Below are 52,720 nucleotides of genomic sequence, written 5' to 3' on the forward strand. Positions count from 1 at the left end.
CCAAGAGGTGTTCTTTTGTATAATTCTCCTTGCATGAGAATGTATTGGGAAGCTAATAGGCGTATAGCACGTTGTCCCCTCTTGTCCATATCCGGTGGATAGGTACCATTAAGCTTAAAATTCAGGATTGCTTGGAACCAGGGCTCCTGTGCGATTTCCTCTTCATCGGTGATTTGGTGGACATAAGCCGGCTCTGACCGTCGTTCGATGCACAAAGGCATTTCCATCATGTGATCCGGCATATTTATCAAAGATGCAAGTTTCGCAAGAGCGTCTGCAAATTGATTTTCTTCCCGAGGTAGGTGTAGGTAGGTTACGTGATCAAAGAATTGAGCGACTTGGTCTATCCTAGCCTGATAGGGTGCGAGGCTTTCGCTTCGGATTTTCCAAGATCCTGTAACTTGGTTAATTATCAGTGATGAATCCCCATGTACTCGGAGGTTTTTAATGCCTAAGCTTACTGCCGCTTGTAGTCCAATGAGACAAGCTTCGTATTCTGCAGCGTTGTTTGTCACCTCGAAGTCGAGTTTGACAGCAATCGGTGTCTGCTCACCTTCAGGAGAAATGAGCAACACTCCTATTCCGAATCCTCTTAAGTTTGATGCTCCATCAAATTATAGGTCTCAGGAGTCTACATCAGTTTGGAGTATATCCTCGTCTGGAAATGACCAAGTATCTATTGTTTGTGCGTCATTGATAGGATTTTCTGCGAAGAATTCGGCGACGGCGCGACCTTTTATAACTTTCAGTGGTACGTATTTGAGGTCGAATTCTGAGAGCATCAAGGTCCATCTTGCCATACGTCCGTTGAGGACGGGTTTCTCGAAGAGGTATTTGACTGGATCCATTTTGGAGTATATCTTGACGGAGTAGCTAAGTGTCACGGTCCGCTACTTTTGCCGGACCGTGGCGCGCACCTTTGCCCGTCTCAAGGCGATATGCAAGCGACAAGGCTCTTCGTACTAGTGAGGGATCGCCCACTAGCACGATACTCGGGTCTCGGGGTGTGAGTCGGGATCCTAGTGTCGATCCCACAAACACGGCTTGTTAGTAAAGTGAAGGCTAAGAGTCGTTCACAACAAAGCAACAACAAGCAATACGAAGGCACAAGGTAGGAAGTAAATTTTCATTCACTAGTACTCCCTAAAGAGGGAAATTTGATATTTACATCCTGGTAGCAGGAAACATTGATTTTACAAGTTTAGTTCAGAATAGCGATATACCTATTTATGGAAACCTATTCTAAAACTACTAAGAAAATACTTACTACAAATGTACAAGGAAAATGAAATTACATAAGCATAAAATAAATCTAAGGGCTCAAGTGTGCGGATCGTCACACTCTCCCCCACCTAATCTGTTGCCGCCCTCGGCAACACAAAAAATCTTGAACGGTGCTTGATGAGACATCCTCGGTGAGCTCGACTTGTCCATGCGGTGTTGGGGATTGGCTTGTACAACTCGGCTTGAATGTGCGCTTCGTCCCAAACAATGACTGGCCTCTTCGTCCCTTCAAGGATAGGCTGGAGTTCCTTGACATAGAAGCTGCCGAACGTCATGTTCTCCAAGTCCACCACGTGCTCCTTGTCTCTCGGGAACGCCCACTTTGCCGCTGCTTGAAAAGTGCTCTCTCGGGCTTTCTCCAAGTACTGGCCCCAACGGACCTTTGTCTTGTCTCTCGTCACTTCAAAGACCGCATTCAAGGGAATGTGAGATCTCCGGACGCCGAATCAGCATTTCGCGCGCCCCCCGATGGTACGAGGCCTTCTCTCTTGGGTCCCGACCATGCAAACCAGACGTCGATTCAAGACATCGACGCGGCCCCGATGGTACGAGGCCTACTTCTTTGGGCATCTCGGCCCTCATTGTCCACTCCTCGGTGAGGGGGTAGACTCTTCTTTCGTCCCCCAGGCCACTTAGCATCGTAGTTAGCCTGGGTCTTGTTCGCCCTCGGTTCCACCGAACCTTTAGGCATTCTCCAAGGTCGCATCCCTCGTTTCGGCGTCGGTATCACCCTCATAGCCGAAATTCGATGCTGCCCCTTGTTTTCGTCGCCGTCTACCGTATTCACTACGATAGACCCCATTAGTAGCATCGATCCGTCACTTGGTTTCAATACTACCAATGCTTTCTGAAAGAACTGCATCCCGAGTACTAACTTGAAGTCGTCCAGCGGAACGGTGGTGAAGTCGAGCTCCCCTGCCCACTCACCCACTTGGACCGCGACCTTCTTAGCCACTCCTTGGACGCGTCTCATTTTCCCATTGACCGGCTTCAGGCAGCTGTTAGCATCCCGCAGAACTAGCCCCAACCGATCAGCTTCCTCTTTCGTAACAAAGTTGTGGGAGGCACCCGAGTCGATCAAGGCTCGTGCTTGCTTCCCATTCACCATCATGTCCACGTACATGAGCCCGTCGGATTTCTTGGCGGAGGAAGCTTCGTACTTCCCCATCGCGCTGATCCTCTGAAGTGAGCCCATCCGTGGTTGGTCTTCACCATCACTCGAGTCTTCGTTACACTCTTGGTGATAGTCGGCCAACGCCCCATCAAGACGTTCTTGAGCCCCTTTCGGCATCTCCTTGAACATGGCATTGAACTCCGCTTTGCTCGGACAATCGGCCATCTTGTGAGGACCCTTGCACACAAAACACGCGAACGGTCTCTTCGTCGTGGAAGCAGTAGAGTTTCCCGCCTTCGAAGACGAGCTTGAGGGCGAGTTTGTAGTGCTCACCGATTGGGCTTGACTTCCTTGCGAGCGGAACCGACTGTTCCCAACTGAAATGGCGCTGTTTTGTGGCCTTTGTCCATTATACCCACTTTGTGACGTACCAGCATTCCCCGTTGGTGCCACAACTCTTGGTGCCTCTCGCTCCCCGTGAAAGTCGAGCAGGCGTTCCGCAGCTGATATGGCCGAAGACAGAGTTTTGGGATTCTGCCTCATGACCTCTTGTTGTGCCCACCTCTTCAACCCGTCAATGAATTCGAATGTCCTATCCGTCTCGGACATTTCGCTAATCTCGAGCATACACGCTGAGAATTCCCGCACATATTCTCGGATTGATTTGGTGTGCTTGATTTCCTTCAACTTCTTCCGAGCAACAAACTCCGTGTTCTCGGGGTAGAAGTGATCCTTCAAGATCTTCTTGAAGTCGGCCCACGATGTTACCGTAATCGTACCCGCATCGATTTTCTTGTACCTAGCCCTCCACCACATCTTGGCATCGTCGACTAGATACATGCTAGCCGTGACAACTTCCGCGTCTTCGTCGAGCCCACTTACTCGGAAGTATTGCTCCATATCGAAGATAAAGTTATCCACCGCTTTCGAATCCCTCGCCCCATCGTAGGCACGAGGTGGGGGCGCCTTCACCTTATGGCTCCCCATAGATTTCCCGTCATTGCCCACCGCTTTCACGAGCGTGGCACAAGTGTTCTCTAACATCTCGACCTTTCGGTGCAGATGATTGATCTCTTCCTCCCGATCGTCGGGGATCGCACCACTGATCGCTTGGATGCGAATGTCCATCCCGTCTACCTTCGTCTCAAGGTCACAAACCGTCTTTTGCAACTCCTCGAGGCTCGCGGCCATCCGCATCACGATGTCCTCGAGTTTGGGAAGCTTGACGTCGATTGCGTCCTCTAAGGCATCCACTCGGTCCTCGATTGTTTCGCCCATTTTCTCGATCTCGATAAACAAATGCGGCTTGCAGACGCCCGTCCGAAGACCGGGCTCTGATACCAAATGTCACGGTCCGCTACTTTTGCCGGACCGTGGCGCGCACCTTTGCCCGTCTCAAGGCGATATGCAAGCGACAAGGCTCTTCGTACTAGTGAGGGATCGCCCACTAGCACGATACTCGGGTCTCGGGGTGTGAGTCGGGATCCTAGTGTCGATCCCACAAACACGGCTTGTTAGTAAAGTGAAGGCTAAGAGTCGTTCACAACAAAGCAACAACAAGCAATACGAAGGCACAAGGTAGGAAGTAAATTTTCATTCACTAGTACTCCCTAAAGAGGGAAATTTGATATTTACATCCTGGTAGCAGGAAACATTGATTTTACAAGTTTAGTTCAGAATAGCGATATACCTATTTATGGAAACCTATTCTAAAACTACTAAGAAAATACTTACTACAAATGTACAAGGAAAATGAAATTACATAAGCATAAAATAAATCTAAGGGCTCAAGTGTGCGGATCGTCACACTAAGCATGTAATGGCGTAGCTTCTTCGTTGCCCACACAAGAGCGAGGCATGTCTTTTCGAGTTGTGAGTATTTACACTCATATTCCAAGAACTTCTTGCTAAGATAGTAGATAGCTCTTTCTTCACTTCCTACAGTTTGAGCTAGCATGGCACCCATGGCGGTTTCGGTTACTGTGAGATATAAACCAAGAGGTTGATCTCGTTGTGGTGGCATGAGCACTGGTGGTTTAGCCAATATTTCTTTGATTCGGTCAAACGCCTTTTGACAATCATCATCCCACATGGTGTGGTCCATTTTCTTGAGTTTCTTGAAGATAGGCTCACAAATCATCGTAAGTTTCGATATGAATCGACTTATGTACTGTACTTTTCCCAGGAATCCTCTGACTTCTTTTTCTGTTTGGGGTTGCGGCATTTCGATCAGAGCTTTGATTTTGGAAGGATATATTTCTATACCACGTTGGCTAATAACGTATCCTAGGAGTTTGCCAGATGTTACCCCAAATGTGCATTTCTGAGGATTGAGTCTCATGTTGTACTTTCGTAGCCTTGCGAAGAACTTGCGAAGGTTCGCAATATGTCCCTCTCTTTCCTTGGATTTGACGATCATGTCATCTACGTATACCTCAACTTCTTTGTGCATCATGTCATGTAGGAGTGTAGTTGCGGTGCGTTGGTACGTAGCTCCGACGTTGGTCAATCCGAACGGCATTACTGTATAGCAATAGGTTCCCCATTGGGTGACAAATGCGGTCTTATGCATATCTTCCATGGCCATCTTGATCTGGTTATAACCCGCATATCCATCCATGAAGGATAGTAATGCGTGGTCGGCAGTATTGTCCACTAATATGTCAATGTGAGGTAGAGGAAATTCATCTTTTGGACTTGCTTTGTTCAAGTCCCTAAAGTCGACGCAAACACGGATTCTCCCATCCTTTTTGGGTACGGGTACTATGTTAGCTACCCAGTCAGAATACTCGGAAACTTTGATGAACCCGGCTTTAAATTGCTTGTCAACTTCTTCCTTAATCTTTAGAGCCCATTCTGTTCTCATTCGTCAAAGCTTCTGTTTCACAGGTTTGAAACCTGGCTTAATCGGGATCCTATGTTCGGCAATATCCCTGTCGATTCCTGGCATGTCTTTGTAGGACCAAGTTAAAACGTCTTTGAATTCATTTAGGAGGTCTATGAAATCGGCCCTTTCGGTAGAGCTCAAGGTAGTCCCTATCCTAAGTTCTTTGGGTTCCAGTTCGGTTCCTACATTGATGGGTTCGGTGTCCTCTATTACTGGTCCCCCTTCCCCTTCCTGTAGTATTTCTTTGGCTACGTAGGGAGGTATTTCGATTGAGTCTGGGTCTTGGTCATCCTCAGTATCATCGTAAACAGAATTGCACTCAAGATAACACAAAGAGTAAGCAGAACCTGATTTATTCATATTAAGATTTGAGTAAAGTTGAAACAAAGAAGCCAACTGATCCATGGTCAGTGGCGGTAAAGGGACAGTGGTTGGGGCATTTCCCGAACTACTGTGACTACTCGAGACTAAGCTAGGAGTAACGAAGGGAGTGGGGATGACGACAGGAGTGGACTCTCTAATGACTTCTCTAGACTCCGACTCTGACTCCGACTCCGATTCGAACTCATCGTCTTCTGGTTCTTCTTTGAACATCTCTCCTTCTCTAGTGGTGAGCTTGAAGAGTCTTCCTTGGTTGTTGGTCCATTTGATCGATTTTCTCCATCCTTTCTGCTGTCTTGCGTCGGTTTCTGTGATCAACGCGGTAGGGTTGAAGCGATCATCTTGAAGTATCATAGTAATGATCTCATCCTGCGCGGCCCTAACGAATCAATCTTCTCCAAACAATAGGCTAACAGCTTGTTCGTCTAAGCAAGGTGCTTGACGGGTTTTGGCGGTAGGAACCGTTTCTGGAGGGATGAAGTAGCAATCGTGAAAGATCTCGATTCCGGCTAACTTCCTCTCAAGATAATGCCAAGGTTCGGGAAATCCATGAAAGAGCTCGGAACTTCCTTCTTGAACAAAGTACCCATTTAAAGTAGGGAGATATGGCCTCATTTGGATTCCCACGTGCTTGCGGTTTTGGACTTGGGCAAGCATTTCGAGAACTTCCTCTTTTGTAGGTTTGTATCCTAGTCCAAGTGGTATCCTCGTTGAGTTGCCTTCCTTGTAGGGCGAGAAGGTATTCTTCCGAATAGGGTTCAAAGGCATTCCAAGGAAGTATCCCTGGGATTTGAGTATATGGTTGACCACCAAGTTGGAGTAGGGATTATAGTATAAGGGTGCCAATTCGCTTTCTATGACACTTACACTTTGGAAGCCCCCAAGTTCGTATACGGGATCCGCAAGGACTTGATTGTTCGACTGCTTTTCGATTATTGCCTTGATGGGTGACGAAGTGATCGTCACTACTTTGCCGTTTAGTGGGATCTTGATCTTTTGGTGAAGGGTGGATGTTACCGCTTTGGAAGCATGAATCCAAGGCCTTCCCAGAAGTATGTTGAATGAAGCTTCAATGTCCACTATTTGGAAGTTAACCTTTCGTTCAATTGGCCCCGTGGCTATGGTTAAGTTAGCAAGTCCTACCACTTTTCGTCGTGTACCGTCATATGCACGCACACCTTGATTGGTAGGGGTCCAATCCGACTCTTTCATGCCCAATTTGTATGCCGTTTTGAGGGGTATGACGTTGACCGCGGAGCCATCATCCACCAAGGTCATTGGCACATTCTTCTTTAGACAAATGACAGTGATGTATAGAGCAAGGTTGTGACTAGCGCCAAAAGGTGGCAAGTCTTCGTCTGAGAAAGTAATAGGATTACTTAGCTTAGGTGATTCTTGGAAGACCAAGTTGACTACATCTTCAGGAGTGGAGTTATGTTCTACGTTTAGCTTGGCCAAAGCTTGCAGTAAAGCTTGGCGATGTGGGAATGAGCTTGCTACTAGTTGCAAGACTGAAAGATCAGCCTTTGTTTTCTGTAATTGCTTGAGCAAATGATCAGTGGGGTCATCTTCGTTGTCATTTGGTGTGATGACTTTGGTTGGACCGTTTTGAGTAGTGCTTTGATATGGGCGACCCGAGCGAGTTAGGTGATCCACATCTTGGTCTTCACCATTTTGGACTATTTCTTTGACTCGGGAGTTTTCGATGAGATATTCGTCCTCATCGTCGCCGGCCCAAACTCCATTGACTGCAGCTAGTTCCCTCATTCTCATGATATCACCTTCTAGTCGTATGATTTGATCGACTAGTTTATCAACCACGGTGATTATTTCTTGCATAGTGGCATTTTGAGAGAAGATCAATGGTACACGTTCTTTGGATATTGCGTTGGGATTGCGTAAGGTAGTTACCATGCTTTCTAGTTCCCAAACTTGCCTATCTACACTCCTTGCCCATGTGATGAAGTCGGAAATGGTAGGGGAGATAGTAGAGTAGAGCCCTTCATTCTCGATTGCATGAATTTCATTTTCGGTGGGAGAAATGAGGTGTGAGCAATCTAAGGTAGATTCATCACTCGTGATCACTAGAACTCCAAGAGGGTTCTGAGTGTTGTTGGGCTTACCTCCCGGTGGTATTGGGAGTCGACCATCTTCAATCATGTCTTGAAGCACGTTTTTCAACTTGTAACATTTTTCTGTGTCGTGCCCCTTGCCCCTATGGTATTCACAGTACGAATTTTCATCCCAAAACTTGGACTTCCTCTCGGGTTCGGGAGTAGGTCCAATGGGTTGGAGTTTACCTTGCTTCATTAGCCTTTTTAGAGCGTTGGAGTAAGTGTCCCCAAGGTTTGTGAATTTCCTTGGTGGGGTAGTTTTTTTGGATGGCTTGAGAAGGTTAACCTCATCGGTCTTATTAGTAGAGCCGTATGAACGACTTGTGGACCCTTGATATCCTCGACCTACCGTTTTGGACAAGAGTCCTTTACGGATGTCATCTTCAATTCGTGCCCCTAATACGGTTAAGTCCTTGAAAGTTTTGATGTTTTGATATCTCAAATGATTGGCATAGATGGGTTTGAGATTATCCACAAACTTTCCCACAAGAGTAGCCTCATCCGGGCGTTCAACTAGTTGAGTGCTAGTCTTCCTCCACCTACTTAGGAAGTCGGTGAATCCTTCTTTGTCATTTTGGGTAAGAACCTCTAGAGTACGCATGTTGACTTGGATCTCGGCATTATCCGCATATTGTTTAGAGAACTCGATTGCGGCGTCTTCCCAAGTGGCGACCTTCTTGTGATCTAAAGTGTAGAACCATTGCTTCGGGATGGTGTCAAGAGATGAAGGAAAGATCCTTAAGAACATCTCGGGTTTGATGCCTTTGATAGACATGTAATCTTTGAAGGCACGAATGTGGTTCAAAGGGTTATCGTGTCCCTTGAACTTAGGGATATCCGTCATGTTAAAGTTAGTTGGCAATTTGGAATTGACGGCTTCATACTTGCGATTGTTCTCCCTATAAATGTCATCACCCTTAAGGTACATCAATTGCTCCTCTAGGTATTGGAGTCTTTTCTCAGCTGCAGTCGTCCCCATGAGAGGATTCTCATCCCTAGATTCGTCATCGGAGTTACGTAGTACTTCACTCTCAAGAGGGGGCAACTTTCCCTCTACGGCAGAGATACGGCCTTCGATGAGCTCAAGGCGGTCATAGGTTTGTTCTTGAGTAGATTGCATTTGGTCTAGCGCGGCTAGGATTCGATCATTACTATTCTGGAGTTGGTTGAAGTTTGCTTCATCACTTGATCCGGGCATCTTGGAAACTGGATAAGAGATCGGCGACGAATCAAAACACGATCGACCATTCTATCACACTTGCTAAAAGAGGAAAAGTTTTGACTCGTGAAGTGGGTGTATGCCACTTGTGTTGAGTGAGCTTTGAAGAAAGACAAGTTTTGAAAATGTGTGTCCTAGCCAACTGTAGTGTAGTTGTAGGAGTGGACTCGAAGTGAGGTTTTGAAATGGGCTTGTGGCCCGAATTTTGACGCGACAAACGGACAGAGTTTTGACCGGATTTTGCGCTAATTGGAAGCCTTTTTCGAAATCTTGTTTGAAAAAAGGGTTTTGATTTTTGAAAATTCGTCATGGTTTTGTTTAGAAATGGTGATCACGTAAGGTTTACACATTTATACAAGCATTATAACGGGATGCTGAGTGCATTTAGAAGGGTTTTGGTTTAAAGGGTGGGTTGCCATACCGAACCATCAAACCCGAAGTCTGTGGAGAGGCTCGTACCAAACAAGAGTAAGGCCGATTCCTAGTCCATTTCCTCAAGTAGTGAAGGCCCTTGATACAAACAAGAGTAAGCATCATGGTATGGGTGACGTCAATCGCTATCCATCCTTAGGCCCAAATAAGAATTAAGACCGTTTAGACGGGACGATTGGTCGAATGGGTTGGGTTGGGCCTAGGAAGGCCGAATTAAACGGTCTAGGAAGACCGAGTTATGAAAACCGACAATTGTCTTGTACAAACTATTCCCTAACCTTGTTCAAGTTTCACCCTTGGCTACACGTAAGTGTATTATCCCAATGAGTCGCCAAACTGTGGACAGCGGGCCGCCCACGGGGGCGCTTGGTGAAAACGAAACAAGCGTTTGCATTTTTGTATGGAGTCGCCACCAATTTTTATGGGAAATTGGAACCGTTCGAATAACTCGTGTCATGTCAAGACACAAAGTAGAGACATGAACACTAAGCAATCGTTACCCTTAGCATTCTATGTCTAGAATGACTCTCGCGGATGCCAATGAACACGGGTGTTCACAGATATCTGGAGTAAGGGGTGAGGGTACGTATTAGGAAGCTCTTTTGATCGAACACCTAATCCCGCCCGCCTCGATAGCGGCCTCTACTAATGATTAGGGAAGTTATTCGTACTCGATATATCGTCGGCTATATGCATGCAATGCAACATCCAAGTTTTAATCCTAACATGTGAAGATTAGACTAAGTCGGTAAACACGTAATTAGCAAACAATTGGGTCGAAGTAGGATTAAGGTTGATTACATGTGAAAACATACAAATGATAAAAGAAATATGAATTACGATAATGAAAATTACATTAATTACATTGGATTAGGCGATTTATGTCGAAAATATCTTTAAAACGGATAATTTAAGAAAACGAATGAAAGAACAAAATAAACTAACGAACAGGAATTAGCGTGATATTACGGTTAATAGTTAATTTATACGTAAACTAATTACACGACGTCAAGGCAGAAACGGAGTTCAGGGACGTAACTTCGGCCAGAACAAAGCAAAGAGAAGTGCGTTTTTGAACAGCAGCAGACGCGTCTGTTCCTTGGCTCGGCCTGGTTCGTGAAGCCGTAATTGCAAGCCGTTAATGTTAATTGGTGATTTTAATGATTAATTGATAATATTTACTCGGATGAAAGTGATTAACAGGTTAATTTACATGTGAATAGGTCATGAAAACAGTAAAATATGAATGAGACGGATGCAAACAGATTACTACATGATGAAATAATGATAGAAGTGAAAAATATTAATGAGTCCTACGAATTAAATCAATTAATTATGTTAAATACAATGGATTAATGACAATATATGACGAACATGTGAATAAACAGATGTAAACTATATCAAAGACGAATTCTTAAACCCAATATTGATGAATTGAATCTCTACAACCCGGAATCGAATTTAATGACGAAAACCCGCAAATATTGGATTATTTGGGATTTAAGTTGGATTTAATGATGAAGTAAACATGAGAATGACGATGATTATAACACATGTGGAATTATTATGATATTAAGACGAAGAATTAATGATGACGAAGCAAACAAAAGAAAGAATTTGAACACGAATTACAGAGGACAAACGAAGAAGAAAGGAAACAGGAACTGCGGCAGCCTCACGAAGAGGCGCAGCAGGAACTGCGCTCCTTCGAAGAGGCGCAGCAGTTGGTGCGTCCTTTCTCGACGGTTATCTACTGGAAATCCGCAAAAACAGGTTTTAACAAAGGGTTTTAGAAAACGGTTTTAATGGTACTTTCGACATAAACCTTACAATTGATGATACAAAAAGTAAATACAATAAATAAAAGGAGAGATTTACACCCTCAGACTTACATGTTGACGAAACGAGAAGGACTAAGATATCGATTAGTGATGCTCGACGCGAATGCAAAGAAAGTGCCCTCGTAAGAGGAAAACGATTAAGTTAATTTAAGTTGATTGATGTGTAGTTGGTCAAATTGGTCGGTCATGCAACGGAGAGGCTGGTACCCGGAAAGATCCGAGCTTACGTGGTTGAAAGTTCAAGCACGTAGGCGCCAATAAGTAAGAACAAAGTCTAGAATGCAAAGGGAGAAGAGAAGGGCGGACACTCGCGTGAGAAATATGAGGAGCGAAGGCTCCTATTTATACTAATCACGTGAAGGAATTAGGGTTTCGGAGACTCTTTGGAAGTGAATCTCGGAAAGATATGAAAAAGATACGAGAAACATCCAGAAAAGGGCCTGGGAAGAGGCGCAGCAGCCACTGCGTCTCTTGGAAGAGGCGCAAAGACACTGCTGCGTCTATTCCCGTGGAGGTTTTCCCTCTATTTGAAGAAAGATTTTCGCGTTTGAGTTATGGTAGGACGGAAATAATTCGATCTTCCTTAATATTTTATATGAATATTGCGGGATTTTATTTACCAAAAGATAAAATTTGTGAAATATGGAATAGAAATATCTGGAACATTCCAGAACATTCCGACTCGGGATTTAACGGTTATCAGAAAATGGAGACGGTTTTAGGCCCGGACTCCGAATGTACTCTAATTACTGCCAAAACGACCGTATCGGGACGTAGATGACAACCATGAGGTAGACATTAATATTTGAGCAATCACTCGACGATAATCTTACGAACTGTCACAAATCATTCCGCGTATCAAACATGCGGCCCAATCATCACCGGGTGGTTTGCGGGAGGTGTAGAAATGAGGTATCTACAGGATGATAACCAAAGAGAGGAAACAGATTGTTATATTAAGAAGTGATAGTAAGAGAGTAGTCACATGAAGGATGTTGGTGTCATAGTAGTGTCACTAGTGGCTGAGGGTGATGTTACTTTAGGGAAGTTAGTTGTCCTAATGAGGTTTATTTTGTGGAGGTGGTTAGTATGTTTGGTAGTGAGTAAGTATAAGATGTGGATATACGAGGTGTGTTTGGAAGTTGGGTGCGATGTTATGGCTACATTTGGGAGGGGTGATAATTGTGTGTAAGAGAAGATATGTTAGGAAGGGCACCTGACTTAAGTCCGGATAAGAGATATTCATTGTCAAGTGGTAACTTACGTGATCAGGATTGACTAGTTAGATGTGATTATGGGTCTATGATGTGTATAAATGTTTGTGTGAGGTTCTGACCTCACGAGAAGCGGTAGGGTGTGATAGTCATAAAGTTTTATATGAATGTTTGTGATATATGTTGGGTACGACAATCTATTGGAATAAGGTTCAAAAGGTAATAATTTGATTGATCTGGCTTGGATAGTTAAAATCGTATGTGTATTGATGATACATGTTTATTCCGTGAAAAGGTATGGAGGATATGCAAGAGATTCTTGTATGTTTATTCCGTATAAAATGTTGTGTTATGGTCGAGTAAAGCAGTTTTGAGTAAGTTTCTTGTCTGGAGAGTTATACTGTCAGTGTTTGTGGGAATTATATGTGGGCGTGATGTTTATCGATGTGGTTGTTGTGCCTCGGGTGGTGATCCGGGCACGGTACTTCGTGTTGTGATGCGGACATTTTCGCGCTGCGGTGCGGCTGTTGGTGGCGGTGTTGCGATGCCATCACCGGTTGTGGTGGAGTATACGGGGTGGTTACGATTTGAGTTTCAAAAATCTGACCGATTATGCACAGATTGTTGTTTTGTTGCTGTTGTTTCTTGTGAGTTTTGGTTAGACATGTAGATTGTTGTTTGTTTGTTGATATTTCTTACCAGTTTCGGTTTGGGAATGAGAGTAGAGTATGATATGAAAGAGAGTTGTATATGTTTTCGTTGTTGTCATGGTATAGTGATATTTTGTTGGTGGGACACAGTTGGGATATGTTGTTACAGTAATTCTGATCTTGTTCTAGATGAGGCTTTGGTAGACATGTTAATGGCAAGTGATTTGTAGAACATGTGTGGTACTGATCTGATATATGCAGGTGGTTCATAATCCTTTGTTGAGAAAGTGAGTGTAGGGTGTTGGGTAATTAGTGTCGTGTTAAGTTATGTATGAGTCTTACGGTAATGAAAGAAAGGAACTTGAGGATCGAGTGTGAGTGTACGTAACAAGTGTGGATCGTGAGTTATGCTTTTGGCGATAAGAGTTTTATATAGGTTATATAGAGAGGTATGTCATGTCGCGGTAATGTGGAAGAGTTATAGTGTTGGTTATGATCAGGATTGTGTGGTTTCGGTTAGATGGAGTGCAGAATAAGTCGAGGTATGAAAACTGTTTAAGTAAGAGAGCCTTGGATATAGGAATAGTAAGTGTTTGGATTATAGGCGGGTATCTTTCACATGTGGTGGTGATGAAGATAATGAGAGGTATAGCTAAGGATCTAGTATTAGTGAGTTACGAGGACGTAACATGTGTCTTAAGAGGAGTAGGATGCGGCAAAGAGCGTTTGAGGGTCGTGCATGTCGTAATATTATTGGACGTAGAGTGTTGGTGTAGCATAAGGAATGGATGGGTACATATAGTGGTTGATAGTGTTAAAAGGCCATGGCTGTGCTTGTAGCAGTTCGATGTTTAGGAGTGTGAGAATTTTTTTTTCGATAGTGTTGATAAAAGTGGATGATGATATTTATGAGTTCGAGAGTTTTTGTTTGGATGATGATGTTGATGAGTGTGAGTAAACTTCGAGGACGAAGTTCCTTTTAAGGGTGGTAGAATGTAACATTCCGTTTTGATGGTTGATCCTCTATGTGGATTGTCTTGGTATTGAGTGCTATAGGGGTGTTATGGAAGTGAGACAAGATTGGCAACATTATTTTGTGGTTATTCGATAATATTATGGAGTCAATATCGAGAGGATACGTTATCTAGTAAGCGTGGTTAGTGGAGCTGGTGTTAGGTGTCCATGTTTTATAGGGGTGTTATGGAAGTGAGACAAGATTAGCAACATTATTTTGTGGTTATTCGATAATATTATGGAGTCAATATCGAGAGGATACGTTATCTAGTAAGCGTGGTTAGTGGAGCTGGTGTTAGGTGTCCATGTTTTATAGGTTGGGTTGGAACTTCGGGGACGAAGTTCTTTTTAAGGGAGGAAGATTGTAACACTACGGATTTTCTTTGGTGACTACACGACCGAGTAGAGCCTACTCGGCCGAGTAGTGATGTTGTTGTGAGTTGTTTTGGTTCTGTCGATAAATACTCGACCGAGTATAGTGAATACTCGACCGAGTAGCGGATACTCGGCCGAGTATAACTTTACTCGACCGAGTATTCGGTCTGGCGAGTATTATTTTGACGGTTTGATTAGGGAGTGTTTAAGATTATTTTATATCCCGCGTCAGTTTTCAAAAACATCATTTCAATTTCATCATTTCTACGTTAACCCTAATCTCTCCCTAATCACTCCCTAATCATTCCATAGCTTTGTTGTGTGTGAGATCTTCGGAGTTCTTGCGTATAATCCCTCATCCTACTGTTGGTAAGTTCTAATTATATGTTATTCGTATTCGTTGGGGTTACTGTATATTTGCGGAATTGGGAATATGGGGGTTGTGCATTGTGTAATTGTGTTATATGATTATGGTATAGGAGAAGACTTCGTAGAGGAGCCTTTCTGATTGTTCGGTTTCCGTACTACTGTTGATTGCTAAGGTAGGGTTTCCCTACTCGATTCATCGTTAATTGATTTAAGACCGTGCTTGTGCTATAATTGTTGTTATCTGCACGATCATCGGAGTATGGGTGTTGTGATGACGGTGTTGGTGTGGTTGTGTTGTGACGGTTGTGATGTTGTGACAAATTTGTGATGTCGTGTGTGTATGATTGTGGTGGAGTCACTTGCGGGAGTGGCTTCACACCCTAGTTCGCCCTCCGTGGAACCCGTCACGGGAGGAGATGTGCACATTAAGGGACAAGGATTGTTAGTCGCTCGTTGATGAGCTGGACTAGGTGGGGATGGGTCGGTCACCCATCGGCGGCGAGGATTACTGTTGTGATGGGTAATCTGGCAGGGCTACACATTTCGGTGTGTAGTCGGTTACTGTGTGTGAAATCGATGATCAGCTGGTTGTATTGTTTGTTGTCTTATATTGATTGAGTAGTACTGACCCCGTTGTTGTTGTTTTGTAAAACCTGCGGTGATCCATTCGGGGATGGTGAGCAGACTTGACAGGTATTGCATTTGATGAGCTTCAGGCGGTCATGGGAAGTCGTCATCACGATTTGTAGTATCACGATCACGAGTCTTAGCTATGATTTTGTAGTTGTCCTCAGTTGTATTCACTTTATTGGTTTTGGTTTGGGTTTGGATTGTTGTAAACATTAATACTTTACAGTACTTCTAATAAATGTGTTTAGGACGGACGCTTTTGATCTATACTAACCTCGGGCAACCGAGATGGTAACAGCCTTTCATGCTTAGGTAGTCCTGGTAAGGTACCTCGGTATTGGGGGGTGTTACATACGACACTTAGTCCCTCGACGTTGACAGATAAACGTTCTTGAACACTTTCATTGGAAATTGCAGAATTCCTACCGAGAAGAAAATGATACGTATTACGACTTGATTTAACATAGGATCACGCATACTAGAGCAACAAACAACGGATACATGACGAGACGAGATGACTAGACTCTTGACTTTGTGAATCCAGGAAATGTCGTGAGTGACTTCTCGTGTTTGGATACACGGTGTTTGACTTTGACCTTTAGACTCGAGTGTTGACTTTGACAAAGTGACATTTATGTGGTTGACTTGATTGACGGGATTGGCGACACGTGATTCTAAGACGCATGTTTTAAGACGGACTTGACTCGAGGTTCGGGTAGGTGTGTCCCTAACGTGTACTAGGAGAATTCAAGAAACGGATATGGGAATGACTCGATATGTTAGCCTCGAGTGTGTGAGTCGAGGTATGGAAATGTTTAGATCCTAATTGAGTTGGGGTAGGGAGTCCAAAATGACGGCGTGACGCCTTAGGACTTGACTTGAATTTTGAAAAGACCCAAAATGTAAAGGAAGACGGGTTTATGACTCGACAGAGTTCCGACTAGGACATAGTCGGTTTGAACTTTGACTCTAACTTAGCCCAATTGAATTTACATATTCGCATTTACATGGATTGAAAATCCTTTGATTTTAAAAAAAAGTTTTTGTTTTTTTTGTTTTTTTGTTTTTTTTTTCGGACTTTGTTTTTTGTTTTTTTTGTTTGACTTTTTTTGTTTTTACACGGATTTTGAAATGGGTTTGAGGCCCGAAGTTTGACTCGATATTTGGACAGAGTTTCGGCTTTGTTTTGCGCTATTTTGAAAATGTTTATATTTTGAAAAGGATTTTATTTTACAAAATGGTTTTGTTTACAAAATGGTGATCACGTATTTATACAAACATATATACAGGCATTATAACGGTATGCTGAGTGCATTTAAAACAGTTTTGGTTTAATGGGTGGGTTGCCATACCGAACAATCAAACTCGGGGTCTGTGGAGAGGCTCGTACCAAACAAGAGTAAGGCCGATTCCTAGTCCATTTCCTCAAGTAGTGAAAGTCCTTGATACAAACAAGAGTAAGCATCATGGTATGGATGACGTCAATCGCTATCCATCCTTAGGCCCAAATAAGAATTAGGACCATTTAGACGGGACGATTGGTCGAATGGGTTGGGTTGGGCCTAGAAAGGCCGAATAAAACGGTCTAGGAAGACCGAGTTATGAAAACCGACAATTGTCTTGTACAAATTATTCCCTAACCTTGTTCAAGTTTCACCCTTCGCTACACGTAAGTGTATTATCCCCAGCGGAGTCGCCAAACTGTGGACAATGGGCCACGGGGGCGCTTGGGAAACAAGCGTTTGCATTTGTGGAGTCGCCACCAATTTTTATGGGAAATTGGAACCGTTCGAATACTTCGTGCCATGTCAAGACACAAAGTAGAGACATGAACACCAAGCAATCGTTACCCTTAGCATTCTATGTCTAGAATGACTCTCGTGGATGCCAATGAACACGGATGTTCACAGAGATCTGGAGTAAGGGGTGAGGGTACGTATTAGGAAGCTCTTTTGATCGAACACCTAATCCCGCCCGCCTCGATAGCGGCCTCTACTAATGATTAGGGAAATCTTCTATACTCGATGTATCGTCGATTATATGCATGTAATGCAACATCCAAATTTTAATCCTAGCATGTGAGAATTAACTAAGTCGGTTAACACGTAATTAGCAAACAATTGGGTCGAAGTAGGATTTAATGCTCAATTACATGTGAAAACATACAAATGATACAAAATACAAGGAATAAAATTACAATAATAAGAAATTACAATAATTACAATGGATTAGGCGATTTATGTCGAAAATACCTTTAAAACGGATAATTTGAGAAAACGAATAAAAGAACGAATCAACGATCAAATCAGTAGGCGATAATATGATTAATAGCCAATTATACGTAAGCTAATTAAACTAGGTCAAGCAACAACGGAGTTCAGAGGCAGAAATCAACCGAACAAAGCAGCAGAAGTGCGTCGTCCCTTGAATAGGCGCAGCGATTGCGCGTCTTTCGACCAATTATGGTCGTAGTTTTAATTGCGTGTTGTTAATACTCGTTGGTAAATTTAATGATTGATTAAATTATTTACTCGGATGAAAGTGATTAATAGGTTATTTACATGTGATTGAGGGGTCATAAAACAATAAAACATAGATGAGACGGATACAAACGAATTAATTACATGAACGAATGATGGATTAGTGACATAGGTGAACAAAATAGACTAAATATGATGAATCAACGACAAATTAATGACGAATATGACAATAGACAGATGAAAATTTATCAAAGGTCGAATTCCAGAAACTCAATACGAACAAATTGAATTTCTACAACCCGGATTGAATTTAATGACGAAAACCCGCAAATATTGATTACTTGGGATTTAAGTCGGGTTTAATGATGAATTAAACGTGTGAATGAACAATATTATACAGTTGAAATTATAAACTATTATGGAATTAAAGAACAAACGAATAAAAATCAAATACAGAACGAATTTACAGAGGACGAAGGAAGAAGAAAGGAAGCAGGAACTACGGCAGCCTCACGAAGAGGCGCAGCAGGTACTGCGCTCCTTCGAAGAGGCGCAACAGTTGCTGCGTCCTTTCTCGACGGTTTGTCTTCTGGAAATCCGTAAAAAGGGTTTTAAAGCACGGTTTTAGAAATCGGTTTTAATTGGTATTTTCGACATAAACCTTACAATTGATGATACGATAATTAAAATACAATAAATAAAAGAGAGATTATACACCCTCAGACTTACATGTTGACGAAACGAGAAGGATTAAGATATCGATTAGTGATGCTCGACGCGAATGTAAAGAAAGTGCCCTCGTAAGAGGAAAACGATTAGATTAATTAAGTTGATTGATGTGGAGTTGGTCAAATTGGTCGGTCATGCAAACGAGGCTGGTACTCAGAAGGATCCGAGCTTACGTGGTCGAATGTTCAAGCACGTAGACGCCAAAAAGTAAGAACAAAGGTCTAGAATGCAAAGGGAGAAGAGAAGGGCGGACACTCGCGTGAGAAATATGTGAGACCGAAGGTCTCTATTTATACTAATCACACGACGGAATTAGGGTAAGACTAGGATACGGAAGGAAAGATCCGGAAATAACCGACTTAGGTTAAAACACGGAAACTTGGACAAAAAGAAAGCCCTGGGAAAAGGCGCAGCAGGTGCTGCGTCCCTTGGAAGAGGCGCAACACTTGCTGCGTCCTTTCCTCAGCGGGTTCCTCCTGCGCAAAAAAGTGCGTTTGATAGCCTGTCGTATTTTAGACATAAATTTCTCTAAAAGACTCGGATTAAGGTGATTTCGGTGGCGTTGGAAAGCTAAGAAAGAGATCTAGAACTTTCTGTGAAATAGGCCTGACTCAAAAAAGTCGTTATCACTTCGTAAAACGTGCCTAAAGTTCGGGTTGTCATTCAAACTAAATGAAATGCACATTTTGTAATGTAAACTTTAAGTTTAGCCTAATGAAGTGACATGAGACTCAAAATGAGATATAATCTCAACATTTTGTGACATCCTAACCTTAGGTAGACAAGCACATTGCTTTTTACTCGGGATTTGACGGTTTTAGGAAATGAAGACGGTTTTAAACCCGGACTCCAAATGTACTCTAATTACTGCCAAAACGACCGTATCGACACTTATATGACATTTAAGAGGTAGAAATAAATGTTTGAGCGATCACTTGACGATAAACTTACGAACTGTCACAAATCGTTCCGCGTACCAAACATGCGGCCCAATCATCACCGGGTGGTTTGCGGGAGGTGCAGAAATGAGGTATCTACAGCTTATCTTTGTCATTCGGGCTCAACTTTAAGCTTTTCAGATGACTCAGTTCCGAATTATATTTCCAATTTGGTTATGAATGAGGTTATCAAATAATGTAATTCCTCTTTGGGGTTACCTTCAAAAAAAAAAATTTGAGGGGCCATTGCTCAGCGGGCATGAATGTAGTTTCGCCCCTAAGTATAACGTTACCTAATATGGTTAATTCATTTTCACATTTTTTGTATGAACTATAGGAATACATTGCAAGATAACTAAATGAATGTTAGGTTCATATTGTTGTGAAAAAATATAACAAGAGATTTTAGAACTTCTTAAAAGTCCACAAATATAATGGGCAAGTATCCACATATCATCGATGATATATGTAGCGTTTTCTTTATGACCTCCATTATCATTATAGAAAGGAGTAATAACTGATTTATATTCAATAGCTTATTTTAACATGACAAACTTTAAATTTCATCTAGTGGGAGTATCGGGAGACTAATTTTTCAATTTAACCATGTCTTTGTTTTTCATATTGGGAATTACTCTGTTAAGTCTGCCTATCGTTTGCTGACTGGAGATGGGATTGATGAGGAGGATCAACCGACACAGGATGCAGAGCTATGGAATTGTATTTGGAGGGTAGATGTTATCCCACGTATTAAAGTCTTTTTTTGGCAGCTCTATAATGGAGCAATTGCTACGAGAAGTAATTTGGCAGCCGGTATGGACTTGACGGATTCTTTATGTCCACGGTGTCTTAACAGCGTAGAGACTCGTCTTCATGTTGTTAGGGATTGTGGGTGGGTTGGGGGTGTCTGGGATGGGTTGGAGTGTGAGGTTTAGACAATTGCAAGGAGGGTGGATTGAGTGAGTGTAGCGAACACTGGACGCACAAGGCCGGGTGGTATTTATGACTGGATGCTGGGTTATTTGGGAGAGAAGAAACAAGGCGGTTTTTGAGGACGAGGAGTGGCGAGCTGATCTAGTGGTAAAGAGAGTACGGAAGATGATTTATGAGATGGGGGGTAGGGAGGAGCAGCGGTGTCTTAATGGGGCAGATCGGTGTCTGAGTAATTGGCGCTTGCGAGGTGATGGGGACGGGATGTAGAAAGGGCGGGTTGGAGAAGGCCGAGTATGGGGCATGTAAAGATAAATGTTGATGCGGGTATGCAGCAGGGTGTTGGTATGGGATGGAGGATAGTATATGCCATGGTGATAATGGAGCGGCAAGATGGGCGTGCTCTATTCAAGTGCGTGAGGAATGGGAGCAAGCGGTTGCTGAGGCGGGGTCCATTCTACAAGGACTTCAGAAGGCGCGACGACATGGAGAACAGAAGATTATTATTGAAAGTGATTGTCAAGTGGTCATTGATGCATTGAAGGCTAAGAAGCGAGATAGAAGTGATATTTCTTTAGTTTACGAGGATATTTACGTTGCCTGTAATTGGTTGGAGTCTGTTTCTTTTACTTTTGTTCGTAGACAATTTAATAGGGTAGCTCATAATTTAGCTTATTTTGTTCCATGGGTGTTAGGGCGCCGTACTTGGGATGTTGATATTCCGATAGATATTGTATTGTTGCTTGAGGCAGATTTACGTAATGTTATATAAGCCCTTTTGAGGTTTGTTCAAAAAAATCAGTAATAACCGGTAATCGGGTATCCCTGTTTTGTTTTCATGTCAAAAAAGAAAAAGAAAAGGGATGTGCTAAATCCCGCACACAATATTACTTAATCCTACACATTTTTCCGCCTTCTTTCGAGTTTGTCCCTTTCATTTCTCTCCCTCTCTAAGGGAGATACAAATCAAAAACCAAAAAAATAAAAAATTCCCTAAAATGCCCTGATAGACCATCGACCTGGAAACTTATTGACGACGCAGAGAGGGGAAGGGGACGTCAGCGACGGAAGGTCGACGGCCGTTGGGTGTTGAGACTTGAGGAAAGGAGAAGGGGATTTGGTGGCTGGGCATTGATAAACGCAAATGAATTGATGAATAATGATTCATCCCAAAACTTGTCTGAACATTGATCTTCATAACTATCACAACGTAAGGTTGAAGGCTGAGATGGGACAAAATTTACATTTTGATGGCATTAAACTTTCTAAGGAATTCAGAATCATCAATTTATGTATCAATTATGTTCATTCTTTAATCTGTGTTTTTGCAGGATTTGTTCTATTTTCAATAAACCCTAATTGTAAAAACTTTTTTTTGAAAAAAACTCATTCAGTCGATTACCAGACGAGTTTATTCATGATATTGTTGATGAAACGATTAAATTACATTTGAGTTGTGCAAATTAGATGCATAATTATCGAATTATTTAGGTTTTGAGAAGGAAAGAAGGATTTTTTTTGTAATTTTTTTTTCTTTGAATGAAGGGTAGGATTGGAATAATAGAGATAATTGTGTGGAATTTAGTAAAATGATGTGCGGGATTTAGCAAATGCGAAAGAAAAAGAAAAGTAGATTTTGGTGTAAAGTCCGAGACCTACGCCACGCTGACCTCAAAGACTCTAATCAGACTACGCAGAACAAAATTGCAGTCATTATTAACTCCATACTCTTCATCACTTCACTACTATTTCTCTCATAAATCAACACATATAAACACAAAACGACAAAAACAATGGCGGAATCATCTTCTCCCCTTACTTCTGGTATGCTCTATTTACTTTCAATTTTTAACATTGCATGCCTTTCAATTTATTCTCTACGTTTCATTTCATTAATTACTTTCACCTTTTCTCGCTTTTCCTCCTCGATTCTTAAAATATGTTGAATAATTTTGAAATGAACAAACTTTATAAACCAGAAATTATAAATGAAGATTTATCAATTAACATTATTCAAAATTTGAAATGTACAGAAATACAAGGGAAAGACAATATGTACCAACTCAAAGAAAAACCCGGCCCTCGCACCAAAAAAAAAAAAAGAAAAACCCGGCCCAAGAGGAGCTTACGAAGCCCGTCAAGTTAACGGCGGATTGTACGTCCGGGTCGACATGCCAGGTGTTCCACCTGACGGCGTTAAGATTTTCAAACGCGGCCAAGCTCATACCGTCACCTTCACTGGAAAGGCTCCTATTCTCTGGTCTGATTGTGAGTCTTCCGGTAGAGTTTACGGTGGTTACGTCGTACTTGACCGTAACCCTGATGAGATTGATGTCGAGATGAGGGTTGTTAATGGGTCTCTTAAACTGTTCTTCCCCAATTCTGATGGCATTCCCCACTTCTTCCCTCCTAAAATCCGTGTTCCCAAACCATGTCAAGGTGCATTACTGCTTTGTTCATTACTCGTTTGTTTTTCCTATTTAATTGTTTCGTAACTGTTTTTAAAGACGGTCTCAGTTTAATTATGTATATGGGTCGGTCTCAAGATAATCTTATAACGAGACGACTTGTACATGTAACTCTTTTTACAAGTTGCAGGGTCAGTGGTGCATGTTGGGGATGACAAAGATTGTTGTCATAACAAGTTCGTTCAGTATCTGAATGATCATGATGCTACTGTGCCAGGTCTTTTAATCTATCTCATTTTGATTATTAAGACAGTTTAATCAATTTTCAAATTACGGTGATTATAATGTACCTTCTCTTTTCTTCTGAATTCCCTCAATCCTAATGTTAATTTTGTTCTGCAGGTTTTGAAGGTTTTAAAGACATGGCTTTGCATCCAACCGGCTGTTCTTGCTGCCAAGACAACCTGAAGAATGACGAATCCGATGGTATCCCTCACACCTCTTGTACTCTATTTTTTGTATTAGTTTTTATTATACGTCTTTTTGATTGATTATGTGTATTTGCTTACTAATTTTCAATTACCAAGTTATTATGGAGTATGGTTAGTCACCAAAAATCCGAGTGCTCCTAATTTCTGTCGTATGTGGAGTATGATATTCAAGTTGACTTGCAATAAATTGCTAATTTACTCCTTAATTTCAAAGCCACCCATATATATTAAGCATTTCTGCATCCTTTGTAGCCTATTTGGAGTTGAGAAAGATGTCAAGCGCACACATAAACCCGTACCTACTAGATGGAAAGGAAGGACTGGTTGAAACAATGCTGGTGGTTGACACTAATGGCGAGCGCATGTACACTAGAATCGACATGCCTGGTCTAGGAACGAAGAACAACAACACGAGAGTTGAACATGGTGGTGCCTCTTTGTTCTTTGGAGGAGAAGGCTCACAGGAACACCCTTTTGATGAAGGGGGCCGTACTTATGCAGCAGGCTTGACGTTCCACTGTACTTGCTGCAAGATGGTTGATGTGAAGCATATAATGAAGGATGGCGTTTTGAGGGTATTGTTCCGTAGACAGACCGCCCGAGGTAGTTCAGAAATGGATTGCAGGATTGCCTTCCTTGGGAAATCTTAATCTTTTTAACGCTCTTCTTTTGCTAGGTTATTGTCTCAAAACACTCGGTTCTGGAGGGATTTCTGACATAATTTGGACAAAAACATCATGCTTGTTACTTTAGTTAGCGTTTGTTTAGGCTGTCTTGCTAAAGTATTCCCTCTACTAATTGCTGCATTATGTGTTCTATGAAAAAACAACTGCCATGAACTTACCTCTACTAAAGTATTCCGCAATGTTATACTAATTGCTGTATTTCATGAATCAGTTTCATCTCCTGGGTATTTAGTGTGTAGAGTGTTGGTTTGCGAATGCTGATATTTTTTGGTTGCCTGTAAGGAGTTAGAATGCGTGAATCGGTTATGTTACTCCAAAGTTCTCGTACATATCAGCATGCATGCCCAAAGCACAAAGAATCCCTTGTGATAATAGATGCTCTGACGTCGTGATTAGGGACACTTCACACTTGGCGCTTCCATACTCTTGTCACCAACAATGTTGCAGAAGAATTTCATTAACTTTCAGTATCCAAGGCACCAACAATATTGCAGAAGAATTACTAAGCTATTTGATCATCTAACTGCGGGTGTCTTTTAGAGTACTAATAGATACACCTACATCATTAATCAAGAGTTTAGCGATACACCTGATGTCACTACCTGATGTTGCCCTCGACTGTGTTTGTTACTCTAAAACAGTCCACATTTACGATTCATACAAGTTTTGAGCTTGCGAAAATTCTTCGTCAGACCTGTGAACGTGAGACAGAAATGCAATTGCACATGTGCAAGAGACAATAAACAACTGATCCAGTTTAGCGGTGCTACCAAATTAGGATTGAATGATATCTTCAGAGACTCGAACTTGACTGCTGCGGCTGCTTTCATTGTCAAAGACAAAGCTTAGTGAAATATTCTGGAATTAACTCTATTTTTTTTTTTTTTTTTTTTTTGGCAGCTGTAAATAAAGATATACCTAACTAGGTTTATACAGATGGCATCAAATGCACTTATTTTAGGAATACCACCATAAGCAAAAACAACAAAGTAGCTACATCCGCTAACATAAGAGTGTTGATGGCGTACGGCTGACTGCACACAAAGTTCTTTTTATGCTTGTGTTTCGTGCATTCATTTCGAGGACATGCGTAGACACCTCGGTTTCGCACCTGTGCTACCAAATTAGCAATGATATTGACATGATCTGAACAAAACCAAGACTAATTGATTCTTTACTTCATAATAGACAGATACTTGATTGTCGTTTCGGCATCAGAATGTCCAATGCACAACAGAAAATAGTATCTCATGGTCTTTTATGTGAGGCCAGGAACGTGTGCAAAACCGTCTGGTTTGAGCTCATTTTTTTACAAACAGCCATCTTAGCATTTCTCCCTTATTTCCATTCTTCACCTATATTTTTATGTTGCAGTGGAATTACCAAATTTTAACTTTTTTTTAGATGGTAGTTTAAAGTGAGGAAGAGCAAAAGGTACTACAGAAGTGAGGGTCAACCGACAAGGTGAACAAAACCAAATGCAGAACAACAAACTGTTTACAAAATTCCAAACAAAAACAAGAAAGAAAAATACAATAAAGTCCAGAAAACTAATATGCACAATGTAAAAAATTTCAGCCACAACAGCACTCTCGTGGGTTGCTTCACCTAGCTATTTGATCATTAGTCAACAAAATAGCGCTCATTGACAATAAGCACTGGGACATCGCTGCCATTTGAACCCCGTCATCTCTCTGTTATTCAGGACATCTTATGATCTCGAGTGCATTTAAGAAAGTGAGCTTTCCAGGCTCTTCTGGCAGAGATGTAGCTGGGGAGAATCGGCCAAACTCATTTGTTCAAGAGATGAAAAGAAAATAATCCATTTTGGTAATGCTACCACATTGTTGTATATTATCTCCCAAGACCGAAGAATTTGTAAGGTGTTGCAGCCCACTAGGGAGATGCACTAGCTTAGGAGTCAAACCTAAACATAATGTACTAAATCTTTTATAGCTTTCCATGGCATGCTATCCGTGCGTTGATCATCCAGTGATAGATCTAGCTCCTTACAGTTTTCAAGGAGTAAACTATCCAGTGAAGAAAGATGTTCCAGGCCTTCAAATATTGATGTCAAATTTTCACAGTTTGTGAATTTCAAACATCTGAGCGAAGATAGACATTTGAAGACTTCCTCAAGCCTGGAAGTATTCAGCAAGTTACGATCCATAATTTCCAGTGAAGTAATGTAACACAAACATTCTTCTGGCAAAGAAATAAGATTTTCAATCTCATCAACACTCAACTTCTTCAGCTTTGAACTGTGCCCAACATCACCACTCACACCAGAGCCTGTCAGCTTCTTCAGCACAGTGAGGTCTTTGTTGACGTTTATCAGAACAATTTCCTCAACATTAGGAGAAAGAGGCACGGTTGCTAGATTTGGACAATCAATTATTCGCAATATGTTAAGATCGGAAAATAAGAGTGACAAATTTTCCTGAATATTGGAATCTATTACTTGGGTTACTTCCCACCAACCTTTCAGATTACCCATACCTTTCAGTTCAAGTTCCTTAAGAGATGGAAAAAATGTTACATTGGATGGTAGTGGTGGTGATGACTGAAGCCCATGTAGACTCCTTTCCATGTATTCCACATTATCTAGACGCGAGAGACTAAGGCATCTCAAGTACAATAATTGACTGAAAGAAGGGACTTGCCGGCAACTTAGACAATGCTGGAGACGGATATGGACTAGGTTTGGGAGGGTCATACATAAATTATCTGACGTCCAACTCGGGAGCTTTTGACCTCTATACCCAAAAATCGCTAGTTTCTTCAAATTTGGGTGAGGTTCCAGACCTTTTAATAAAACCTCATCATGGTGACTAGTCTGAGGATTAAAGTTGGGATCGGAATCTACTCCCAATCTTATAACTAACTCAGTCAACCCAGGTTTAATAGATAGGTTTGCCTCCTTTGCTTCAGAGGCAGGGTCTTCCACATATTCAGAAAGCTTTATTTCGAGGGATCCTCTTAGGTTATTGAGGGTCTTCAAATCCCTTAGCTGTGCGGTGGTGGTCGTGACAAGATTGGGCATACATCTCGTAGATGAACTACATTTCACTATAAAATATGGTAGGTTATGAAGAGAAGTTAATTCTCCTAGGCCAGGCGGCATGTGAGTTAAGCTTAGGCATCCAAAAACATTGAGACTCATAAGATTGGCAAGTTTTCTAGTATGGATAGGTAACTTTCTAAGCCTTGAACAGTGGTAGAGAATCAATGTTTGCAAATTATGGAGTCTAGTGATTGAGTGGGGAAGCTCTTTTATTGGGTTCATGGAGAGGTTAAGGTACCGTAAGTGAGTCAACTTACCAATGGATTTGGGTAGATTCTTAACTCCAAGATTACACAGATCCAACACACGCAAGCATCTGAAGTTTGAAATAATCTGTTCAAGATTAGGCTTGTTAAAATCTGATCCATCTTTACATTGCGCTGGCAAAAGAACCGTCCGCAAAAGCTTCGCCTTAAGCATGCAATTTGGGATATCGCACAAGCCAGTCAGATGATAACCAAAAGACAAGTGACGAATTCTGTCACTGAAGTCTCTGTCTGTGGACTTTGCCATTTTACACTCTGTTCCAGCTACTTGTAGGGCTAAATAATGTACAAAGTTATGCATTTTGAAACCTGAAATGTCCCCCCATTCATCTCTTGTTATATTTTGGAAGAAGCACCTTTGTAACAATTGCATTACATATTCATTACCAAGATCTTTTGAACTTTGAGTTTTGTTTGCTGGAATAACAAAGCCTTCGGCTATCCAAAGATCAACCAACGTTTCCTTATCAAATTTATAACCCATGGGAAACAATGCACAATAAGCAAAACAATTCTTCAATGGAGCCGACAAGTGATCATAGCTGAGCTTTAGGATAGCCAAAACGTCATTTTGCATATCAGGCAACTCTGCAAAGCTAGCACCTGCAATTGAAATCCACTTCCACTCTTCTTCTCCACGTAGGAGACTTCCTAAAGTTCTTAAAGCTAATGGAACAGCTGCACACTTCTTCACAATCTCTTTCCCTAATTTGACCAATTGCGGTTTCTTTGTAGATTCCCCAGGCTCAAATGCCATCTTTTCAAATAGTGCCCAGGACGTCTCCTTGGATAGTCCTCCTAACTCATAAGCTTGAACATTTCCACCGATATCTTCTACGCTTCTTGACCGTGTAGTTATCAATATCTTGCTTCCAACTCCACCACCCTTCAAAATTGAACGCAAATTGTACCAGTCATGCTTGTCAAACCACACATCTTCCATAACAAGTAAATATTTCTTTCCTCCAATTGCTATCTTGAGTAGTTGTAGCAACTGATCAATGTCCAAATTTTGAGATTCATTATTTGTCGCTGACATGAGAATCTTCTTAATAACTTCCTTTATATCAAAGATTTCGGACACACAAACCCATAACTTTATCTCAAAAAGGTCATTAACCCGTTCGTCGTTATATATGAGTTGAGCTAAAGTTTTCTTCCCCATACCTCCCATCCCAACAATAGCGATTATAGATAACCGTGGCTCTTGAACCGCACTAAAGGCCATTAGAATATCTATGATAGCCTCTTTATCATCCTCTAGACCAATAACTTCTTCTACATCTATAAAGGAGTGAGATTGATTTTTTAAATGCCCAGTTAACCTTCCTTCCTCACGAATAGGTAGTATAAAAGCAAATTCGGAGCTGTCTTTGACTATGTCATCAAGCTCTTCCCTAATCTTTTTAATCTTCTTAGAAATGTTGAAGGCAAGAGCAATACGATTGGAGTGAGAAAAGAAATTGATTACCTCCCTAGACAATTTGGAGCCGCCCATGACCTCCCTTATCGATACCATTGTTGAAAACTCATCGAACAAGTCATCTGCAGCATAGAGAGCAATTTTAAGCCTGTCAAGCCAACCGCGAAGAGCATGGCTCTTAAATTGTCTGTCCTCTGCATCCAACAACACATCTTTTATTGTATTAATCGTGTTTTTCAGCTTTTCCAGGCGACTTTTGAAACCCCATGTAGATGCAATTTCATCTAGTGCCGTCGAGCTTAAATTTGTAAAAAGTGATTGAGCAATGTTGAACAAGATTGCTTCGGCCATTCTCTCACTATCTTTTCTGTTGTTTGATTCTAAGTTGTTTCAAAGGTTGAAGATTTGTGGGTGAGTGAGAACAAAGTTACAGATACTCAATAGAAATCTGATAGTCGTTGACTTTGATCAAATCAATGCCTCCCTAGCAAGTATATAAAATATCACTAGTTGTTTACTCATTAGTACTCCTCCATTATTAAACGAGTCACCGAGGCCTGCTTGATGGTACAATCGGTGGACAATGCTTTTAAAATACTACTCACCAAACTTTTAGAGAGCTTGCCACTGAGTGCCATCCCACAATTGTATATCATATTGGGATGCAGGATGATGTGATCTTAGTCCTTCCATTGGCATAGCTTATACTCTCTCTAACCCGGTTATTTGTTTACCTTTGATTTGGCACAAGGATTAATTATTTGGTGATAAAAGTGGACCAAATTGAGTGTGGATGATCCAATTGTTCATCAAAATCAATTCCAAAATTGAAAGGTAAATAATTGACTAGACATCCTAAAATAGAATAGGTAAAAAATGGCCGGGACGGGGAGAGTAAGTCACAATTTCACATCTTTACCAAAGCAAATATTGGAAAAAATAATCCCAACTAAATTTGCATGATACAATCACTAATTATGTCAACTTATGAATATCTTGGGGCGCAAGGGTAAGGCCGCATATATTTGAAAGTTGAAGTTATACGATTATATTCCATCCTCTCCGTTCAGTCCAATTCACTATGTATTTCAAATTCTCCCTCACATATTTAGTCAAATGTAGTAAATTCGACTGAACGGAAAGAGTAGATATATTCCTAACTATTAATTTTCAAATAATGCAGAATAACATTGAAAACAAAAACATTATTATTTGAAATTAGTACATACCGAAATATAAGTGAGGTAGTTTAGTAATTACTATCGATCTTTTGATTGAACAGTCGCATTTCTATCCTTTTTCATTCCGTTTTTAGTTCCGATCGCATCAGAAATTAATAATAAGAACAGAATAAACTAAACTAGTAACCACTAGATTAAAACTCCCTGTGAAAGCAAGAGAAATTAATCAACGTACAGAATGTTATAGAAATGTAAGAGAGAAAATAATATCAGGAGAAAATTCACCTGTATTCTAAGTATGATCTGACTTGACCGAGTGTTATACTGTATACAGCCATACAGAAATGGTGATGCCCGGGTTTTTCTTAACAGAAATAACCCACCTTTGATATGTCTTACAGAAATAACATAACCTTTTAATTTAAATAATAATAATAATAATAATAATAATACAACCTTTGTATTTTTGTCACAAAAATATCTCAAAATCTCACCTAAACTAATTTCTACCTAATATTGATAAATGATATTTTATAAAATAGTTTCATAAATCTTTATATAAAGTTTATTTTGCAATATCATACTTAAAAAAATCATAACCAAAAAATTTGAAAAATTATAATTTCCTTAGTTGTAAATGGAAAATTAATCAATAAAACAAATATATAATTTGTTGAAAAAAAAATAGTTTGAAAAAGATTGCAAGTTTCAAACTTTTTTAATGTTAGCGAAAATTTGTAGAGTTGATAGCCATGTTTGCTCAATGAATAAAAAGTTTGGATCTTTTTAATTAATTTTCTACGTGATTATTTGATTTTATGTAGTGTTAATAAACTTTATATAAAGATTTATGAAACTATTTTATAAAATACTCCCTCCAATTCCATATTTTCTTCCCCTTGTTAGTGGGCACGAATATTAAGGAGAATAATAAAATAAGAGTAAAATAGTTGAGTGATGTTTGGTGATAGGAGAGAGATGAATAATTAGGAGTTAAATAAAGAAGTGTGGGGCCAAAACATTAAAAAAAATAATAAAATATGAGTAAAAGAGTTGGGTGGGGTTTGGTGATAGAAGAGATGGATGAATAAAATAATAGTAAAAGTTTACCAAAATAAGAAAAGAGAAGAAAACCTGAATAATCCGTTTTAGAAAAGAGGGAAGAAAATATAGAATAGGAGGGGGTATCATTTCTCAATATTATGTAGAAATTAGTTTATGTGAGATTTTGGGATATTTTTGTGACAAAAATGCAAAGGTTGGATTATTATTGTTTAAGTTAAAAGGTTGGGTTATTTCTGGAAGACATATCAAATGTTGGGTTATTTTTGTTAAATTTGTCTTTCATAAATGGCGAAACATCGCCCTTTTCATATGCGTGGGTTCAAATCTTACTAGGCTTTCCGAGAATAAAACTACTCAAAACTTTTCCCTCCAAAAAAATCTCTTTAATTAATTAAACAAGACTTGCCAGTAAATTACTAGTGTAGTACTCGTGCAAATGCAAGGTATTTTAGATATAGATATTAGAGGTTTGACAATTAAATAAACTAATGTAGTTTACCTCCATTTTGAAAAGGGTGTAAAATTTGTATATATAATTCCAAGGAGATATTTTATTAGTCTTATATATGTACAAGTTAAACAATGATTAATGTTATAAAATTAATTAGGAGATCAATATTGCTTAATAGTAGTAAATATAGATAGTAAACACTAAGTAATCAGAAAATAAATATTGTCTAGTAGTATATCGCTTAGGCGGGAAATTTAAGGGAGAGAATTTGGAGATGTGTTAATCAATCAATATCTATCTATATTAATAAAGGAAGCTTTTTTCGAGTGATTATAGAGACTCCATACATTGTCAACTACCTCAAACAAAAGATAATATATACAATAATTTAAACAAATTATAAAATTAAGGGATAGGGTTTACGAACAATACAAAACGTTGGTATTCTTATACTATACAATCTTAATGCAAATTACGTATCATAATAAAATGAGTCAACCCAACAAAGTTGTGGTATATGAAGATTCCATGTACACGCAAGTAGGTAACAAGATAAATCTTTATCCCCTTATTATTATTATTATTGAGTTTAATACAAGGTAAAGTTTTACTAAAAACAAACTTAACTAATTGTGTATATAAATACATCATGGCACCGTACCAAATCGTATCTTATGTTATGTATTTGTATCTCATAATTCTTTTGCTACATGTTTTAAATGCTTGCTTTTCTATCAGCCATTTTAAATTGGTTTTAATATTTGGTTTTTCGGGTTGTGTAGTTGCAGGAAAGGAGATAGATCAATTGACAATTTTACATAAACCATCGGCTCACCGTACATGAGAGATCTCACCGTCTATTATGGGAGTATTAGGTAATCATTGTATTCAATTTTGATAGGCAGTAAGTAATAGATAGACAAAGATGGATTATTCACCAAAAATATTGGATATGTGAACAAAGTATTAGTTAACTAATGATTTGTTTTTCTATTCTTTTAGGTTAATATATGAGCTCGCAAAGCACTTGCGTTGCTTTGAAGGTTGATTAACAGACTTTTTATTAAGGTAGTAAAACACGTTTGACTATAGTAAAATCTATAAGATGTGATTTAAGTCTTGAATATTGAAATTGTTTCTACCATGCTACATCTTCCTGAAGTCAGGTTAGATTATATATCTTAACTTTGAAGATCCTTAGATATAAGGGAATTCTTATGTCCGAGATCAGAGTATATACCCATGTATAGATAAGAGGGTGCTAATTTTGCTCGACAGTCAAATCAAAGCTCTTACAATTTTACTTAATGTGAGAGTACAAAAAGTGTGGAGTATATGGCGTAGTATATATTTTCTCAAGCGATTAGTTTTCCTTAACAGTAAGATACCGATTTTTGTCAAGCAATTAATTTTTTTTTAAAGTATGATACTGATTTATACGAAGTATGTTTTATTTTGTCACTGTATTCTATATGGAGTTTTTTAGACTTATTGAGTTAACTTCTCTACTCATAAGTTGTAAAAGATAATGCAAATCATTAACGACGTTAATGGTAACCAATTAACCATAGTCATTTTATATGTAATTGTTTCGTCGAGATTAAGTTTCCATTCCAAAGGCTTAGGAGTTCTGGTGGGATTGAAGTACTCTTCCAACATTGCGTCCTAACTTCTAAGTTACCTCACATTTACAAGTACGAAATTGAACTTGGAGCTCTCATTTCAGTCAAAAAGTATGTATATAATCGTATATTTATAGAATTAACCATCATAATGACAAACAAATGAACAATAGTCTTATCTATAATTGTGGTTATAAACTTATATCTTATATGGTGATGACTTATTTATATAATAGTAATAACTCCTCTATTCAGTTATACAGAGTATCTCATAATGAGATATGGTTTAGCATATAACGAGAGTGAACTAAAACTATCAGATTTGAGCAAGTTTTGACACGAAAATACTCAAGTGACAAACAAAGAAAACTCAGCTTGTTTAGGACTCAAGGTATGACTTAATTCGAACACAAAGCAATGAATTAAGCCTAGGATTCGTCCAAGCACTTAGCAAAGGACTTATCCAACCTCCTAGCACTAAGCAAGGGAGTTTTATCAAGCACAAAGCAAAGATAAATAAGAAAGAAAGCAGGTTGCTTCTTAGGGTTTTTTCATTCAAAATAATCTGATTTTGGCTAAGGGTTGTGCTTGCTTTTATAGGACAAGCAAGACAATCTCCTCCCTTCATCTAAGATAGCATCCTATGGCCACAAAAGGGGCTGCTAATAACACCAAGCACGGCAGCCAAGACCTTAGAAGAAATCAGAAAAGAAAAGGACATAAAGCATAAAAGATAGAAAGTAAACTAATAGTACAACAATCCCTTGTTTACTAGCTCAAGTCTTGTTTATGCACACTTGGACTCACTTGGAAGACTTTGGCAATGCTGCAAAAACTCTTCTAAGGGCCCTTGAGCTATGTTTGATCAAAAGAGGAATGTTGATAGCGACATAATGCACAAAAGCCTAAGCATGCTCCAGCCGTGGTCCTTGTTGCACTCGGTTTTGTTTAGCTTGGCAACTCTTGATAGGAAAAGCTTTGGGATACAAGTTCCTCTACAAAAACGTCGTAAACTCACCAAGGAATAGTCCCAAGCTGGAAAAAGGTACGACTTCTTAGACGGAATTCATGTTAGACCTCAATCTTGTGCAAGGTCCAAAACCGGGTTCTAAGTGAGCTTCCTCGGTTGAATTCTCTTCAATCTCCCCTTCTTGAAAAGGATCTGTCCTCAATCCAGGCCATTATCATCTTCAATCTCTTCATAATAAGGACTTAAATCCCCAACATTGAATGTGCCATGGACCTCATAATCTCCGGGCAAGTTAATCTTGTAGGCATTGGACCCAATCTTTTCAAGGACTTCGAATGGACCATCCGCTCTTGGCATGAGCTTGTTCTTCCTTTTGGCTGGAAATCTTTCTTTTCTTAGGTTTATCCAAACAAGATCCCCTACTTCAAAGTTTGTGGCTTGCTTAGGACCCTTGGCCCTTGCTTTGTATGCTTCATTTGTTTTCTCAATTTGCTTCTTAACTTGAGCATGGATTTGTAGCATTTGCTCAACCCTTTTCTTAGCATCGAAATCAATCTTTTTCCTTTGGATGGGTGCCAAATCAGTGGGCATGAGGGGGTTGGCGCCATAAACAACTTCAAATGGAGACTTGCCGTACTTGTAGAAGGAGCCCTATTGAAGGCAAACTCGGCTTGAGCTAGTTTGAGGTCCCAATCCTTCAATGACTTAGAAACCGTGTACCTTAGGATCCTCCCTAGAGTCTTGTTAGTCACCTCCGTTTGTCCATCAGTTTGGGGGTGATGGGAGTTGCTAAATAAGAGCCTAGTCTTGAGTAGCTTCCACAAGGACCTCCAAAAATGGCTCATGAACTTTGAATCCCTATCCGAGACAATAGACTTGGGAACTCCATGGAGCTTAACCACCTCTTTGAAGTATAAATCAGCCACACTAGATGCATCCTCCGTTTTCTTACAAGCAATGAAGTGAGCCATCTTGCTAAACCTATCCACAATAACCATGATGGAGTCCTTGCCTCTTTGAGTTCTTGGCAAAGCAACTATGAAATCCATGCTAATGTCCTCCCATGGCTGATTTGGGACGGGTAAAGGAGTATAGGGACCTGTTTTGAAGTAGGACTTGGATTGTTGACATGGAGCACACCTCTTGATAACATCTTGGACATCCCCAAGCATCTTAGGCCAATAGAAATGCTCTTGGAGTATGTCATAGGTCTTTTGAATGCCAAAGTGCCCGGCAAGACCATTGGAGTGTGCCTCTCTTACTAACAAGCTTCTATAGGGACTCTTTGGCACACACAAACGGTTTCCACGAAACAAGAACCCCTCTTGGACCAAGTAATGACCCCCTTTTGCTCGTCCATTTTGCAATGACCCCCACTCCTCCTTGAAATCTGGATCCTCTTTGTAAAACTCTTTCATGTGCTCAAATCCATGCACTCTTTGTTCCATGTAACTCAACATAATGAACCTTCTTGATAGAGCATTCGCAACCACGTTATCCTTCCCTTCTATGTACTTGCTTGCAAAGTTGAATGATTGTAAGAACTCAACCCATTTGGCATGTCTATGATTGAGCTTATGCTGCCCATTGATGTACTTAAGAGCCTCATGATCCGAATGAAGAACAAAGGGCCTTGGCTTGAGGTAATGGCTCCAATGAGTTAAGGCTCTTACAATGGCATAGAACTCTTTGTCATAAGTTGAGTAATTTAGCTTGGCACCACTCAATTTCTCACTAAAGTAAGCAATTGGTTTGTGTTCTTGAACAAGGACAGCCCCAATGCCAATGCCACTAGCATCACACTCAACTTCAAACAACTTATCAAAATTTGGTAAAGCAAGAATATGAGACTCACATAGCTTTTCCTTGATGGTGTTGAAGGAAGTTTCAGCTTTATCTCCCCATTTGAACTCCCCCTTCTTCATACATTCAGTTATAGGAGCCATGAGAGTGCTAAAATCCTTGATAAACCTCCTATAAAATGATGCTAACCCATGAAAGCTCCTCACATCCGTGATATTCCTAGGAATAGGCCATGACTTGATTGCTTAATCTTCTCTTGATCAACCAATATGCCACGGTCAGAAATGATGAAACCCAAGAATTGGACTTCACTTTGCATAAAAGAACACTTCTCAAGCTTCCCATACAACTTGTGTTCCCTAAGAGTGTCAAACAATATTTGCAAATGATTGAGGTGCTCTTCTTTGTTAGGACTATACACCAAGATGTCATCAAAGTATACAACAACAAAGCTGCCCAAGTGAGGCCTAAGCACTTCATTCATAAGCCTCATGAAAGTGCTTGGTGCATTAGAAAGACCAAATGGCATGACAAGCCATTCATACAACCCATGCTTTGTCTTGAATGTGGTTTTCCACTCGTCTCCTTCTTTTATTCTTACTTGATGATAACCTTGCCTTAAATCAATCTTTGAAAACAGTTTGGCTCCACTAAGCTCATCTAGGATGTCATCAAGCCTTGGTATAGGAAACCTATACTTGATTGTTATGTTGTTGATGGCTCTACTATCGATGCACATCCTCCATGACCCATCTTTCTTGGGCACAAGCAAGGCTGGAACGGCACAAGGGCTAAGGCTCTCCCTCACAAAACCCTTGTTCATAAGCTCTCCAATTTGTTGTTGCAACTCTTGAGTAGCTTTAGGATCACTTCTATAGGCTGCCTTGTTGGGTAGAGTAGCTCCCGGAATGAAATCAATTTGGTGTTCAATTACTCTAAGAGGAGGCAAGCCACTAGGGAGCTCATTTGGAAACACATCACCATAGGTTTTGAGTAGACGTTGGACCTCACTAAGCAGCCCCTTCTCTTGTTCTCCCACCACTCTCTTGGCTATAAGCACGTACACATCCCTATCCTCCTTTAGCTCTTGCAACATTTCTGCCCCATTGATTAGTAACACCTCCTTTGATGGTTCAAGCATGGAAGGTGTTGGAATATGCTTGAGAACAGGTGGTAAAGGTGCTAGGATGACCTTTCTTGAGCCAAATTTGAAGGTGTAGGTGTTGTCTTTACCATGATGAACCGAGTCCCTATCAAACTCCCAAGGTCTCCCAAGTAGCAAGTGACAAGCATCCATTGGAAGAACATCACAAAGAGCTTCATCTACATAGTTCTTACCAATGGAAAATGGAACCAAGCATTGCTTATCAACCCTTACTTCAGCCCCTTTGTTGAGCCACCTTAGCTTATAAGGACTAGGATGGTCTTGTGTAGGCAATGATAGCTTGTCAATGAGAGTACTAGAGGCAACATTGGTACAACTCCCTCCATCAATGATAAGATTACAAACCCTTCCTTTAATGGTGCACCTAGACCTAAAGATTTGTTGTCTTTGGTCCATTTCCAAGGGTTGGGGTTGGGTATGCATCACTCTCCAAGTAACCAAGCTAAGACCCGCATCCGGCATAACCACATCATCCTCTTCATGGTCCGTTCCCTCCCTTTTCTCATCACACACAAGGATATCATCATCACCCCAATGAACCACTTCAAAGCTACTAAGGGCTCTCTTGGTTGGGCATTCTTTGGCAAAGTGACCATAACCTTGGCATTGGTAACATTTTTTGAGAGGCATGGTCTTTTTTTGTGAGGTTTTACTGCTTTTCCCTTGTCAAGTATGGTGGTTTTGTTTTGAGAGGGTGGTTCATTAATTTTGAAACTGGTTGGGGGTTTAAAGGTGGCTGTTTTGGTGGTTGGTTTGGTGGTTGTAGCCTTCCCTTTACCCATTTTCTCAACCCTTAAAGCCAAATTAACGGCTTCATCAAAGGACCATACTTGTTGCATTCTAACCCTATGAGCAATCTTGGTATCTAAACCTTCAACAAATCTAGCAATTTTACATTCGGGCTTCTCATTGAGTTCACATTGCAAAGTAAGTTGTTCAAAGTCTCTAAGATATGACTCAAGTGGTTGTTGGTCTTGTTTAAGTTGTGTGAGCTTAATGAAAATGTCTTGAGTGTACTCATTAGGTATAAACTTCTCATTAAGCTTCTTTTTCAGTTTTAACCAAGACTTAATAGGTTCCTTACCATCCTTTATTCTCTGATTTTTTAAGTTCTCATACCAAAGGGAAGCATAGCCTTTGAGTTTCAAGATTGCAACTTTAAAAGCTTTTCTATCGGAATAACCTTTAAACCCAAAGACTCTTTCAATGGTCCTAAACCAATCTAACAAATCCTCGGGGTTTAAACTACCATGAAAATCAGGAATTTCTACCTTTAAGTCTTTGTTGTGCTCTCCTTGAAATGCCTCGGCCATGGAGTCCTCGAATCGAAGCTCCTCTTCCTCACGGCCACCATGAGCTCGTCCTCTTCCCATGAGGCCACGGCCTCTACCCCTGCCTCTAGGTGGTTGTCCTCCTCTTGGTGGTGGTGTTGGAATATTAGCCATGATAACATTGAAAGAATCTAGCAACAAATCACATTTTTCAGAAAGTTGAGTAACTTGTGTTTCAATTCCAGCAAGCCTTTCCTCACTCATGGTTGTTTTTTTTGTTTTTGATGTGGTTAGGGTATAATGAACTCACAAAGAAAGGCTTTTGTGTTGTTAACCAAAGCTCTGATAACCAATTTGAACTAAAACTATCAGATTTGAGCAAGTTTTGACACGAAAATACTCAAGTGACAAACAAAGAAAACTCAGCTTGTTTAGGACTCAAGGTATGACTTAATTCGAACACAAAGCAATGAATTAAGCCTAGGATTCGTCCAAGCACTTAGCAAAGGAATTATCCAACCTCCTAGCACTAAGCAAGGGAGTTTTATCAAGCACAAAGCAAAGATAAATAAGAAAGAAAGCAGGTTGCTTCTTAGGGTTTTTTCATTCAAAATAATCTGATTTTGGCTAAGGATTGTGCTTGATTTTATAGGACAAGCAAGACAATCTCCTCCCTTCATCTAAGATAGCATCCTATGGCCACAAAAGGGGCTGCTAATAACACCAAGCACGACAGCCAAGACCTTGCAAGAAATCAGAAAAGAAAAGGACATAAAGCATAAAAGATAGAAAGTAAACTAATAGTACAACAATCACTTGTTTACTAGCTCAAGTCTTGTTTATGCACACTTGGACTCACTTGGAAGACTTTGGCAATGCTGCAAAAACTCTTCTAAGGGCCCTTGAGCTATGTTTGATCAAAAGAGGAATGTTGATAGCGACATAATGCACAAAAGCCTAAGCATGCTCCAGCCGTGGTCCTTGTTGCACTCGGTTTTGTTTAGCTTGGCAACTCTTGATAGGAAAAGCTTTGGGATACAAGTTCCTACACAAAAACGTCCTAAACTCACCAAGGAATAGTCTCAAGCTGGAAAAAGGCACGACTTCTTAGACGGAATTCATGTTAGACCTCAATCTTGTGCAAGGTCCAAAACCAGGTTGTAAATGAGCTTCCTCGGTTGAATTCTCTTCAGAGAGTTTAAACAACTTTATTAAGCTTAAGTTTTAATTGGGAAATTTTCACGTTTGCACTTTTAAAAGAGGATAGAGTGTTAAAGAGGATAAATTCCACTACAAAGTAAAATGCTACTCTTTATTTCTCCATTACAAATGAGACGAGTTATTATGAGTATAATAATATATATTTCACCGCTACACCTTAATATCGCCTCAACGAGCTACCATTTTCGTAAAGGGTTTATTCAACATACCTCTCAATCAAACTCATTCGAAAACAAATCATTTGTTATATTTAGTCCTACTGATTTAACATGTTTTCCAAGACCATGCATTAAGAAAAGCCGTTAATTAATCTATAAGCACAGTTCTTTCATTTCTTTTATGGTTCAAATATTTTACTTTTTTTAAAAAAAACTTATCTTTTTGTTAGATTGAATAAGTGAATAACTAACGAGAGAAATTCAAAATGATCTTTCACATATTCAACAATTTTTAATATTTAAATTATAAACTTTAACATTGTACAACTGCTTTATTATACAAGTTAGGACATTACAAATAGGCCCGTGCATCGCGCGGGCATTAAATCTAGTATATAACTAAAGGAGACTTTTTTTTTCCAATTATACAATTAGCATTAGAATTAGAAGATAATTAATTATTTATAATTTTTCTATTATACTTAGGAATATAATTTTCCTGTTAGAAATGAGAATTAATTAATTATTTTACAATTTTTCTATTAGAAATAGGAAATAAATTAACAATTTATTAAGGCTTTTTTTCCTAATTATACTATTAGAATAAGGAGATAATAATTATTTAAAATTTTTATATTATAATTAGGAATATGATTTTCCATTAGAAATGAGAATTAATTAATTATTTTACAATTTTATTATTAGAAACAGGAAATAAATTAATTATCTACAATTTATTAATATTAAAAAATTATTCATTAGTATTTGTTCACTTTTTATTAAATTAGAAGGAAAAAAACCTTTGATATATTTATAATATCCAATTTTATAACAACTTTCGATTAAAAAAAATGAGGTATTATGAGGCTAAAAGGCCCTAGGCCAGACTGGGTTGTGACAAATGTGTTGTGTGCATGCATAATATGTACTACATGGAATTTACTCATGTAAAGAGTAAAATGAACGCTAAAATATGTCCCTACGTCTTTTGTTATTGCTAATGTCATATTTAATTATACATAATACGAAGTTTATTTTTCAAATGTTATATGTATTTCTCCTACTAATTTTAAAGTTATTTCCATCACAATACACTTCAACTTCTATTGATAATTTATTATTATTTTATTTACATTCATTTGTCATTATATAAACGTATATTAATCAAAATTTAAATAAGATATTCACAAATTATTGATAAGTACAAAGTTTGATATCTATTTTTCAAGGAATATTAAAAGATAAAGAAAGTTGCTGCTAATTTGCGAATCGAAATATCATATTATGACAAATGAGTAAATGTTTTGAAAAACTTTATTGTGCGATTGTTTTACAATTTAAAGTAAAAATGGTACACGAGTAATAAAATAGATTTGAATGAGACTCGAAGGTAAATTAGATACAATTATTATAGAAATATGTACAAGGTTAAGATTCAATTCAAGCAACGATCAACATTAAAAAAAAGTCATGATGAAAAACACATAAAAGGGTAAGAGTATTCTTTCCCTAACATAGTGAAGACCGTCTCTCTCAAACTTTTCTTCTGACAAATTTGCATGCATAAAAAACGGTACTATTCAATTATATGGAGCAAACTAATTATTGTTGATGTTATATATATATATATATATATATATATATATATATATATATATATATAGGAATGGGATCATGTGAGTATTGCTCATATATTTGAGGATTGAGGATTAATACCATCCGTTAGATCTAAGAGATCCAACGTCCATTACTGAAGGCGGATCATTAAGGGCAAAATTGTCATTTCAGTGCGCCCATATATGCCCCTTTCCTCAGCCAAACTCGTCATTCTCGCCTAAAATTGTTTCTCTCTCTAACTTCTCTCTTCTCTTACTCTTTTTTCCATTGTTAACAAGTTACACTACGCATATCTCGTTAATACATCGTTGATCTGAGAGATACGGTGAAGGAAGGAACTTTTCTTATCAACCTTCCCAGATAAGTTTGTCTCTCTCAATTATCTACTATTTTAGTCACTTAATTCAATTGATTTAACCCTAATTTAAACCTGAGCAATTCAATCCCCCAATTTGATTGCACTGCTTAATCTAGATTCGTTTTAGAATCAATATCTTTTATTTGTTAATCTCAGAAATCAGATCAATTATAAATTTATAATTACCGTATTTAATTTATCAATTCGTCATTATTGGAAATTAATTGTATTAAACCTTGAATTAATGCTGCCTTCTTCTCCAGGTATGATTTTAATCTAAATCTCATTCATTATTGTTGATCTGTGCAATTAATTTTTGCTTCTTGGATGATTTTTCTGGATTAATTTATCGGAATTGGAGCTAATATATTAATTTTCGCTTCTTCAAAATAAGTCGACAATTAAAAGAGAACCATCAGCAATATGCACAAGAATTGAGAAGGCTGTCGTAGATTCTTGTATTGCAACCACCTTAGATGAGTACCTAATTGTGTCACTTGGTAATTCATTAGCAAGTGCTTCTAATAATACCTTTTTTTTCAAACAACGAACTTCATGGTTTCCGCTGCATTATAAGCAAATATTTGTGAGTGAGGCGCGGAAGTTGTTATAAAGCTGTTATATAGTGTATGTCACATACACTGGGTTTGAGTTTTTTCGGATCAAGGAACGTGACATACCTATTGAAGTTTTGAAACTTGAAAATAAAAGTGACAAAATAAAAGTGATAACTTATTCCAGGTAAAACATATTTGATGCTTCGTTGTTCTTTCTTTGAAGTAAATGGTCTTATCCCAGGTAGTTATGACTCAGTCAAATAGGACCACAGTCCAATGTCACATAGGTGAACTCTAATTTTCAATTCTGAAGATGATCTTATGTTGTTGTCATTGTTAACATAATTCCTTGTGTTGGAAGCACTTTTAGAATCATTGTTAGCTGTAATTATCGAAGAAATGCTTCCTAGTAGACTATAATATCGAAGTTAAATAAATCTCGTTTTGGCTAGTCTGATATAGACCTATCCATTGACTCCTTCATCAGATTTTGACTAGTCTGAAATAGACTTAGCCAATGACTCATTTGTGTTGGACTATTACGCATTCTGGTCATTTTGGGTGTATTTGAGTTTTGTTGTTGCTGGACAGTAGAACCATTAGGCATGTAAATAAGTGTCATTATTTTCGAACCATTTACATCTGTTTTACATTGTTACTCTTTAATGTTAGCTAGTAGTAGAATACATTTAGCTGATTTAGGTTTTAAATTGTTTGACATCTTATAAATATCACATATTTGCTGCTAAAGTATCACATATTTGCTGCTAAAGTATCACAAATTATGAGTTATTGTAAGACAAGCTCATTTTACTTTCTTTTTAGAAGTTATTAGATGTGTAACTTCTTATGGATTTACTTCTGATGATAATGTGGCTGTATATTGTATCAAATTCTGCGACTGTAAGATGGTGAATGTTTTTTTCGTCATTGTTTGTGTAGGATCAAATACTGATGAGAATGCAGCAAAAACTCGATAATTTATGTGAGGAAATGAATTATATAAAAGACCAGTCTCAAGCTATGACTGCTCCATCTGCATCAAATGAAACAGAACAAGAGGAACGCCGTATGTCTGATTTGTGGGTCACCAAAGGTGGCTGCCATAATTGACTATTTGTCATATTTATTCTTATGAAGAGACATTCAACATTGCATCAAAGGTCAAGGTTAGTGAAAATTTCCCAATGCTATTTTTTGTTTGAAAATAGAACCCAAGTGAATTTTGTGTAAATTCCTGATTTTGATGGCAAATACAAGAGTATGCTAATAAAAGAAGAGGGACTATATGAATAATCTCAGGCATATTGCTCTGAAAAATGCAAGATGTTTAGTAGTCCTCTTTTCCCGATATAGTTTATGCATTCCGCATTTGGTCTGTTTAGCCAATAGTGTCTTGAGATGCTTGTGCTCATGATTAATAGCTGCGGTTCGTGAATTGACATCACTTAGTAGGCATTATTTTACAAAGTGTTGGTTTGATACATTTATACTCACCCCCACAATGTGACTACTTCTCCGTTATATAGCACTTGAACTATTAAGGGTATTATAAAGGTGCTTATTAGTGTGTTACTGAGTATATTGTATTGCTGCTATCATTGTCGACTTGTTCTTTTTTAAATAGTCATTGTATGCAAAAAGTTCTATACGAATGCAGTTTCTTTTAATGTCACGTATGTTGTGGTTATTTATTATGCATTTTAATGTACATAGGACCTAATTGCGGAGAAGATGCTGAAGATCATGGCCAACGGATCGAAATAAGACCACTACGATACAAGACCGTTGCAAATCATAAGAATAAAGGTAGAGGTAGAGGTAGAGGAAGCAATTAGAATGACAACTAGATATGTTCGACAAAAAATTGTAATTGGAAGTACATGAATCATGGATGTAATGACGGTAGAACTTATTTCATTTGTTACTCAATCCTAATTATTTGTGGTGTAGGTGAATATTGTATCTCAAGATTACAAAAGTAGTTATGGCTAAACAATTTCTTTTGGCTCTGATATAATTCTTGGTAAAGTGTGATATTGTTTCCAATATCATGTGATATTTTACTTTAATGGTTGTGATATTGTTTCTCTATAACAAAAGTGGATAGGGATTTAAAAATCCTTTTTACTTCAATATTGTTTTGTATATAGAGTGATATTGTTTTACATACAGTCTGATGTTGTTTCTAATGACTTGTGGTATTTTATTTATCTGGTTGTGATATTGTTTCACAGTAGCCCACAAAATTGGAGACTCCTTTTAAAATACTTTTAACCGTGATATTGTTTTGTATACAGAGTGATATTGTTTATAAATACATGTGATATTGTATAACAATATCAGACAAGGAGTATTGTCTACAATTAAGCGTGATGTGATGATATTGTTTTCAGAAGAATGGTGATATTGTTTCAAATGAAGTGTGATATTGTTTACAATACCATGTGATATTTTAAAATAAAAAAGGCAAATCTTGGTAACACTATATTATTGATTCCGAGGTTTTATGTTATTTTTAACCAAAAATGGAGAAAGAATACAAAATTGTTGTCATTTGGAATTACATCAAAGCATAAAGAATTTGTATATGTGAGTAAAATGAGTAAAAAAAGACGATTTTGCTAATTTGATGATGTAATATATACTTTCTCAGCATGCACACAAGCTCTTAATCAACCTCCGCAAGTGAAGAAATCTGAAAAAAAAAAAAAAAAAAAAAAGAACAAAAACATAATGTTAGTAGTAAGTTTAACACATTAATAACAAAACTGTGATATTGTTTCTAAGAACTTGTGGTATTTTATTTTAATGGTTCTGATATTGTTTCACAGTATCAGAAAATTAAAAGAGACATTTAAAGCACTTGTGAAATAGTGAGGATCTAATACTCAAGAATCTAGGATTGGTAATTTGAACAAAAACATTGAAAGTCGGGAGACTCATGACCATAATGTCTCTACCGACTTTAAAATAACTAGAGTTCGAACTGACTTATAGCCAAATCAACTCAATGACATCATAGTTTAAATGATCCGAATGACTCGCTTGCTAGGTCGTCTAAACTATTGGTAATAAGTGAGGATGTAATACTAACCTCTCTATATCTGCTTTTGGTGCTTTTGATACTTGGCCCTCCTGAATCAGTAGTCTCCAGTAACTTCCAACACTACCAATGATAGGCATGTTACAAACAACAGTATCACAAGTTTATGACTAATTGCAAAAGCAGCCCAGGAACAAGTTTGAATAAACTTATGAACAACGTTATATCGTGTAACGACTTTGTTATACACATAAGAGTATAAGACGATCCTATTCAAGATATATGCTCGTCTTACGATTGTGATAGTGACTTTGTTATATTCATACAAGAGGCTTACACAAGACTAATTGGATCAGTAGTTGCCTTGGTGGCAAGAATCTGCCTTTACCTGCCAACTTCTTTAGACACCTTATACCCAAATAAGAAGATGCATATAATTATGGCGATAAGCCTCAATTTTGGTTCTAACATGCTAATAAGAACCATGTCGTCTAATCAGCAAGTCAAAACACATGTGAATCACACGATACCAAGATCGAAAACCCGAGATTATGACATGTGTGTAATGGAAAAGGGAGTTGTAGAAATATGAGCAAGTTTAACTCAGATATGTACCATTTCAATCCCATAATTTAGGGTGTACCAAATGCAGCCTAAAGAGTTAGCCATATTCCACCTTACATAATGGATCATCACATTATCCTATACACTAAACTAAACTGAATACTTCATAGTTGATAGCCATAATTCATAACTTACATTCTAGTTGGTTGCAATCCACTCGTGTAATAACCAGAGATAACATTAAACCCGTACCGCACCATCTTGTTTCTTTAATTAATTCTCATCAGCACCATAACTTACAATCTAGTTGTTGCATATCGTATTCCGACTCATGATCTTACCACGAGCATTCATGCCCAGCACTCACCATTTACGAACAACAGCAGTATCACAAGTTTTTTTTCTTTATCATAGCCACCACGTATATCGACATTACTCATTAACCGAACACTAATGATCAATTTCTCAACTGGATTGTTAAACAAATTCAATTTTATAAGAGGGTTATGGACACCTTCATAGCTTTAATGAAGCAAATAATAAGTTTGATCATATAAGCGAACTAACCGCTTCAAAAAAAACACACACCAGAAATCGCATAAACAAACTAACAATCTAATGCACAAATTAAAGAGAACTCGACGCAAACAATACATAAATTAAATAATCGAAATAAAATATGAGGATTACGACAATCTTCATACCTTGAATTGAAGAAAATATACAACAATTGACAACAAACGATGAGCAGCGAAATCAGCATTGATGCAGACGACCAATTGAGAAGAGAGAAAATCAAGGAAAAGTGTAACAGCAGCAAAAGCAACGGCAACATCGTCGGGAAAATCTTTGCATCGGAAGCATTTGTTATACCTATTTTTTGATTATATCGCAGATTCAAAACAATAATACAATATTTATTGAATAATTACTCGATTTTAACAATTATTTCACTAAAATATTCTTAAATTCAAAAAATCAAGAGAATTAAAGTAAAAATTGTACCTGAATTCCGCTCAAAATGGAATAATATTGAAGAATGATCGGTATTCCTTCGTAATTTTGAGTGATTCACCGATATAATCCCTCGTTTGCGTCGTTTGTGATTCAGTTTTAGAAAGAGAAAACTCGCTTGCTTCAATTTTGTTTCAGTTTTAGAGAGAGAAATGTAGAGTAAAAAAAATGTTACACGTTATTTCTTTTGATCTACGCTGAGTATGTTTTTTTTTACTTTATTAGCGAGTGATATTGTTTAGAAGAACGAGTGATATTTTATTCGTTACTCAATCCTCAAATATTTATGAGTTCTCACCGGATCCTGACTCTCTCTCTCTCTCTCTCTCTCTCTCTATATATATATATATATATATATATATATATATATATATATATATATATATATATATAGATAAGATCTAATGAGTCCAACATGGGCCATTGAGTCCATAAGTCCCTCTAAGGGCCATTGGATGGACTAAATGGAAGGTTGAGATGAATTTGATTAAAGGCCTTTAAAAAGAAAAGGAAAAAAATGTGGATGGTTGGATTGAGATGGATGGTTGAGATTGAAAATTACCAAAAAAATTACCACTAATCAAATTTCTACACACTAATTAATTTTTCTTTCTCTCTCTAGCCCCTAATTAATCAGTTTTGAGTTTTAGATTTCAGAAGTGTAAATGTAATGTTGTATGAGTTTTACAAGTGTAAATGTGACGGAAATATAATTTTAACATTTTACAAGTGTAAATGTGATGTTTTACAAGTGTAAATGTAACATTTTAAGAGTGTAAATTTGATTTTTTGTGACGGAAATTTTGAATTTATATAATTTTAACATTTTACAAGTGTAAATGTGATGTTTACGAGTGTAAATGTAACATTTTAAGAGTGTAAATTTAATTTTTTGTGACGGAAATTTTGAATTTATATAATTTTAACATTTTACAAGTGTAAATGTGATGTTTTACGAGTGTAAATGTAACATTTTAAGAGTGTAAATTTAATTTTTTGTGACGGAAATTTTGAATTTATATAATTTTAACATTTTACAAGTGTAAATGTGATGTTTTACGAGTGTAAATGTAACATTTTAAGAGTGTAAAATTTGATTTTTTGTGACGGAAATTTTGAATTTATATAATTTTAACATTTTACAAGTGTAAATGTGATGTTTTACGAGTGTAAATGTAATATTTTAAAAGTGTAAATTTAATTTTTTGTGACGGAAATTTTGAATTTATATAATTTTAACATTTTACAAGTGTAAATGTGATGTTTTACGAGTGTAAATGTAACATTTTAAGAGTGTAAATTTGTTTTTTGTGACGGAAATTTTGAATTTATATAATTTTAACATTTTACAAGTGTAAATGTGATGTTTACGAGTGTAAATGTAATATTTTAAAAGTGTAAATTTGATTTTTGTGACGGAAATTTTGAATTTATATAATTTTAACATTTTACAAGTGTAAATGTGATGTTTTACGAGTATAAATGTAAATATTTTAAGAGTGTAAATTTAATTTTTTAGGGAATTTTTTATATAAAAATTTGAATTTATATAATCTTAACATGTTACCAAGTGTAAATGTGATGTTTTACGAGTGTAAATGTGAAGGTCTGCGAGTGTAAATTTGAAGGCTTAAGAGTGTAACTTTGGTCCTTTTAGTGTAACTTTGGTCCTTTATAAGTGTAACTTTGGTCCTTTACGAGTAAAACTTTAGTCCGACTACCAACAAACACCACCAACGTCGTCCTCCACCACCAACCCATATCCACCAAAACTATGAATGCAAATTTATATATTAACGAGTGTAAATGTAAAGAGTGTAAATGTGAGGAAATAAAGTGTAAATTTAAAGAAATATAAGTGTAAATGTGAGGAAATACAAGTGTAAATTTAAAGAAATATGAGTGTAAATGTGAGAAAATATGAGTGTAAATGTAATGATTTACGAGTGTAAATGTAATGAATTATGAGTGTAAACGTAAAGAAATATGAGTGTAAATCTGAACAATGCGTGTAAATGTAAAGAAATATAAGTGTAAATGTAGAGAAGTACGATTGTAAATGTAAAAAAATATGAGTATAATAAATATATTTAATAGATCTCGAAAAAAAACTACAAAACAAAAAAAATATTTTATAAAAGCTTTAAAAAACTAAAAACACAAGAAATATGAGTGTATAATATAGATCTACAAAAATAAAAAAAGTAGATCTGTAACTTTAACAAAAAATGTATAACCCCCACAACAAACAATAACCTATTAAATTAAATAAAACAAAAATAAAATAAAATTGAAAGACAAAGTCACGACAAAGTGTAACACAGGCCCATCAAAACAAATTGAAAGAATAAAAACAAAATTGAAAGAATCAAAACAAATTGAAAGATAGGAATAGGCGACACAAGACAAACAAAACAAATTGAAAGAATAAAAACATAACACGTTCTCTGAGTAAAAGAAAAAAGAAAAAAGAAAAAAAAAATAAACGACCAACAATAAATACACAGCAACAATCACCCTTATCATTACCACTGCAACAATCATTCATAAGCTTTAAGTTCTTATTATTTAAACAAAGCACGACCGTCATTAATTTGAGATCCGAGTTTTTTTTTAAAAAATCGAGTAGAAGGTGCAAGGGGAGTGGCGTGAGGCGTTGTGGTGGTGGGTGTGGTTGTTGGGGGTGACGGTGATGGCAGATCTGGAGTGGTGGGGTGCGTGAGTCGTGCCTGCCGGAAGGGGTAGGGGTGGTGTTGGTGTCGAGAGGACGTGGAGGTGTGGTTGTGTTTGTTGCGCGAGATGGTGTTGCTATTGGTGTTGTTTTTGGGTGGTTGTGGTGGTAGTGGAGGTAGTGGAGTGGTCGGTTATAGCAGTGGTGAAAGGAGAAAGAAATAGGCGAGGTGCGGGTGGTTGGGGTGGGGTGGTGGTGGGTGAGGATGAGAGGAATTTTTAATTTTTTGGGTTTGTGGTGGTGGGTGAGGATGGCGGAAGGTGGGAGTGTGAGAAGGTGGGAGTGTGGGAGTGGTGGGTCTGAAAATGGGCGTGTGGTAGGTGGCGGTGGTGAGTGGTGGTGTTCGTGGGTGAAGGTGGGAGTGTGGGAGTCGGGGTGAGTGGTGGTGGTGCGGTCATATGTCGTGGTGTGGTGAGGGTGGTGGGTCGGTGGTGGTGCGGTTGGTGGCAGTGGAGGTGGTCGTGGGGTCGGGTAGGTGAGGAAGAGGGGGAAAATTTTTTTGAATTATTTGGTTTTTGAATTTTGTTGGATTTTTGAGAGGATTTGAGATTTTTTTGGTTTTTAGAGAGATGAGGGGAAAGATAATTGTGAGATGAGAGAGAAGTGGGTGGAAAAAGTAGGGTTTTATAGTCAAATTAGGGTTTGATTAGTGAAGGTAGTGAGGGAAAGTGATTAATTAGGATTGATCCCCTAATTTTAGCACTAATCCCTCCCTTTTCCCTTCCAATCTCAACCCCTCATCTCATCTTTTCAATGGCCCTAAAGAGGACTTAGGGACTCAATAAAATTGGGTGGACTCACTTGATCTCTTCTCTCTCTCTCTCTCTCTCTCTCTCTCTCTCTCTCTCTCTCTATATATATATATATATATATATATATATATATATATATATATATATATATATATATATATATATATATATATATATATATATATATATATATATATATATATATATATATATAGAAGGGTTCTTATAAGGCCTTCATACCATATAAGGCCCTAAGTCCTTATAAGAGCCCTTGGATGAAGGAAATGGAGGGATGAGATTACATCTCAAACAAGGTTCATAAATCTCCCTCCCTAATCACCCTCTCTAATCTTGTATAACTCCATCTAATCTTGTATAACTCCTTCCCCATTCTAATCTCCCTACTCACTCACTCATTATCCATTTCATTCATTCACCCTCTTCAATCATTCACTCCCCCTCTCTTCATTCATTCTCTCCCAACAAAAAACCCAAAAAACAATAACACAATAAAAACCCAATAACAAAAAAACTACTACTTACTGGAAAAAAACAACAAGAACAACAAAGAAAAAAAACCACCCAACCATTCCCACAACCACCCACACGCGGCCCACCACGAACTGTACAACATCACATTTCTTCTCCCTCTTATCTCGGATCTGCTGCGACGCCTCCACGACAACACGGCTACCACCCGACTTGGTCTACTCCGACGCTGCCACCACTCCACCAATAAACGTGATTGTTGTTGGTTGTTTCTGGCGGTGGACGGATCTCGGACCGTTGTTCCTCAACCACCAACATTATATAGATCCACCACCTACCCTTCCTCTGAACACAGTTGACAGCTGCCCTCCACTTCTCCCTCTTTTTTCGTCCTTTACAAGTTTAGATACAGCCTCCACCTATCCTTCCTCTTTTCTTTCTCTTTCGTCTTTTTACATGTGGTGTGGTGGTCCACAATTTTTTCACATCTCTTGTTTATTGGTGTTTGTTGTATTCTTTTTGTTTTTCCTGTCCATTTTTTCAGATTTTTCATTCAAGCATTATTGATTAGTATAAAGTGCAAGTTTATTGGTTTTTGTTATTTTGCTTTTGTTATTTTGTTTTTTTTGTGTTTTTTGGTTTTTGTTTTTTTTGTGTTTTTCCTGTCCTCTTTTCTTTCTCTTTCGTCTTTTTTTTGTGTTTTTTGGTTTTTCTTTTTTTGTTCTTCTGTTTTTTTTTTGTTTTTTTTTTGTTTTTTAGTTAAGGGTTGTTTTTTTTATTTTGGTTAATTTTTGACTTGTTTTTGTTTTGTTATTGTTATTATTGTTATTTGGTTTTTATTATTGTTATTCAAGTTTTTTTATTTGTTTGATTTTATGATTTGTGTTATGTTTTGATTTTATTTTTTTTTATTGTTTGATTTTTTTACTATTTACGACTAAAGTTATACATTTTATGACTAAAGTTATACATTTTATGACTAAAGTTATACATTTTATGACCAAAGTTATACAAAAAAGACTAAAGTTATACAAAAATTGGACTAAAGTTATACAAAAAATTGGACTAAAATTATACAAAAATGAACCAAAGTTATACAAAAATGGACCAGAGTTATACAAAAATGGATCACAATTATACAAAAAATTGGACTAAAGTTATACAAAAAATGAACCAAAATTATACAAAAATGAACCAAAGTTATACAAAAATGAACCAAAGTTATACAAAAATGAACCAAAGTTATTCAAAAATCGACCAGAGTTATACAAAAATGCACCAAAGTTATACAAAAATTGGACTAAAGTCATACAACAATGAACTAAAGTTATACAAAAATTGGACTAAAGTTATACAAAAATGAACCAAAGTTATACAAAAATGAACCAAAGTTATACAAAAATGGACCAGAGTATAATTTTGGTTCATTTTTGTATAACTTTAGTGCATTTTTGTATAACTCTGGTTCATTTTTGTATAACTTTGGTTCATTTTTGTATAACTTTGGTTCATTTTTGTATAACTTTAGTCCATTTTTTGTATAACTTTGGTGCATTTTTGTATAACTCTGGTCGATTTTTGTATAACTTTTGTTCATTTTTTGTATAACTTTGGTTCATTTTTGTATAACTTTGGTTCATTTTTGTATAACTTTGGTTCATTTTTTGTATAACTTTAGTCCAATTTTTTGTATAACTTTAGTCTTTTTTTGTATAACTTTGGTCTATTTTTGTATAACTTTGGTTC

The 52,720-nt window shown here is 38.1% G+C and overlaps 2 protein-coding genes across 3 annotated transcripts; one reads left to right on the forward strand and one right to left on the reverse strand.

Moving 5' to 3' along the window:
* Window positions 1–22,706: 22,706 nt before the first annotated feature.
* On the forward strand, window positions 22,707–24,396 carry LOC141658926 (uncharacterized). Of its 2 annotated transcripts, none has more exons than XM_074465655.1 (4): window positions 22,707–23,040; window positions 23,200–23,286; window positions 23,412–23,495; window positions 23,753–24,396. In XM_074465655.1, the coding sequence occupies exons 1-4, from the start codon at window positions 22,773–22,775 to the stop codon at window positions 24,148–24,150; spliced, it is 837 nt and encodes a 278-aa protein (XP_074321756.1). In that variant the 5' UTR covers window positions 22,707–22,772; the 3' UTR covers window positions 24,151–24,396. The 2 variants fall into 2 exon arrangements, with proteins under 2 accessions (XP_074321756.1, XP_074321757.1); XM_074465656.1 differs by having other exon boundaries at window positions 22,707–22,869.
* Window positions 24,397–26,113: 1,717 nt separating this feature from the next.
* On the reverse strand, window positions 26,114–29,290 carry LOC141588542 (disease resistance protein RGA2-like). The gene has a single exon (XM_074409978.1). The coding sequence runs from the start codon at window positions 29,288–29,290 to the stop codon at window positions 26,114–26,116; it is 3,177 nt and encodes a 1,058-aa protein (XP_074266079.1).
* Between the last annotated feature and the right edge of the window lie 23,430 nt (window positions 29,291–52,720).

This window comes from Silene latifolia, chromosome 6 (genome assembly GCF_048544455.1).
Source record: "Silene latifolia isolate original U9 population chromosome 6, ASM4854445v1, whole genome shotgun sequence".
Classification (NCBI taxonomy): Eukaryota; Viridiplantae; Streptophyta; class Magnoliopsida; order Caryophyllales; family Caryophyllaceae; genus Silene; species Silene latifolia.

Coding starts and splice junctions, on each gene's coding strand:
- LOC141658926 (XM_074465655.1), top strand. CDS start 22,773: ATGCCAGGTGTTCCACCTGACGGCGTTAAGATTTTCAAACGCGGCCAA. Junction 23,041..23,199: donor TGTTCCCAAACCATGTCAAG/GTGCATTACTGC, acceptor TACAAGTTGCAG/GGTCAGTGGTGCATGTTGGG. Junction 23,496..23,752: donor GAAGAATGACGAATCCGATG/GTATCCCTCACA, acceptor CATCCTTTGTAG/CCTATTTGGAGTTGAGAAAG.
- LOC141588542 (XM_074409978.1), bottom strand. CDS start 29,290: ATGGCCGAAGCAATCTTGTTCAACATTGCTCAATCACTTTTTACAAAT.